Here is a 69583-nt window from a genome sequence, read left to right as displayed (position 1 = left end):
GATATACAAAAGGCCAATAAGCACAAGAAAAGATGCTCGACGTCATTAGTCGTTGTTAGGTGCCATCGCGTCAGTTACAACTCATAGCGACCCTATCTATGTACAACACAATGAGACACTGCGCCATCCTCACAATCGTTGTTATGCTCGAGCCCATTGTTGCAGCCACTGTGTCAAGCCGTCTCATTGAGGGTCTTCCTCTTTTTCACTGACCGTCTACTTTACCAAGCATGATGTCCTTCTCCAGGGACTGGTCTCTGCTGATAACATGTCCAAAATACGTGAGCCGTAGCCTCACCATCCTTGCTTCTAAGGAGCATTCTGGTTGTACTTCTTCCAAGGTGGATTTGTTCATTGTTCTGGCATTTCATTGTATATACAACATTCTTTGCCAATACCATAATTTAAAGGCATCAATTCTTATTCATTGTCCAGCTTTCACATGCATATGAGGCGAGTGGTTAAGAGCTATAACTGCAAACCAAAAGATCAGCAGTTCAAATTCCCCAGCTGTTCCTTGGAAACCCTATGGGGCAGTTTACCCTGTTCTATAGGGTCGCTATGAGTCAGAATCGACTCAACAGCAATGGGTTTGGAAGTTCTTTTTTTTTTTTGCAGGGGGCTGGGGGTAGGTTAGGCGCACCTTAGTCCTTAAAGTGATATCTTTGCTTTTTAACACTTTAAAGAGGCCTTTTGCAGCAGATTTGCCCAGTGCAATGCATCATTTGATTTCTTGACTGCTGCTTCCATGGGTGCTGATTGTAGATCCAAGTAAAATGAAATCCTTGACAACTTCAGTCTTTTCTCCGTTTATCATGATGTTGCTCACTGGTCCAGTTGTGAGGATTTTTGTTTTCTTTATGTTGAGGTGTAATCCTTACTGAAGGCTGTGGGTTTTGATCTTCATTAGCAAGTGCTTCAAGTCCCCTTCACTTTGAGCAAGCAAGGGTGTGTCATCTGCATAACGCAAATTGTTAATGAGTCTTCCTCCAGTCCTGATGCCCCGTTCTTCATACAGCCCAGCTTCTGGGATTATTTGCTCAACATACAGATGGAATAAGTATGGTGAAAGGATACAACCCTGACATACATATATGATCCAGCAATTCCAATCCTAGGTATATGTCCAAAAGAATTGAAAGCAGGAATGCAAATGAAGCAGGCAGTTATGAAAGGGTTATTAATGGTTACTAACCATCCCATAATAGTTGTTTTTCAGAAAAGTCTACTCTTGCTACATTTTGTTACAACTTTTACAGCACTTCACCATGATTTGCTGAATCCTCAGGTTTCTTGTCTTCTCCTGGCGGGAGTCCGAGGCACAGGGACACTGACTCTGAATCTACCCACTATATGACCTTCCTGGGATGGCAATTGGGTTTTGGGGATGGCAAGCTGTCACTGTTTTTTCAGGGCTGTGCACAATATTTTTAGAGCAGTGTGCAAAAACCCATTCACTAAAGTTATGCCAACTGTGTGCATCACAAGACTGAAGATCCTCCCCTCACTGTTCGTGCATATGTATGTCGCTCCCTATAAAAGGAGCAAATCTGCCCTGGTTCAGGGAGCTGGCAGCCTTAGGTCAAGAGACCCTGCCTGTCTCCCAGTTTGCAAACTGTGAGTAAACCTTTCTGTTCTTCCAACCCTGTGTCTGGCTGACTTCAATCTGCTGGTCTGCTGGACAAGAACCTATTAGTTGACAGCTTCACAAACAGATAGTTGTACACCAATGTTTGCTGAAACCCGATTCACAATAGCCCGAAAGTGGAAATGGCTTAAATGTCCATTACGAGATAAATGGATAAACCAAATATGGTACATATTATGGAATATTAAAATTTTTTTTTAAATATTACTCAGCCGTAAAAAGAAATCAAGTCCTGATACATGCTACAACATGGGTGAACATTGAAAAAATTATCCTGAGTGAAATTAGGCAGTCACAAAAAGACAGATATTGTATGATCCCACTTATATGAAATTTCTATAATCGGCAAGTGTATAAAGACCAAAGTTCCTCAGGGATGTGCAGGCCAGGGGCACGTGGGAAGGAGGGGGGAAGGAGGCATCAATGCTTAGCGGACCCTGAGCTCCTGTTAGGAGCGATGATATAATTTGGGGACAGTAAGAGTGATGGCTGGCCCCAATTAATATAATTAATGTTGCTGAACTGTGTATGTAAACATTGTTGAAATGTCAAATATTTTGTTATGTATATAGTTACCACAGTGAAAAAAAAAAAGACGCAAAAAATACATACCCATCTTGTCAAAAAATGTCAGTTCATCTTGTTGAGGGTCTTCCTCTCTTTCACTGACCCTCTACTGTATCAACCATGATGTCCTTCTCCAGGGACTGGTCCCTCCTGATAGCAAGTATACCCTTCTGGGTATATTTTATATAAATTACATGGTATGATACATGCCTTCATGCAGTTGGCATTTTTCACTTCAACATTATGCTTTTGGGATTTACTCATCACACATGACTCTACTTCATTAATTTTTACATGCTTTTTTTTTTTATAGTAGCACATTATATAAATACAGCACAATTTATCCAATTTTCTGTTGAGAGTATTTACAATGCTTATAATTATTTTTTATTTTGGGTTTTTTTTTTTTACTGTTGTTGCAAAATTGTTATGTTATAGCATTTACTGAAATTGCCCCTTTTTCTCGTGTATTTCTTAGTGCCCTTATTTACGTTGATCAAATTGTGCTGACTTCACCCATATTTGGTCTCACCTTTCCTATCACCAAAAGTAACAGGTGTCTACTATCTAGACAGCGATTCCTCCTCCCTCCTCCTCCCAACCCTAGTAACCATCAAAGAACGTTGCTTTCTGTGTGTATCTATTCTTGACTTTTCTGAGAGTGAGACCATGCAGTATTTGCGACTGGCTTATTTAGCTCAGCATAACGTCTTCCAGTTTCATGCATGTTTTGTGGTCTCCTCATTATTCTTTATAGTTGTGTAGTATTTCATCGTATGTGTGTACCACAATTTGTTTATCCATTAATCTGTAGATGGGCACTGAAGTTGTTTCCGTCTTTTTGCTATGGTGAATGATGTTCCAGTGAACATAGGTGTGTGTATGTCTATCCGTGTCACTGCTCTTATATCTATAGGATACATACTTAGGAGTGGGATTGCGGGATCCTAAGGAATTTCTATTTCTAGCTTTTTCAGGAAGCACCATACTGTTTTCTATAGTGGTTGAACCATTTTACAATCCCGCCAGTAACGTATAAGAGTTCAGTCCCCCTACAACCTCGCCAGCATTTGTTTTTGTTTTTTATCATTGCCGTTTCTGGAGGGGTGAGATGGATCTCACTGTAGCTTTGATGTGCATCTCTCTAATGGCTAATGATCATGAGCATCTTTTCATATATTTGCCGGGTGCCTGAATGTCTTCTTTGGTGAAGTGTCTGTTCACGTCCTTTGCCCATTTTTTAAAAATTGAATTGCCTTTTTTTTGTTGAGTTGTTGAAGTTTTCTATATTTATTTTAGAGATTAGTCCCTTATCCGATATGTCATTGCCAAAGATTTATTCCCCCAGTCTGTAGATTCTCTTTTTACTCTCTTGGTCTTTTGATGAGCATAAATATTTAATTTTTAGGAGGTCCCAGTTATCTAATTTATCTTCTGTCGTCCATGCATTTTTAGTTTTGTTTGATAGACTACTTATGCCAAAAATTAGGTCCCCTAGTTTTGACCCTATGTTATCTTCCAGGAACTTTATAGTTTTAATTTTAATATTTAGGTCTTTGATCCATTTGAGTTAGTTTTTGTGCATAGTGTGAAGTATGGATTCTGATTCATTTTTCTGCACATGGACATCCAGTTTTGCCAGCCCCATTTGTTAAAGAGATTGTTTCTGCCCCATTGATGGACTTTGACCCTTTGTCGAAGGTCAGCTGCCCGTAGATGGATGGATTTACTTCTCAATTCTATTCCATTGGTCTGTGTGTCTGTCATTGAACCAGTACCAGGCTGTTTTGATTACTGTGGCTGTATAGTAAGTTTTGAGATCGGGTAGTGTGAAGCCTCCTACTTTGTTCTTCTTCAGAATTGCTTTAGTTATTCTGGGCCTCCTTCCTTTCCATATAAAGTTGGAGTTAAGTTTTTCCATTTCATTAAAGAATGTTATTGGGATTTGGACCTGGATTGCATTATATCCATACATCACTTTTGGTAGTATAGACATTTTCACAACATTAAGTCTTCCAGTCCATGAGCGTGGAATGTTTTTCCATTTATGCAGATCTCTTTGAGTTTCCTGCAGTAGTGTTTTATAGTTTTCCTGGCATAAGTCTTTTGAGTCCCTGGTTAGGTTTATACCTAGGTATTTTATCCTTTTGAGGGCTATTGTAAATGGTATTGTTTTCCTGATTTCCTTTTCAGAGTCCTCCTTGTTAGTGTAGAGGAACCCAACTAGTTTTTGTGTATTGATCTTATATCCTGCCACTTTGCCGAATCCTTCTGTTAGTTCCAGTAACTTTCTTGTGGAGTCTCTGGGATTTTCTACGTATACAATTATATCATCTGCGAACAAGGATAGTTTTACTTCTTCCTCTCCAATATGGATGCCCTTTATTTCCCTTTCTTGCCTTATTTCTCTAGCTAGAACTTCTAGTACAATACTGAGTAAGAATGGTCATAAAGGGAATCCTTGTCTCATTTCCATCCTCATGGGGAAGGCTCTCAATCTTTCTCCATTGAGAATAATGTTGGGTGTTGGTTTTGCATATATGCCCTTAATTATGTTGAGGAATTTTCATTCTATTCCTATTTTGCTGAGAGTTTTTTTCAGGAAAAGGTGTTGGATTTTATCAAATGCTTTTCTGCGTCAATTGAGATGATCATGTGATGCTTCTCCTTTATTTCTGTGGTAAATTACATTGACTGGTTTTCTAATGTTGAACGCTCTTTGCATCCCTGGTATGAATCTGACTTGATCATGATTGTATCACTTTTTTGATATGTGGTTGAATTCTATTGGCTAGAATTTTGTTGAGAATTTTTGTGTCTATATTCATGAGGGATTGTAGTTGTTAGGTGCTGTCAAGTCAGTTCCGACTCAGAGTGAAACCGTGCACAACAGAACGAAACGCTGCCCGGTCCTGCGCCATCCTGACAGTCGTTGTTATGCTTGAGCCCATTGTTGCAGCCACTGTGTCAATCCATCTAGTTGAAGGTCTTCCTCTTTTTCGATGACCCTCTATTTTACCAAGCATGATGTCCTTCTCCGGGGACTGATCCCTCCTGACAGCATGTCCAAAGTACGTGTGATGTAGTCTCCCCATCCTTGTTTCTAAGGAGCATTCTGACTGCACTTCTTCCAAGACAGATTTGTTCATTTTTTTGGCAGTCCATGGTATATTCAATATTCTTCGCCAGCACCACAATTCAAAAGCATCAATTCTTCGGTCTTTCTTATTGATTATCCAGGTTTCACATGAATATGAGGCGATTGAAAACACCATGGCTTGGGTCAGGCGCACCTTAGTCTCCTCAAGGTAACATCTTTGTTTTCCACGCTTTAAAGAGGTCTTTTGCAGAAGATTTGCCCAAGGCAATGTGTCTTTTGATTTCTTTACTGCTGCTTCCGTGGGTGTTGATTGTGGATTCAAGCAAGGTGAAATTCTTGACAACTTCAGTCTTTTCTCCATTTATCATTATGTTGCTTATTGGTCCGGTGTGGGGATTTTTGTTTTCTTCACGTCGAAGCGTAATCCTTACTGAAGGTGTGAGTCTCTGGTCGCAGGTCAGGTCGGATGGCATGCGCATGCACGTTGTGGATCATCAGTTGGGTGAGGTGGTGCAGGGCTGGGCAGGGGTAGGCACAAGCCTCCAGCTGCAGGTGTGATGGCATCGGAGCATGTGCTGCGGATCACCTGGCAGGGGAGGGGGGCTGATTGCTTGTCACTGGGAGGGTGTGGTTTTGCCCAATTGCTCTCCAAGGTTGTCGTCCTAGTTTATACTAGTTGTGTGTGGTAAGCTCTGATGTGAACATTGGGTGTGCTGAGATTTTTATATTTTAGTCAATTGCTAGGTGTGAAATGGTAATTAAACTTTTACCATGGAAATTTTCAAACACACATAAAAGACTAGTATAACGTAATACTATATACCCATCACTCAGTTTTAACAATTATCAACCTTTTGACAATCTTGTTTTATATTCCACCTGATTTTTATTTGCTGGAGTTTTCTAAAGCAAATAAAAGCCATCGGAGGTCACCTCTAAATACTCCCATATGTATCTATAATTGATAATAAAATGCTGTACATATTCAAAGGGCTCCAAATGCCTATAAAAATCTTTTGTAGTTGGTTTAAGTTTTACATGTTACATTTGATTGAAATGTCTCTTTAGTCTCTTGCTGCTTTTTTAATTGAAGTATGATTTAATAAAATGCACAGATCTTTATTGTAGTTTTGTGAGACGTGGCAAATGTACACACCTGAGTAACCACCATCACAATCAAGATATAGAATATTTTCGTCACCATGAATAGTTCCTTTGTACCCTCTTCAATCTCCCAGACCCCGTGAGGCAGTCACTATTCTGATTTCTATCACCACAGATTATCATTGTCTGTTCTAAAATTTCACATAAATGAAATCATACAGAATATACTCTGTTGTATCTGTTTTCTTTTGCTTAGCAAAATCTTTCCGCAATTCATTCATGTTATCGTATCCGTTGTTTGTTCCTCGTTATTGATCGGCAATATTCCATTGTATGGATATGTCACTATTTGTTTATGCATTTTCCTCTTGATATACATCTGGGCTGCTTCCTGTTTTGGGCTATTATAAATTGTTGTGAACATTTATGTGTAAGTCTTTGTGTGGTTATGTTTTAATTTCTACTGGGTAAATACCTAGCTGTGGGATCGCTGGGCTGTATGGCAATATCTAACTTTATAAGAAATTTCCAAGATGTGACGGAGTAAAGGCCTCTGAAAATTCTTGCCTCCATAAAAGCAGTGAGAAAACTGGCAAAAATAGTCAGAATCCACATTTTCAGGACTCTGGAAATTGGCTGGAGTCTCTCAGCAATCTGAGGGGCATTTATTCAAGAGAAATGGCTCCAACTCAGTAAGAACTGCAAGCTCTGTGGCATTTTAATTAGCCTCGGTCCTATTTCCTGCTCTCCAGCTCTGATAACCTTCAATAATAGCAGCCCACATTTGTGGTGTGGCAGGCACCGGAAGGAACATAACAGTGTCATTCTCAGAGAATCGTTGACTCAGGACCGAGCAGTGTTTTGTTCTGCTGTACGCAGGGTGCTATGGGTCAGAACCAACTCGACGGCACCTAACAACAACAGGTAGTTCCCTGGAAGACCCTACTTGCAAGGCTGTCAGTATTTAACCTGACTCAGAGATCACACATTGCAAAAAGCCTTTTCCCTGGGGACATCTGTCAAAAATAATTACACAAAATAGTTGGGGCAAGTAATAGACTAATGAAAAACTTAAAAGGAAAAACTGGTGTTAGGGATTGAATTCAAAACTCAAAAAAATATGTTGTAAATCTTAACCCCTATTTTGTTGCTGTTGTTAGGTGCCGGAGTCAGCCGGGACTCACAGCGACCCCGTGCAGAACCCGGAAGGGCGGCATTTGTTCTCACTGGGGCAGACACCACTTACTTTGGCTATGGATTTCCTTTCCTCCACACAAGGCTTCTGCCCAAACTACTACCCAAACACTAAGAAAAGGCATTATCCACTGTCGTGGTATCTCCACACAGCACCGGCTCAGATCAAGGAACTTAGTTTCACAGCAAATGAAGTCTGGCAGCGGGTCCACGCTAACGGAACTCACTGGTCTTACCATGTTCGCCATCATTTGGAAGCAGCTGCCTTTATGAGATGGTGGAATGGCCTTTTAAAGACTCAACTGCAGCACCCGCTAGGTGGTACCATAAGGAGCCCTGGTGGTGCAGTGGTTAAAGCAATGGACTGCTAACCAAAAGGTCAGCAGTTTGAAACCACCGGCGGCTCCGTGGGAGAAAGATCCGGCTGGCAATCTGCTCCCACAGAGATTCACAGCCTTGGAAACCTGTGGGGTCACTGTGAGTAAGAACTGACTTGAAGGCTGTGGGTTTTTAGGGGGTAAGATCTTGCAGGGCTGGGGCTGTGTTCTTCAGGAGGCTGTACAGGCTTGAAATTAGCGTCCAATGTATGGTGCTGTTTCTCCCATTCCAGGACTGACAGGTCCAGGAATCAAGGGGTAGAAATGGGAGTGGCCCACTTACAACTACACATGGAGACCCACTCTAAAAGTTTTTGCTTCCTGTTCCTGCAATCCTATGCTCTGCTAGTCTGGAGGTCTGAGTTTCAACAGGAGGAATGCTCCCACCAGGACACCAAAGACTCAGAGAGGAAACTAGTCTACAGGACTAACCGTCTCCATGGATCAAGGCCTCACACACCCTGAGACCAAAAGAACTGGGTGGTGCCCAGTTACCACTAACGACCAGTCTCATCAGGGCTACAACAGATGGACCCCGATAGAATGGGAGAAAAATGTGGAACAGAACTCAAATTCTTAAGAAAGCCCAGACTTACTGGGTTGGCTGAGACTAGAGGACTGGCAGAGATTACCTTGAGCGGAAACTATCCACTGAAGTCCCTTTTCAGCTGAGTAACAGATTAGCTCATAAAATGAAGAGTATCACCTGTGAGTACGGTGCATCGTTAAAAAAGCATCTATGTGAGACAAAGGGTCAGCAATCACTCTGTAGCAAAAAGGGACCCGTAAGGCGACAGGGGACTAGATTACTGGAAAGGGGACATCCGGAAGGGAACTGATGAGAATGCTGACACATTGTGAAAAATGTAACCAATGTCATTGAACAATGCGCAACAACTGATACACGGGAACCTCATTTCCTGTGTAAACTTTCCCTGAAAACACAATAAAATATTATTTAAAGGGGAAAAATAAATAAATAAAAGCTGTGCAGATGATGATGGAAGCACACAGGTAAGTTGAACACGTAGAGACCAGAGGCCACCCATTCTACTAACGGCCTGACAAATAGGAAGTGGGCAAAGTTTGATGAAGTTAAAAATACACACACAGAAAAGATAACTGCTCTGAGGCTCCCTCCTACTGCTCAGGGAATCTGGACGGACACTTCTCTTCGACTCCAGGGTCTTTTTGCCCAATTGTCCAGCTTTTACACACACGCACACACTCTCTTACACTTTCCCAATGAGATTTTATTATTAGTTAGGTCATGATTCAGGATCCCAGGAGAGAGGTGAGGCGGGCCAGTTCAGATCTTCCCAGGAAATGTGCCTTCTGCCCTGCGGTCGTCCCAGGCTGACACCTGTAGAAAGACAGAGAGTGTCACTCCCTTCAGCCATGAGTGGGCTTCTTGGTCTTCCTCACTCTGCCCACCTCTTCCTCGGTTCAGTAGTCAACAAGTGACCACAGGCACTTGTTATGTGCCAGCCACTATTCTAGGAGCTGGGGAATCCAGCAGTGACCCACAGAGACAAAAATCACTGTCCTCAATGAAGTGACACACTCAGCTGAAAAACCCCTGGCTCGCCGCAGGCTGTCCCTGGGAGGTCTGGGATGGGTCAGAGCTTCGAGAGCACGGCTGGGCCTGCTTCAGGCACCTGAATCAACACTCAGGGCCGCTTGTCAGAACAGAGGGAACACGGGGCGCCAGGCAGCTGTGATAAAATGAGGTGGATCTATGCTCTGTCACGAACATTTCTCCAAGATATACAGCCAAACCCAAGCCCACTGCTGTTGAGTTGATTCCGACTTGTAGCGACCTTAGGGGATAGAGCAGAACTGCCCCATAGGGTTTCCAAGCAGCGGCTGGTGGGTTCAAACTGCCGATCTTTTGGTTAGCAGCTGTATCACTTAACCACAGTGCCACCAGGGCTCCCCAAGATACACAGTCAAGTGCAAAAAGGTGCTAAACAAAATATATAGTGCGATTGCACTGTTAACCACAGATATACATATGTACAGAGACAGAGAGAAAGACACACATCAAATTGTTAACACTCCCAGAAGTAACACTGATCCTGTGGGCCTCCCCACGGGCAGTTACAGCACCTTCGTTTTCTACATGTGCATGACACAACGCTCACATTTATACACACACACTAGAGGCAGAGGATAGAAGCGTGGACAGTGAAGAGAGACAGCACCTGCATGCCCGCTCCGTCTACGTGCTAGCTGTACAACCTTGAGCAAGTTACTCAGCCTCCCTGGGCCTGTTTCTAATTCTATAAAATGAGGATACTAGCAAAAGTATTCTACCTCACACAGTTGTTTTAGCGTGTTTGACCTAATATGATGTAAAGTGCTTGCAATGTAGCTGGCCTGTAGTAAGTGCCACACATGTGCCTACTTTGTTTACACACACACACACACACACACACACACATATACACGCACTCACTCTCTCCTCTTACAGACTCCTCTGCACCTTGCCTTTTTCCACATGTCTCAGAGCTCCTTCTGTATCCTGACACATAAACACACACATTCTCCATACAGGCTGTCAAGACAAACGCACCACCGTTTCCCTAACTCGGGTCGTTTCCGAAAGTTCCCCGTTACAAATAACTCTGCCACGAACACCCTTGTAGATGGATGTTCTGTAGAGTGACTAGATATGGAAGTGCCAGGTCAAAGGAGTATGATTTGTTAATGTTGAAAGATCCTGCCAAATTTGACCCAAAAAATGGTTGGACCACTTTACTAAACCACCAGCAGCCTCTCAGAGAACCGACTTTGGCAACACTTGGCAATATCAACCTTGTAATTTTTGTGCCAGATTCCAGGGTAAAAACATACACCTCTGTTGCTTTAAGCTGTGTTTCCCTGATGACTACAGTGAGGAAGAACATCTTTTCATGTCTGGGTTCATCTAGAGGCTCTCACACTGAATTTGTATTCTCTGTGGTCCATGTGTGAATTTCCTGGTTGCTGGTTTACCCGTCTCTCCCCTCCCTTTCAACTGGCATTTAAAAAATACAATGCTGGTCTTGCTTTGGTGAGTGGCGTCTGGGGTTTTAAATGCTAGCAAGTGGCCATCTAAGATGCATTCATCGGTCCCAACCCACCTAGAGAAAGGGAGAATGAAGAACACCAAAGACATAAGGTAAAGACGAGCCCAAGAGACAGAAAGAGCCACATAAACCAGAGACTCCGTCAGCTTGAGACCAGAAGAACTAGATAGTGCCTGGCTACAGGCGATGACTGCCTTGACAGGGGACACAACAGAGAATCCCTGATGGAGCAGGAAAAAGTAGGATGCAGACCTCAAATTCTTATAAAAAGACCAGACTTTAAGGTCTGATCGAGACTGGAAGGACCCCCAGAGGTCATGATTCCTGGACCCTTTGTTAGCCCAAGACTGGAACCATTCCTGAAGCCAACTCTTCAGACAGGGATTAGACTGGACTAAGACAGAAAATGACACTGGTGAGGAGTGAGCTTCTTGGCTCAAGTAGTCACTTAAGACTGTGTGGGCAGCTCCTGCCAGGAGTCGAGATGAGAAGGCAGAGGGGGACAGGAGCTGGTTAAACACAGAGGGCGAATACAGGGTGGAGTGGAGGAGTGTGCTGTCTCGTTAGGCGGAGAGCAACTAGGAGAACATAGCAAGCTGTGTATACCTTTTTGTATGAGAGACTGACTTGATTTGTAAACTTCTACTTAAAACACACACACACAAAAAACAATGCTGGGCAGTGAGGGGCAAGGACAGGCTGGTCCAAGCTTCTGGCAAGTTTCCCTTTGCCTCAGTACTCCCATTTCCTAGAAAAAAAACTAGGGAAACCACTCAAATACAGGGAAAGATGTTCCTGCCATGGAGATGTCCACAGAAGTGTCACTTAAAATAGTGGGGGGGGGGGGGGAGCCCGCATCCAGCTAACGGGGAAGGGACTATTTTGCAGGTGTACAACACGTGTTAAGTAAAAAGAGCAAAGTGCCAAACAATCTCAAGTATGATCCGTAACTGCGTAAAAAAGCATATACGTACACACACCTACACACACGCACAGAAAACGAAGTGGAAAATTTACACCAAATTGCTGAGGAAATGTAATTTTGTGGCTCGGAAAGGAGGGGGCTTTCACTTTCTACATTACATCAATCTCTCATTTTTAAAGATTCTATTAAAAAGCTGTTATTTTCCATGGAGAAATAAAAGGTTTTTAAACTGAAAAATAAAGGATGTCTGTAAAACTGTTTTCAATCCTCATATTATAGGAACAACACTACAGCAAACAAACAAATCCCACAACAGACACACTGGGGTTGCCACACCAAGCCCACTGCTGTTAGGGCAATTCCAATAATGTATACGCATATATATATATACATATACGCACAGAAACCCTGGTGGCGCAGTGGTTAAGAGCTATGGCTGCTAACCAAAGGGTCTGCAGTTCGAATCCACCAGGCTGTCCTTGGAAACTCTGTGGGGCAGTTCTGCTCTGTCCTGTAGGGTCGCTATGAGTTGGAATTGACTCGACCACAACAGGTTTACATATATATACACACACACATATATATACAAAAACCAAAAACCAAACTCACTGCCGCCGAGTCAATTCCGACTCATAGCGACCCTATACTGGGATTAGAGACTAAATAAGGAAAAAAAAAAAAAGCATATCTATATAAAACCAAAAAACCAAACTCGCTGCCATCAAATTGATTCTAACTCATAGTGACCTTATACTGGGATGAGAGACTAATTAAAAAAAAAAATGTGTATATATATCAAAACAAAAACCTGTCACCGTCAAGTTGATTCTGACTTATGGCGACCCTGTAGGACAGGGCAGAACTGCCCCATGGGATTTCCAAGGCTGTAAATCTTTACGGAAGCAGAATGTCGTATCTTCCTCTCACGGAGCAGCTGGTAGGTTCCAACTACTGACCTTCTGGTTAGCAGCCGAGCACTTAACCACTGTGCCACCAGGGCTCCGTATACATAAATATATATACGCAGCAAAAAAAACCCCGCAAAAGCTAGAACCTACGTAAGGCGGAAACCTGTCAGAGAAGGAAAAATCAAATACCGTCCACTAAAACGTGCGACAGAAAAGTGGTGAGACTGCACCCTGTCAGAGGCAGAGAACTTGAGAGACCCAGGAAAACAAAGCAGCCCCAGCAAGCTCTGGCTCTCACAGGTCTCAAAGGTCAGCCTGGAAGGTGCCCTTATATTATCAGCCAGCTCAGGACTCTCACAGGTCTCACAGGTCAGCCTGGAAGGTGCCCTTATATTATCAGCCAGGTCAGGACTCTCACAGGTCTCACAGGTCAGCCTGGAAGATGCCCTTATACTATCAGCCAGGTCAGGACTCTCACAGGTCTCACAGGTAAGCCTGGAAGATGCCCTTATATTATCAGCCAGGTCAGGACTCTCACAGGTCTCACAGGTCAGCCTGGAAGATGCCCTTATATTATCAGCCAGGTCAGGAGAATGAGGAAAATTTTCTGCCCCTCCTGTTTTCTAACTTTCTGTGAAATGGTTATATTGGTTATAAAAAACACAAAGAAACAACAACATAAACCCTTGTTTTCACGTATACCAAGTATCTGGAATAAAGAAAGGCTGTTGAGTACAAAGGGGCCTGTGCAGCGTGGGTTTATATCTGGTCCTAACAGGGCAGACAGAGCGGGCACTTGAGTGGAAGAACCGACAATCTGATGCTGTCCTCATAAATGCAGGCCCAGGCCCTGATGACGAGGGCCTAGGGCACACTTCTTGGCACCCTGTCCTGCACGCACCCAAAGCCATGGCTTGTACTCAGGCCCTACAGCTGGAGGAAAGATGTGGGTCACAGCATTATGTTACCCAAAATTACTCAGTGACAAGGAGAAACCCTGGGATGGTACCGGGGACACAAAGACACTTGGGACGGCACGGCCAGAGAAGCAAGAGGAAAACCGAGAGAGAGCCGAGAAAGAGCGCCTCTTGTGTTTTGGAGAAATGAGCTAAGGGTGTCTATCAAGGATGCTTAAAATACTGAAAAATTAGAACATAATAACCATCAAAAGAGGACTGGTTAAATATCTGTAAGTTATTAAGGAAACCCTGGTGGTGTAGTGGTTAAGAGCTCGGCTGCTAACCAAAAGGCCAGCAGTTCGAAGCTACCAGCCACTCCTTGCAAACCCTATGGGGCAGCTCTACTCTGTTCCATAGGGTTGCTATGAATTGGAATTGACTTGATAATAAAAGGTTTGGTTTTTTTTTGGTATAAGTTATTAAAATGAATAAGGCAGATATACATGTACTGTCACTAAATAAAAAAAAAAAAAAGAGCTCTAAAACACAGCAGTAAGTTAGAGAAGTGAGATACAGAACAGAATATATAGTTTAACACAAGAAAACTCCCACGGGGTTATGTCTGACAAATTTATAGAGAGTATCAGCTGACAGTAGTTACCTCAGGAAAGGGGGATGGGGGACCTCAAGGGGCTTCCGCCTTTTATTTTATTGCTCACACTCGGCTTCTTTAAATGGGCACTATTACTTTTGTAATAGTATCTTGTTTTGATTCTAAGAAGCACGCTTTTAATTTTAACATTTCTGAAATTGGCGTGCTTGTTACATTTACCTTCAGTAATTTTCAAAGATTTTGACACCTCTCAATACGTCTTGCAGTCAATGGGGGCTTTGATTTGATGAAACGGGGTAATGTTAAACAGAAATGGTTATTAAAAAAGAGGGCAGAGCAGAGTGTAAATGCTGACAAAAGGTCTGGTTGGCTCTGAACTCAAAGGCGACTTTACGGTGTCCATGTTTTTGGAGACGCGTACTGAAGCAGGCAGGGATGAGATGACACATCCGGGATTGGCTTCAGAATCCTTCAGCCAAGGAAAGAAGATGAACACAAGGGACTGATAAAGCAGATGTCTGGGTGATGGGTGCATGTGGGGTCACTGGACGATTCTACTTTTATATCTGAGAATGTCCACAGTGAAAAGGACAGGATTCCACAGGGTCAGGAACCTGGTACCAAGTATACATATGTAGGGCACGTGAGTGAGACAGATGCAGCCAGAAGACCCTGGTGGCCTTGGCCAAGAACTCCGACTGGTGGAGACGGGCCAGCGAAGAGAAAGGAGGGAAGGGAAGCAATTCTACGAATGAGAAAAGGCAGGAGCTCCATGGGTAGCGTGATACCTTGTTCTCCTCCCGCCAAGTCAGCACACTCCACTCTGCAGGGACCCCACCTTCCATGCCAAGGCCCGAGCAGAAGGTACGTACCCAGGAGAGGGGGCAGAGGGACTTGTACACACGCCGATACCATTCACACACGGAGACATCTCCCTCTTTCGCGATCATTGCCTTCTCACAGCGGTGGAAGTCTGTGAAGAAAGGGATTCAGAGTCAGCCCAGACCAAGGGGTAGAATACATTTCTGACCACAACTCAGTGAGAAATTCTTCTTATCTCAGGGCCAGTTGCATGCACACATACACGTTTTACAAAGAATGCACATCCTCGCAAGTGTACTAAAAAAGGCTGGACACAACTCTGATTTACCAACTCCCTAGAGAACTGCACCCCCACGTGTCTGTCAGTGTGTCGTACTTGCATGTCGCTGTGATGCTGGAAGCTATGCCCCCAGTATTCAGATACCAGCAGGGTCACCCATGGAGGACAGGTTTCAGCTGAGCTTCCAGACTAAGACAGACTAGGAAGAAGGACCCAGGAGCCTACTTCTGAAAAGCATTAGCCAGTGAAAACCTTATGAAGAGCAATGGAACATTGTCTGATATAGTGCTGGAAGATGAGCCCCCCAGGGTGGAAGGCACTCAGATGACTGGGGAACTACCTCCTCAACATAGAGTCGACCTTAATGACGTGGATGGAGTAAAGCTTTCGGGACCTTAATTTGCTGATGTGGCATGACTCAAAATTAGAAGAAACAGCTGCAAACATCCATTACTAATCGGAACCTGGAATGTATGAAGTATGAATCTAGGAAAATTGGAAATCGTCAAAAATAGAATGGAACACATAAATATCGATATCCCAGGCATTAGTGAGCTGAAATGGACTGCTATTGGCTATTTTCAATTGGACAATCATAAAGTCTACTATGCTGGGAACGACAACTCGAAGTGGAATGGTGTTGCATTCATCGTCAAAAAGAACATTTCAAGATCTGTCCTGAAGTACAACACTGTCAGTGATAGGATAATATCCATACGTCTAAAAGGAAGACCAGTTAAAACAACTATTATTCAAATTTAGGCACCAACCACTAGGGCCAAAGATGAACAGAAGATTTTTATCAGCTGCTGCAGTCTGAAATTGATCAAACATGAAATCAGTACGCATTGATAATTACTGGTGATTTTAATGTGAAAGTTGGAAACACAGAAGAAGGATCAGTAGTTGGAAAATATGGCCTTGGTGATAGAAACAATGCTGGAGATTGAATGATAGAATTTTGCAAGACCGACGACTTCTTCATTGCAAATACCTTCTTTCACCAACATAAACGGTGGCCATACGGACCTCGCCAGATGGAACACACAGAAATCAAATTGACTACATCTGTGGAAAGAGACGATGGAAAAGCTCAATATCATCAGTCAGAACAAGGCCAGGGGCCGACTGTGGAACAGACCATCAATTGCTCATATGCAAGTTCAAGCTGAAACTGAAGAAAATCAGAGCAAGTCCACGAGAGCCAAAATATGACCTTGAGTATATCCCACCTGAATTTAGAGACCATTTGAAGAATAGATTTGACGCATTGAACACTGGTGACCGAAGACCAGACGAGTTGTGGGATGACATCAAGGACATCATCCATGAAGAAAACAAGAGGTCATTGAAAAGACAGGAAAGAAAGAAAAGACCAAGATGGATCTCGGAGGAAACTCTGAAACTTGCTCTCAAACGTCGAGCAGCTAAAGCAAAAGGAAGAAATGATGAAGTAAAAGAATTGAACAGCAGATTTCAAAGGGCGGCTCCAGAAGACAAAGTAAAGTATTATAATGACATGTGCAAAGAGCTGGAGATGGGAAACCAAAAGGGAAGAACATACTCGGTGTTTGTCAAGCTGAAAGAACTAAAGAAAAAATTCAAGACTCAAGTTGCAATAATGAAGGATTCCATGGGGAAAATATTAAACGATGCAAGAAACATCAAAAGAAGATGGAAGGAATACACAGAGTCATTATACCAAAAAGAATTAGTCGATGTTCAACCATTTCAAGAGGTGGCATATGATCAGGAACTGATGGTACTGAAGGAAGGAGTCCAAGCTGCTCTGAAGGCATTGGTGAAAAACAAGGCTCCAGGAATTGATGGAATATCAATTGAGATGTTTCAACAAACAGATGCAGCGCTGGAGGTGCTCACTCGTCTATGCCAAGAAATATGGAAGACAGCTTCCTGGCCAACTGCCTGGAAGAGATCCATATTTATGGCTATTCCCAAGAAAGATAATCCAACCGAATGTGGAAATTATAGAATAATAGCATATGCAAGCAAAATTTTGCTGAAGATCATTCAAAAACGGCTGCAGCAGTGTATCGACAGGGAACTGCCAGAAATTCAGGCCGGTTTCAGAAGGGGACGTGGAACCAGGGATATCACTGCTGATGTCAGATGGATCCTGGCTGAAAGCAGAGAATACCAGAAGGATGATTACCTGTGTTTTATTGACTATGCAAAGGCATTAGACTGTGTGGATAACAAATTATGGATAACACTGCAAAGAATGGGAATTCCAGAACACTTAATTGTGCTCATGAGGAACCTTTACACAGATCAAGAGGCAGTTGTTCAGACAGAACAAGGGGATACTGCATGGTTTAAAGTCAGGAAAAGGTGTGCACCAGGGTTGTATTCTTTCACCATACCTATTCAATCCGTATGCTGAGCAAATAATCCAAGAAGCTGGAATATATGAAGAAGAATGGGGCATCAGGATTGGAGAAAGACTCCTTAACAACCTGCGTTATGCAGATGACACAACTTTGGTTGCTGAAAGTGAAGAGGACTTGAACCACAGCCTTCAGTATGGATTGCACCTCAACATAAAGAAAACAAAAATCCTCACAACTGGACCAATGAGCAACATCATGATAAACGGAGAAAAGATTGAACTTGTCAAGGATTTCATTTTACTTAGATCCACAGTCAACAGCCACGGAAGCAGGAGTCAAGAAATCAAAAGATGCATTGCACTGGGTAAATCTGCTGCAAAGGACCTCTTCAAAGCGTTGAAGAGCAAAGATGTCACCTTGAAGACTAAGGTGCGCCTGACCCAAGCCATGGTATTTTCAATCACATCATATGCATGTGAAAGCTGGACAATGAATAAGGAAGACCGAAGAAGAATTGATGCCTTTGAATTGTGGTGTTGGCGAAGAATATTGAATATACCATGGACTGCCAAAAGAACGAACAATTCTGTCTTGGAAGAAGTACAATCAGAATCCTCCTTAGAAGCAAGGACAGCGAGACTGCGTCTTACGTACTTTGGACATGTTGTCAGGAGGGATCAGTCTCTGGAGAAGGACACCACGCTTGCAAAGTACAGAGTCAGCGGAAAGAGGAAGACCCTCAACGAGGTGGACTGAAACAGTGGCTGCAACAATGGGCTGAAACATAACAACGATTGTTAAGGATGGCGCAGGACCAGGCAGTGTTTCGTTCTGTTGTGCACAGGGTCGCTATGAGTCGGAACCCACTCAACAGAACCTAACAACAACAGAGAACTGTAAGTCTGTGGGTGACATGGATGGTTATGCACTTGGCTACTAACCAAAAGGTTGGTGGTTTGAGCCCACCCAGAGGCCACTGAGAAGCCTATGAAGTGCAGTTGTACTCTGAAACACACAGGGTCGCCCTGGTTAGAATCAGCTTGATAGCAACTGGTTTGAGAACTGCAGTGCACTTTGAGAGTTCTGGGGCCAGGGATAACAAGGAAGCATGAGGGACGCGTGGGGATTATGGAAGTCTGGAACCAAGACAAGTGGAAGGGAAGAAGGTCTTGATGTTAAGATGCCGGAGTCCTACAGAGAAAGGCGGGGGCGGGGGGAGGGGGGGACGGATAATCTGGTCTTTTAAAACTAAGCAGTTAACACACAATGAAATACTACACAACGATAAAGAACAATGATGAATACACGAGACACCTCATGACATGGATAAATCTGGAAGGCATTACGCTGAGTGAAACCAGTCAGTTACAAAAGGACAAAGGTTATATGAGACCACTATTATAAGAGCTCAAGGAAAGGTTTGAACACAGAAGAAAACATTCTTTGACGGTTACGAAGGTGCAGAGAGAGGGAGAGGGGAATTCACTAACTAGATAAACCAAAAAAACCATACACATTGCCATTGAGCCGATTCTGAATCATAGTGGCCCTATAGGACAGAGTAGAACTGCCCCACAGAGTTTCCAAGGAGCACCTAGTAGATTTGAACTGCTGACCTTTTGGTTAGCAGCTGTAGCTCTTAACCACTACACCACCAGAGTTTCATAGTAGACAAGAATTATCTTAGGTGAAGGGAAGGACAACACACAATACAGGGGAAGTCAGCACAACTGAACTAAACCAAAAGCTAAAAAAAGTTCCCTAAACACAGCCAAACAGTTCAATGGACAGACTGGCAGGGGCAGGTGTCTGGGGACCATGGTTTCACGGGACATCTGGGCCAAATGGCATAATAAAGTTTATTAAGAAAATGGTCTGCATCCCACTTTGATGAGTGGTGTCTGAGGTCTTGAAAGCTCGCGAGTGGCCATCTAAGATGCATCAGTTGGTCCCAACCCACCTGGAGCAAAGAATGAAGAATACTAAAGACACAGAAAAATATTAGCCCGAGAGACAAGAGGGCCACGTAAACCACAGGCCCCATCAGCCTGAGACCAGAAGAACCTGGTGGTGTCCGGCTACCACGGATACAGCCCTGACAGGGAACCCAACAGAGTCCTGATGGAGCAGGAGAAAAGTGGGGCGCAGAACTCAAATTCACACAAAAAAACCAAACTTAGTGGTCTGACTGAGACTAGAGGAACCCCAAAAGACATGGCCCCCCAGACTCTCTGTTAACCCAGAACTAAAACCATTTCCAAAGCGAACCATTCAAAGATTAGACTGGACTACAAAACATAAAACAATACTCGTGAAGGGTGTGCTTCTTAGTTTAAACAGATACACGAGACTAAACGGGCAGCTTCTGTTCAAAGGCAGGATGAGAAGGCAGAAAGGGATAGAAGCTGGTTAAATGGACATGGGAAACCCAGGTGGAAAGGAGGAGTGTGCTGTCACATTATAGGAATTGCAACTAGGGTCACATAATAATTTTTGTATAAGAAATTAACTTGAGCTGTAAACTTTCACCTAAAGCACAATAAAAAATAAAAATAAGAAAAACAAAAACTTAGCAAGTACAAAATCAACCATAATGAAAGAAATGAAAAGAAATTCCATAAAAAAAAAAACCTCCAGGCACTCCATTTCCCTCCATTCCATCCCGTTGCACGCAGGCATCAGGTTACATTTATAAGAACGTCTACAGCAGCATCATTCTCAGAGTCCCAAGCTGGAAACCACACAAGTGTCCCTGAAGAGAAGAGGTAAGTTGTGGAATACAGCGGAGCAATAAAAATGAACAAACTACATGCCACGGCCTGGCTGAATCTTAAAAATGTGAATAAACACATCCAAACACAAAGAATACATTTAGTATGTATGAAGCTCACTGAGAAGGAAACTTAAAAACTTGGTGATAAAACCCCAACTGTGACTGCCACCTGTGGGGTCATACCTCTAGTGGGGAGAGTAGGGGGCTGTGTTCAAGACAGGGCACGCAGAGGGCAGGGGAGTTCCGAGTGCTGGCAATATTCCACTTTCGATTCAGGCTATGGGTGCTTGGGGGTTCATTTCAGAATTATTCATGTAGCTGTACACTGTTTTATGTACTTCCTGTACATATGTTGCATTACACACACACACAAAACCAAACCTATTGCTGTCCATTCTTTAGAAATCAAAGTTTGTGATCGTGGCCGACCCTGGACATGCTGGCACTAGCTCTCCAGAGGTAAAAGAGGAGCTAGGACCAGTGTTAGGATGCATGGGAGACCCCAGCAGGGTGGGGGAAGGGGGAAGGAAAGGGGAAGGGGGGACTTGAGGCATGAGACCAGGGGAAGATCTGTGTTCTCCCACCACACCTTGCTTACCCAGGTAGTTCTGCCAGCAGTTCCTGGTTTGGTTCTGATTGGGGAAGCGGCTGTCAAAAGGGGCAGTCCGGTAGTTCTTGATTTTGCTCTTGATGTCTTCTGACATGGTGATGACTCCTGGAGGAGAGGGGGTGGGTGTTGGTAGGGACTCTGGGGTGCCTAGGCATGGGATGTCCATCCACCCAGGTCCAGACACAGAACGGATAGAGAAAGGACAAATCCATATCTCTGGGTGTGGAAGTCACAGCACAGTTGGGGACTACTCCTTAGCAAAATCAGGCCTGGCCCCAAATACACTGCCTACCACATGCCAGGTGCCGTTCTACACTTTACTCACAACAGCCCCTCTGTAAGGTAGAAACTGTCCCCACTGCACAGACGAGGGGACAGTGTCTAAGTCGCTTCCCAAGGTCACACACCATACACATGGTGGGGTGCTACACTCAACCACTGGCGTACCCTACACCATAGAGGCCGTGAACCCCTCAGGGGCCAGATGAATCCTATAAACCTTCCTTAGAATGTGTTTAAATATATTTTAAATTGCATAGAATCACAACAAAAACCAGTTATATCTTGCTGCAGCTTTATCAACCACGATTTTGAAGGAATCACACGTGAGAAGGATAATTCTATGAAATCTGCAGCAACTGTAATGTGACATAAAAAAAAAAACCCTGTTGCCATTGAGTCAATTCTGACTCATAGCGACCCTACAGGACAGAGTAGAGCTGCCCCATAGGGTTTCCAAGGAGCGCCTGGTGGATTCAAACTGCCGACCTTTTGGTTAGCAGCCAAACGCTCAACCACTGCACCACCAGGGTTTCCAATGTGATATAACAGTATCTGTGATTTTGACTGGTGACCAAAATACAGGTGCTGTTAATACTACGGAGGCTGCTGCCTCCATTCTAACTGAAGGAAATGCTATATTTGAATCAGAGGTTCCTAAAAATACAGATGTAATTTGTCCCCTCTTCAAGCGCTAGCATCCCTCGAATTCTATAGACTCTGCGGACATAGGGTTAAAAACTTCCGATATAATGTCTCTAAAGAGCTGAAGCACAGTCTTCGCCTGGGAATCTGCGAGAAACTGCCTCTGAATTGCAGGGAATCCGCGGCGTCATGGGTAGCAGAGAGATGCCCAGACCGGTGTTCAATTCAAGCGGCCAGCGCAGCAGTAGGGGTCAGGAGCATCGCAACAGTCTTCGGGAGAGGGGAGGTGGAGAGGAAGTCGGAGAGGAATGTAAAACACCAGCTGCTGGAACACAGCCGTGGGGACAAAGAGTAGCTTTATTCGGGCGAGATCTCAAATCGATATTTGGATGACGGTGGATCTGGGGTGAGGACGCGGACTTCCCAACGTCCAAGGAAAAGGAGGGGTCGGATACCAGCCACGCCGCGGTCCAGGCTAGCCCCGGGAGGTCATGCCTGCGGCCTGGTGATTAAAAGCACTGCAATACACACTAAACCAAAACCCACCCAAAATCCCGATTCCGACTCATAGCAACCCCACAGGACAGAGAAGAACTGCCCCAGAGGGTTTCCGAGGAACGGCTGCTGGGCTCGAACTGCCGACCTTTCGGTTAGCAGCCGACCTCGCAAACCCTGCGCCACCAGCGCTCTGCAGTCCAACTACTGGGTCCGAATCCTGGTCGCTGTGTGAACTCCGCTACGTCGCTTCCGTAACATCTCAGAGCTTCAGTGTCCCCACTGTCAAAAGGCGGTCATCCCAGGCTCGACCTCACAAGGGTGGAGGGAGGATTAAATGAATATAAGCAAAGCGCTTGAAAAGCCGCCTGGCATTAAAAAAACACTGCACAATCGTCAGCTGTGTTCACAGAACAGGCCCCCGGAGGCTCACGGGGAAGCCCGGCGTCACCGGCCGAAAGCCTCCCTCTGTTCTCGGGGAAGCTGGGGTCTGGTTCCTCAGTCCCCCGGCTGGGGTCCTAGGCTCCCCTGCCCGCCATACTCACCTAAAGACACCCCTGAAACCGCTCGCAGCTCAATGTGACCCTCAGAAGGCGACGCCTCTATCGGACCGGAAGCGGAATTAAGAGCTGACGGAAGTGGAGCGAGGCGAAGCATTGAGGAGTCTTTCGCGCGGCTAGAGCGCCCGCGGGGAGGCGGTACCCGGAAGCCGCTCTGGCACCGCCCACCCATGGAGCTCCGCCCTCCCATTGGGCTCACTGCCTGTTCACCATCACTCCCAGGCCAACCGTGAGCTGGCGCGGCACCTGGAAAGGCTCCCAGCTGGGGCTCGGGATACCCACTTACAGGCTCTCATGATCTCCCTATCTTTACCCCAGCAAGGTAGTTGTGGGTCCCGGGGCTGGCTGGAGAACGAGCCTGGAGAAGGCTATCCCATTGGAAGGACGTTTATTTGTGCAAGAAATATTTATTGAACGCTTACCCTATACCATGCAGTTCTATTAAGCGTTGAGGATACATTTTTGAACAACAAACACCAAAGTCCCTGCCTTCATGATGATTTTTAAGGGGCCAATTGTTAGAAGATTGAAAACAAACCAATCTCTCCCCCGGGGTTACTCATCACGTTTTGACCCAGACTCCACCTCCCTGCTCATCATCTTTCTCCAAACTTCATAAAAAAAAAAAATTTTTTTTAAACTTCATAAGGCACCAATTAATAAAGATTCGGGTGACTTGGGGCTGTGATGAGCCCTGGTGGCGCAATGGTTAAAGCGTTCGACTGCAAACCGAAAGGTCGGCGGTTCGAAACCAGCAGCGGGAGAAAGATGTGGCAGTCGGCTTTCGTAAACATTACAGCCTTGGAAACCCTATGGGGTCGCTGTGAGTGTGACTTGACGGCAGTGGGTTTCGTGTGGTTTGGGTTTGGGTCCGTGAAGAAATGATTCCATCGCGGCCTTAAAAACATATCCAGAATCTCCCCTGTCGTAGCTGGTTTAAGCCACGGTCACCTCCAGCCTGAATTATTGCAGTAGCCTATTCTCTGGCCTCCTAGCTACCTGCTGCCCTCCCCAGTCTGCCCATTCAGCCAGAGGGACCCCGACAACATCCTCCTCAGCCCAGAACCGTCCCCTCGTTTCTGATGACTCAGAAAACCAAAAAACCAAACCCTTTGCCATTGAGTCAATTCCGACTCATAAAAAAAACACTCATACCCCCCCCAAAGAAACCAAACCCAGTGCCATCGAGTCGATTCCGACTCATAGCGAACCTATAGGACAGAGTAGAACTGCCCCATAGAGTTTCCAAGGAGCGCCTGGCGGATTCGAACTGCCGACCCTTTGATTCCGACTCATAACGACTCTATAATAGGACAGACTGAAACTGTCCCATATGGTTTCCAAGGAGCGCATGGTGGGTTCGAACTGCTGACCTTTTGGTTAGCAGTGGAGCTCTTAACCACTGTGCCACCAGGGCCCTTACAGAAGTCCTCTTCAAGGGCGACACAGCAGGTAAACTCACACATGAGTGATTGGGTCTGATTCCTTTACGCGCCCCAACACAGGGCAGGCACACTGTAGGCCATGGGGGCTGGTTCTGATTCCTTGGCACGCCGCGTCACCGAGCGGACACACAGTAGGTCCCCTTCGGATCAGTCTTTGGGGCCACTGTTGTGTCTCAGGAACACTCAGCACGAAGGGGAGGGTGCGGGTGTGGTGGTGCCCAGGTAGGCTCCCTAGCGTTAGTGGGAAGGATGCGGACCAGCACACGCGATGAGGTTTGACGGGATGTTTTTATTGGGTCACTGCTCTTAGTCGGGCCCCGCGCGGTCCGGCTAGGCCAGGCCCGGCACGCGGCCCCCGAAGCGGTAGGTGTACTTGCGCCCACCGCTCTTGAGCACGATGTCGCGGCGGTAGTAGTAGCGCAGGCCCCGGCTCAGCTTCTCGTAATTCATGCCCGGCTTCCTCTTGCGCTCGCCCCACAGGCGCGCCACCTGGGGCAGAGGCGGGGCTTACTCAGAGGGGGCGGGGAAGGAGCAGGGTGGGCCTGGCTGGGCGAGGCCGGGGGTGGGGTCCTGACAAAAGTTAGACAGGTCCCAGGCGGGTGGCCGGGGTAGAGGCCGGGACCCGGCTCACCAAGCGTTGTGAGGCGCCTAGTGAGGGCGAGGCTGGGGGCGGCCAAAGGAGACCAGGGCGGGATTTGGCCAGGTGGGGCTGGGGGGCGGCCAAACCTCTTTGGGGTCGCACAGCTGGAACTCGCGGCTGTTGCCCGTCCAGCGGATGCAGCTGCTACGAGCCCCGTCGCGGAGCAGCTCCAGTAGGAACTGCCACAGCTGAATAGGACCTGCGACGAGGAGGCGTGAACACTCAGGCTTCAGGGCCCCAGGCCGTGGCGCATCGACGACCTAGGACGTCCAAGGCGTCCTACCAACTCGAGGCCCCAAGAATCTGGAGCCCTCATATAGGGGACCCAAGAGTCTGCTTTGGACACTCAGGCATCCGCTCCTTCTCCCCATCTCGGGGATTTAGGAGTTTAGCCTCCCTACCCCGGAGATGGAGCCGTGGTTGCTCAATGGTTAAGAGCTTGGCTGCTAACCTAAAGGTCGGCGGTTCGAATCCACCAGCCGCTCCACGGGAGAAAAAACCTGGCGACCAGTTCCCTTAAAGATTACAGCCTAGGAAACCCTAGGGGGCAGTTCTACTCTGTCCTGTAGGCTCGCTGTGAGTCGGCATCAACGGATGGGACACAACAACCAACAGCCTTGGAGATCCAGGCGTGCAGTGGAGACTGGGCCCCCATCCGCTTGCTCCCTAGAAGACGCTGGTCTTTTCCCCAAGCACCAGGGTACCTAAGCCCCGCCCTTACACCCTTTCCCGGGTCCCTCCCCCTCAAACTCCTTGACCCCGCCTCGCTGCACTCAGGCAGGGCTCCCTCGGGGACCTCTCACCTCGGTGGCTAGTTTGGCGGTAACAAGTCAAAGTGGAACGATCCGACTGCTGGCTCGGTTCCGAGGAAGTGGTGCGACCTGAACTCTGGTACCGCTCGGAAGGGGTGGTGCAGTCCGCATTCAGCCCCCGGGCGCAGGAGGTGGTACAGTCCGAGCCCGCAGGCCCGCCCCACGAAACGCTACAGTCCGCGCGCGTTTCTAGGCTGAGGCCCGGGCAGGTGGCGCGATCGGGGCCGATCGAGCAGTCCCAGCTGGTGGAGCCCCCCGCGGCTTGGGCAGGCGACCACAAAGGGGCCGCTCCTGCCGAGGGGGGACAGTTCAGCCCCGCTACCCCTTCAGAACCAGCGAAGGGCGTGGGGCCCAGGCCGCGGCCGGCTGGGCCCAGGGCCTGGGAGGCGGGACTCCGAGGGTCCGAGCTGAGACATGCCAGGTCCGTCCAGTCTCCAGGCCACTGAAGGGCCTGAGGGGCGGGCTCTGTAAGGAGGAACGGACCCCAAGTGAGGGGAGCTCAGGTGTCCCGGCCCTCGCCCACTCGGATGGTCTGGGTGTCTAAGGTCTCAGCCCCGGCGCCTCCTGGCCCGGGCTCCGGTTACTCGGGGTGGAGGGAGCAGCTACACGGATCCAGGTCATGCCACCTTGAAGCCACAGGCGTCTCCAGTCCCAGCACGTTTTCCCTTCAACCACCTGGGAATCTAGGCCTCCAGCCCCGGTGCTCTGGGACCCCCAGTTTCCTCCTACCTCCGCTTTTCCACACACTCACCCGTTCCCCATGGAGCTTCTGGGTGGGGTAAGGCGGAGCGCCAGTCCAACTGTGGGAGCCCTGCGAGGGGCAAGGTGGTAGCTGTGTTTAGAGAAGGGTGTCAGTAGTGATTAGAGACCCTCCCTCAACAACCCACCCGGACCCAGGACTCAGGACCCTGGGATCCCTCCTCCCTTGACCTCAGGACCTCAAGCAGACCCAGGAACCCAGCCCTCTTCTTCCCCGCCTGCAGCCACCTTTACAGCATGTCTCTGCTGTCAGCGTGTCCTCTTGACGTGCCAATTCAGGGAAATAGAAGCCAAGTTCGACTCCCGCTGCAGGCAATAAAGTGGTCAAGGCCAGCTCAGGGGTCAGCAGGGGTCCCACCTGGGCCTCCTCTCCACAGCCTCAGCCCCAGCAGCCTACCCAGCCCTGAGAGCCTGTTCCCAGGGGGCACTTCCTGTGGTGATGCTCCATCCCAGTTCGACAAATCCATGGATGTTCCTTCTGAATGTTCCGGGCCAGGAAAATGGGAAAGAGCAACACTGAGCCGGTGGCACTTAGGGACCCTGGAGTTTGGACCCCCACCCTTGGCTTGCCTCAGACCCAGGGGGCCTGGCCCCTGCTCCCTCCTTCCCCACGATCTTGGAGACTTAGCTTTCAGCCCTCCCCACTCTCAGACCCAGGATTCAGGACCCCCAGCCCCTCCTCACCCAGTCTCCAGCTCTGCGCTCACCTCTGGCAGGTCCCTCTGCCCTCAGCCGGGGGTCTCAGCCCCATTTCATACCATGGACCCCCTCCCCGGGGGCCGGGGCAGGGGGGAATTTTCCAAGACGTCAGAGCTGGGGGTTGCAGCGGGGTCGAGTTGCAGGGGCAGGGCGGAGCCGCGCCCCCCAGCCTCAGGGATGGGCGCCTGTCACCCCCCCGAGTCGCTGGGGCTGTCCTGCAGCTGGAGCAGCTTGGGCCTGGACCTGGTCTTCGGGAACAGCGGGCTGAGGGAGTGGGGAGCCCTACGTGGTGATGGGGGGCAGGCGGGAGGGGGCGGGGAGGGCTCAGTGTACAGGTTCTCCCTTTGGGGGACTTGATTCTGCGACATAGTAGAGGGAGAGGGTCTGGGGTGGGCTGGGCTGAGCGAGGCTTATCTGCAACAGGAAGCGGGATTTCCGGCCATCCCCTCCCCACGGTCGACGTCACAATCCACAGAGGTGGGGTGGGGTGAAGAGAGGCTGACCCGGGAAACCCCATCAGGCCCTTCCAAGGGTGTTGGGGAGGACGTTTGGGGACTGCTCCCTAGAAATGTCAATCATAATAACATCGACAGTATAAGCAATACAAAAGTAATAGTAATATCTAACATTTTATGCGGGGGGGGCTTCTTGTTGTGCTCAGCTGTGCTGGGTCTTCATTTAATCCTCTTAAGAGGTAGTTAGTATTCTTATCAGCATTTTATGAGGCAGGAAATTGAGGCAGGCTTCCTTCTACTTCCACTGCAGATCCCATGCCCCTCCGTGTTATAACAGACAGTTGGGAAGAACTGGAGAGATTTGATCATGAATTGAATATGAGCTATCAGAATTACTGTTAATATCCGTAGATGTGGTAGTGGTAGTATGATAGGAAAGATGTCTCTACTGAGAGATGGATACTGAGGTATTCAGGAGTGAAGTGTTACAATGTAACATTTGAAGAAATTCAGATCATTCCGCAAAAAACAAAAATGTGTACATGCAACATATACACACATGCAACATTGAGGACATACGTATACTAACAATTTATTAATTCTCTGAAATTCAAATGTAAGTGGGTGTCCTGTGTTTTTATTTTCTCAATCTGGCAACCTGGCTTCAGAGTCTCTGCTCAAGCCCATCAAGGTATATTAATAGGTCAATAATATTTACTGTTAAAAATACCCTAATTCTTTATAGGGACATTTTCCAATATTCACCCAGCTTCAATCATTTACCAGTTGCCATTCTCCTTTCATCTTAATAACTGTTCCCCCATGCAGCTCTACTCTAAACGCCTTCCCCAGAATCCCTTGTAAGGGGGGTGGGGGAGTGGTGGTTGGTGGGGTGGGAGGTGGGAGGGTTGAGGGGAGTGAGCACTGCTCTTCTGTCCATTTGGTTGTTGTTGTTGTTAGGTGCTGTCGAGTCGGCTCTAACTCATAGTGACCCTATGTACAACAGAACAAAACCCTGCCCCGTCCTGCGCCATCCTCACCATCGCTGTTACGCTCGAGCCCAATGTTGCAGCCACTGTGTCAGTCCATCTCATTGAGGATTTTCCCCTTTTTTGCTGACCCTCTACCTTACCAAGCATGATGTCCTTCTCCAGGGACTGGTACCTCCTAATAACATGTCCGTAGTACATGAGATGAAGTCTCGCTATCCTTGCTTCCAAGGAGCATTCTGTCTGTACTACCTCCAAGACAGACCTGTTGGTTCTTCTACCATATTCAGTGTCCTTCACCAGAACCATAATTCAAAGGCATCAATTCTTCTTTGTTCTTCCTTATTCATCGTCCGGCTTTCCGATGCGTGTTGCGATTGCCCATTTTACAGAAGGGACAATATGGTCTCCACCCATCCATCCAACCCCAGAGGCCTGAAGGGAGTCCTGACCTTCCCTGCCCCCCAGCCTCAGGCCTCCTCTCCAGAAGAGATCTCAAATTCCCTCTGCTCCTGTCTTCCCCCTTACTGCATCACATTTTCCAGTCTGGCCTGAGGGTCAGAGGCCTCTCTCCTGTGTATTGCCATCTGTCTCTCCCCGGTAGGTTCCCCCAGCTCTGAGTGTTGCCCCAGGCCTGCCTCCAGTGAGGGCTGTCACTCATTCTCTCTGACAAGTCCGTGTCCACCTGAGTCTCCCCATCTCTCTGAGTGCTCCTGTCTCCCCCATCTTCTGTTTCCATCTCGCTGCTTTTTTTTTTCCCCATCTCCCTTCTTACTCCCCTATTTCTGGCTGATTGTTCTCAGTCTTTTTTCATCTGTCTGCCTTGAGCTGCCCTCCCCATCTCCTCCATCTCTGCCTGATTGTCTTTCCTCCACCCCAGCTCTCTTCTCTTTCCTCCCTGTTCCTAGGACTCCCGTGCACACATTTAAAACCTCCTTTCTGGAACCGCTCTCTTCCGGTCTCCTTCCTTGCCTCCCTAATTGCAGTGAGCGGGAGGGGGTGGGGAATGGGGAAGCTAGTGATGGGGGGTGGGGTGAGGGTCCTGGGGCTGGGTGGTCTAGCTCAGGTTGGAGGGGGCCGAAGGGCACTTCCTGCTGGAGGGAGGCCCTCGCCCCCCTGACCCTCAGGCCAGACTGGAAAATGTGATGTCAGAGTGGGGCAGTAAGGGGGGAAGACAGGAACAGAGGGAATTTGAGAACTTTCCTGGGTCACCTCCTTCCCTGAGAGGTCCTGGCACCATCTCTCTGATGCCCCAAAGTCCTTCCCAACTCCTCCCAGTGAGGGGTCCTGGTGGCTCGTCCCTAGATTCTCATCCCAACCCCCCCTCCCAAAACCTTGCAATCTTTCTACTCTGGCAGGTCTCTGCCCCAGCCTTCTCCAGGAGCATGGCCATCTCAGGGCTCTTACTAAAGTACAAACCTGTGATGCCACCTCCCCGCTTAAATGTGCCTCAGCTTCCTGGGGCTTGCTGTTGCCTTCAGGGTGAAGGTTAAGCTCGTACCCTGGCACTCAAAGCCCAGGCAGACAGACAGGCAGAAACAAGCTCCAAGTTGGGAAAACAGGGCCACACAGAGCTGGGTGATCCACAGAGTCCTCAGGCATCACTGGCTTCTCTACCATCCAATCGCAGAGACAAAGGTGCAAGAGAGTAGAGGTTCAGATAGGCAGAAACTTAGGAAGAGAGAAGAGACAGGGACACTCACGGAGACGCTAAGAGAGAGACAGGAGACAAAGAGAAACACTCAGAGACGCACAGGCACAGACGTGTGCTGGGCTTTGGCAGGCAGAGCAGAGAGGGGTTTGCGAACCAGAGGATGGGGACCGCAGAGGCTGGGAAGGACACAGAGAGGAAGACAGAATGATGGACAGTGACACAGGACCTTGGCAGTGGCCAAGAAGCCTTTATTCAGGGGGCCTGTCAGGCGCCTCCTCAGAGCTCCCACAGCACCCCAGGCTCCCCCGTTTCAGCCCTGACCACTTGACTGCCACTGGCAACGTGCCTATCTCCTGCTGCTGGACCATGAGGCCCCAAAGGGCAGGGCCAAGAGCTGGCTCAGTCACTGTTTGTGTGCTGACATTGTCCAGGGCTTCGGTGAGAGCTTGCTGAACAGACGCAAGCCTAGAAGGCTGTGCGCTCCAGAAGGGCAGGGCCTGGAAGACCCTATACCCTTGGCGATGAGAACACAGCCTTGATTTGGCTCAGCTGTGGCCTCGCCATGTGCGTCAACTTCCTCCTCTGTGTGGTAGACTGTGCTTAGTATATGCTTGTGAGGCTTCAAGATGTAATGAACACATACTGGGGGCTCCAAAATGGCTGCCTGGGGTTTACCTGAGCAAACCTTCGAGGCTCCCCACCAGCCCCAGATGGGTATGCCAAGCCCCACTCCCCAGGGTGCTTCCAGGCAGTGGCCCAGCCAGGGATGGAAATGAACGTAAATTTATTGAAACTGGTTTTGGGGCAGGTGTGTGGGTACAGTCGGGGAGTTTTCCAGAGAGAACTGTGGGAAGAGCCAGCGCCCGGCCGGGTGGAGCGGGTGCCCAGCCACAGACCCTATCTCAGGCCCAGCTTCTTCTTCTCCTTCTGCTTCTTCCGCACCACGTCCAGGTTCCGGTCCTTCCACATACTCTTGCGCAGCTTGATGGGGCGTGAGCCCACGTATTTCCCTGGGGGTATGAGGGGCTCAGGTCAGGTTCGGGGGCTCAGCCAGATGCCCACCACACCCGCTGCCCCCAGAGAGATCTCACCCACCATTCATCTCGCGCATGGCGCGCACGTAGTCACTGGGGTCCTTGAAGCTGACGAAGCCATAGCCCTTAGTCTTGCCTGTGCGCTTATCACGGATCACCTTAGCCTTAAGGAAGGATGGGAAGCGGCTGAAGGCACGTGCCAAGATGTCATCATTCACCTCATTGCCCAGATCCCCACAGAAGATCCTGAAGTCATCTGGAGTTGGGAGAGAGAAGGTCAGAGAGGCTGCAGATGCCCGGTGCTGCCACCCTGGCCTGGCCCAGTGCCTGCCTTACTTCAGTACTCCACCTTCTTTGGAGCACCCCCCCAAGCCTCCCTCCCTGGGTTCCTGGCAGGGCCCTTCTTAGTAATCACCAACACCTGTGTAGTGTTTAGCCCCTGACAACCTCTCTGCTAACCACTCTTGAGGCTCTAACACACTTGGTCCTCCCAACAATGCTTTTTACACTGAGGCATAGAGGTCAGGTCACCTGCCCAGAGTCGCACAGCCAGAAAGTGGCAGACCTGGGGCCTGAACTCCAGCACCCGGCTCCAGAGTCCTCACTTTAAGCCCTCACTGCATTGCCCTTCCCACCCCAGGGCCCTCCCACCCATTCCTACAAAGAACCCCCCTCCTCCGTCCCAGCCCTGGCCTGTCTGTGCTCCTGGGGCCCCGTGGCCTCCTGGACACCTGCCCCTGTAAGTTCTGGGGCTCCTAACACCCACCAGTATGGACCTTAGCACCAGAGGCTTCATCTTTCCTCAGCTCCACTTCCCCTGCAAAGCCTGTTCTGATGCCCCCTTGAGCCCTGAAACCCACACACACTGCCCGATCCTTCTCCAACCCTACTCTCAGCTGCTGTTCCTGGGCATGTCCTCCTGGCTGGGACCGGGGCTGTACTGAACACAGGCCATTCCCATGAATCCCTATCCCCATGAGGCAAATAATACTGCTATCGGCTTTCTGGAGATGACAAAAATGACGCTGAAAGGCTAAGCGGCTTGCCCAAGGTTACAGAACTAGGATCTAAGGCCTGCACCAGCCATGTCAGGGCTGAGGCTGCCAGAGCCCTGGCCTGGAGCACAAAGGCAGTCCCAGGAAAGAGGGCAGAGGCCAAGGACAGGGGTGGGTCTGTTACTTCCTCAGATACATTGCAGTTTGTCCCATGGCTTCTGTAGTGATTAAGGAAGCTCTTTAAGAAGCAAGTAAACCACCCCAGAAGGAAACCATCCGATGAACTCAGAGGGTAGGACCTGCTACAAGACAACTGGCCTGGATGCACCAAAAAATATACACAAAACAAAGACGTGGGGAGACCATTCTATGTTAAAAGATAATCTAGAGACATGAAACTAAAGGCAACACGTGAATTTTGACTGGATCCTGATTTGGGGAGAAAGAGAATAGTTTTGGGACAACTGGGGAAATGTAGGGGCCTGGTGGCACAACGGTTAAGGGGTCAGCTGCTAACCTAAAGGTTGGCAGTTGGAATCCACTAGTTGCTCCTTGGAAACTCTACGGGGCAGTCAGAACCGACTTGACAATAGGTTTTTTCGGGGAGAGATGTGAATACGAACTGAATATGCGACATCGTGTAATCGCTGTTATTTTCATAGCTGTGATCATGGTATTACGATAGGAAAGAGAATGTCTCTATTCTGAGGAGATGAATACGGAGATGTTTAGACATCAAGTGCTGTAATGTTTACAAATTGTTTCAAAGGACTGAACAAAAAAATAAATAAATAAAGTGCTAAAGCGAATACGGCAAAATGTTAATGACTAAATCTAGGCTGTTCACTTTCAAGTCCGTTTCACTTTCAACAACCTTGCTTGCTGAAGGTGAAGAGGACATGAAGCACTTAGTGATGAAGATCAAAGACCACAGGCTTCAGCATGGATAACACCTCCACATAAAGAAAGCAAAAATCCTCACGACTGGACCAATAAGCCACAGCATGATAAATGGAGAAAAAATAGAAGTTGTCAAGGATTTCATTTTACTTGGATCCACAATCAGCACCCATGGAAGCAGCAGTCAGGAAATCAAACGATGCATTGCACTGGGCACATCTGCTGCAAAAGATTTCTTTAACGTGTTGAAAAGCAAAGACGTCACCTTGAAGACGAAGGCCTGCTCTACCCAAGCCACGGTGTTCTCAGTCGCCTTACACGCATCTGAAAGCTAGAGTGACAAACGAAGGCCGAAAAAGAGCGGATGCCTTTGAGTTATGGTGTTGGCAGAAAATGTTGGCTATCCCACGGACTGCCAGAAGAATGAACACATCTGTCCTGCAAGAAGTACAGCCAGAACGCTCCCTAGAAGGGAGGATGGCAAGACTTCGTCTCACATACTTTGGACATGTTATCAAGAGGGATCAGCCCCTGGAGAAGGACATCATGCTTGGTAAAGTAGAGGGTCAGCGAAAAAGAGGGAGACCCTCGGCGAGAGACACTGACACAGTGGCCGCAACGACGGGCTCAAGCATAACGGTTGTGAGGTCGGCACAGGTCAGGGCAGTGTTTCATTCTGTTGTACGTAGGGTCGCTATCAGTCAGAACCCACTCAAAGGCACCTAACAACGATAAAAAGGCTGTGCACTGTACTAGTCTTTCAATTTCTCTGTGAAATTTTTATTTTTACCAAATTTTATTGTGAAAATTTTCATAATAAGATGGGAGATAAAAGAACACTCTGATATTGAGCCAGCCAGTCCCTTCATGAGGAAAGCTGGCATGAGAGCGCCTAGGTGCCAGCAGTGGCTGGGGGAGTGTCCTGCCCTTTAGAGCCGCAGCCTCACCCTCCAGGAGCTGGGACAGCAATAGTGCAGCCTGAAGGCGAGGGGAGCTTCGCCCGTCCCTGGCTGAGCAATGCCTAAGCCCGCACTCGAACCCACTCACCTGCATCCCACTCCAGCAGGCTGGGGTCCTCCCAACTGCTCCCAGCCGCTGTGCGGATGCAGCGTTTTAGTTTCTCTGGCTTCCCTTTCTTCTTGTCCTCACCCAGGGGTTCTGGGACCTGCAAAGGAAAAGAGGATGGGGTAGGTTTTTGGGGTGTCTTTTGGACCCATCTGCCCCGTCAGGCTCTCCCGCCCTCCTCTGCACCCTGGCCCTCCTGCCTCTATAGTCAGAGCACTTGATGCACTTCTGGGTGTGGGTGACATGTGTCTGCCTCCACGGCCCCCCACTTCAGGGTCTCCAGCCCCTCCAGTCCCTGAATCATTTCTACCTCCATGATGGAAGACGACACGTGTGTCTGTGTGTGGAAGCTCATGCCTGTCTGCCCTCCCGGCCCTTCCTGCCCCCTACTGATGTCCTTCCTGCTTACCTCGAGAGCCATGAGGCCAGGGGGTGGCTCAGGTCGAGGCGGTCGGGGCCTTGGACGCAGGGACAGGAGCTCGGGAATGCGCAGTGGGGGCAACAGGCCGCGAACTACCTCCAGCGGGAGGGGCAGAGGCTCAGGCTCAGGCAACGGCATGGCCAGGGCCAGTGGAAGGCTGGGCCCAATGACCACAGGGCCAGTTGGGGTGCCCCCTGCCCCCACAGCTACTGCCGCACTGGCCTCCTCCAGTCCGGCAGCCGCCACGACTGCCTCTTCCTTCTCTTTGAGGCCCAGGCCCAAGCCCAGTCCTAGCTCTCGGGGAGCCGCCGGCTCTTCCTATGGGCAGAGGAGAGTGTAAGGAGGCCAGGCCACAGGCTCGGACCTTACTCCCACTCTGACCTTACATGATACAGCAAGGGCCTGAGCCTGAAAGCAGGAGATGAGAGACCAACACAGAGAAAGGAGGGCAGATACCCAGAGACAGACTCAGAGACAGAGAAACTCAGGTGGAGAGAGAGACAGACAGACATAGAGAGAAACACAGGGACGAACTAAAATGCTAGGTGAGAGAACTAGGGAGACATGTGAGACACACACACACATCAAGACAGAAAAAGAGTGAGAGGAGGACAACCAGACAAAGGAATGGCAGAGACACAGAGAGGGAAATACACCCACAGCTTGTGTTTTTCTCCATAATCCTTCATAAAAATAAGGAAACACTAAGAAAAACAAAAACAGGAAAATGTAGCCACAAAGAGAGTCAGAGAAAGACAAAGGCAGAGAGAGACATTACAGGAAAGCTAGAGATGGCAAGGCAGAAACATGAAAAACAAGGGGAAAGGCAGATTCAGACACAGGCCACTGCACCCCAATCGAGGGTCTCCCCGCCCATGGCACCCTTGACCACCAGCAGGCTGTCCACACTCACCAGGGGAGGTCGCATGGCTGCCATGGAGCCTAGGGGGGGTCCTGGGGCCCGAGCCATTGGTGGTAGCATCATGGGTGGTCCAGGAGGCCCAGGCAGAGGGGGGCCCACGAGAGCCTGGTGAGGTGGCCGAATGGCCATGGGGCGGGGTCCACCTGCTGCGGAAGAGAGAGCAGAATCTGTTAGGGTGTTAGTGGGCGAGTTCGAGGGCTCAGGGTGGGTATGTGGCAGGAATGACGACCATGGCCCCCTCACCTGCTCTCTGCAGCACATGGGGGACGAAGGCCGGCCGAAGGATAGGGGCCCTCTGGGGGGCCACGGCTGTGGGAGAGAGAGATGGGGGTGTGTGTCATGGGGGACTGGGGCACGTGGGGCAAAGTGTGGGGGGACAGTTTCAGCATCCAAGAGATCCCGGAGAAGTGTCTGGGGAAGCTTCTGGAGACATGGGGGGGGGGGTCTCTTCATGTGTTCAGCTGGCAAAAATTTACACTGAGGACCTTCTCTGTGCCCGACCCAGTGCTGGGCAATGCCAGGGACACGCCAGTAGACCAAGGCTCTCAGGAAGCTCCCAGTCCAGGGCCGAAAGAACAGGCTCATCACCAGAGTGATCAGGGCTGGGATGGGGGAAAGCCCAGGGAGTTGTGGGAGCCCAGAGGAGTCCTCTGACCAGCCGGGGGCCTAGAGACGGTTTCCTGGAGGGAGGGACACGTGAGCTGAGGCAGAAGGATAATGAGGAGCTGCTTAGGCAAAGGAACTATCACCGGCAGGGAGAGCATCTGTGAGCAAACCCGCCCCTATTGTCAGTTTAGTGTGACTGGAATAGAAGGCGTGAGGGATTAGAGGACATCATAAGATAAAGGTGAAGAGGTGAGCAGGCAACCAAGCACGGCCCTGTTGGCTGAGCTGTGGATGTCCTCCCGCGTGCACTGGGGAGCCACAGACAGGTTGGAAACCGGGCAGGGTGACTGGCTCAGACATGCATTCTGATCAAGACCACAGTGCAGAGTGAGAGATGCTACAACTTCTCAGGTAGCATCAGATGGAAAAAACAAGAGTGTAACAGGATTTAGGTAAAACCATCAACAAGTTTGATCTAAGGGAGATTATATCGGAAGTTTACACCCAACTGAGAACACGCATTCTTTTCATACACACAGAGAAGTAATGTCACAAAAATGGACTGTATGTATGAAGGTCACCTGAACAACAAGAGGAGAGGATGGCCTGCGGGGAGGGTAGTTGGGGGATTCTAGCTGGGTGACAGTGAGCAGGGGAGAGACGCGCCTCAATGAGAGCATTGTTGGCACACTCCAGCCATGTTTCAAGCTCCTCGAGAGGATGTGAGAGGTCTCTCTCTCTGTAGGGCCTTAAATGCTAGGTGAGGAGCTTGGCAGTATATGTAACACCATGTGGCAGGCGCCAAGACCCCTGCCCTTCATGGAGCTTCTATCTTAAAGGAGATAAAAGACGATCATAATACGTGAGTAAGTCGTATTGCTTGTTAGAAAGTGATTAAGAACTATGGAGAAACACAAGGTAGGGACTGAGTGGGACAGTGAGAATGGGGCAGTTTGCTATAATTGGGGAAGTGAGAGGATCAGGATCCTATCTGAGAAAGGTGACAACACCAGGCCGAGGAATGAAATACAGAGGTGATTTCAGAGTAGAGAGACCAGTGGGTTAGGTGAGAGGCTAAAATAGTCTAAACAAGAGTGCGTGACAAACCACAGAGATGTTTTTCTTTCCAGGGAAACATGGGGTCCCTAGCCCCAGACCCACCTGCTCTCCGCAGGAACATGGCTTCTCGAGCCTCTGGACTGTCCAGGTGACTCCGATCACCAGGGCCAAAGCCAACTGTTGGGAGAGACGAGAATGATGGGAAGTACCCCCTTTTACCACCTGCCTGAAGCTCACCCCCACCCCACACCCCTTACTTACCTGGGCCCACGAAGGGGGGGCCGCCCACCATGGGAGGAACCACTGTGGCTGCAGCAGCTGCCCGAGCCTCTAGCGTCTGCTGGACCTTTTGGGGAGGAGGATAGGGTAAGGACTGTGACTCAGCGCCCCCAATCTGCCCTGACTGGCTTATTCCAGGAGGCCAAGGGTTTTACTCTCCGCATTTTGTATGGGGTTAGTTACATGTCAACCTTGAGGTCTCAGCTAAAATGCTACTTCTCAGGAGACCTTTGGGATCATACCAGCTAAAGCTGTCCTGCTCCTTCCCAGTGGCAGCTTCTCTTATCACCCAGTCTCACCTTCTCCACTTAACAGTACCTGAAATTACGTCCACCTTGTCCTCTCCATCTCCCAGGCCACCTCTGTGGTCCAAGCCACCATCATCTCTTGTGCTTAGCCCCTACAGTCTATTTTCCAAACAGCAGAGTGACCCTGTTAACATCTATGTTGGACCATATCACCCCTCTGCTCAAAATCCTCCACTAGTCCTGATCTCAGAGGAAAAACCGAGGTCCCTACAGTGGCCCAGAGGAACCGACAATATCTGATCTCTGTCATCTCTCTGCCCACCTCCTCCCATGTTTCCCCTTTGTTTATCACCACACTAGTGGTAAGCAGTTGTAAGAGACCAGCCACACTAGTCTCCCTGCTGTCCCGTGAACATGTCAGGTATGCATCTGCCTCAGATCCCTTGCACCGGGAGTGCTCTTCCTCCAGACATCTGGACGGTTCCCTCCTTCATCTTTACACCTCCGCTGTAATGTCATTTTTCAGAAAGGCCTTCCTTAACAGTGCTTTTAAATCTCTGCCCTTCTTACCCTACGGTGGTCTGTCTCTCCCTCAAAAAACCAAAACCAAACTTGTTGCCGTGGGGTTGATTCCAACTCATAGGGACCCTATAGGACAGAGTAGAGCCACCCCATAGGGTTTTTCCAAGGAGCAGTTGGAGGATTCAAGCTGCCAAGCTTTAAGTTAGCTGCCAATATAAACTCCAAAGAGGCAGTAGTTTTTCTTCTCTGTTCCTTCTCTGCTATACACCTAATGCCTAGAATAGTGCCCGGTGCATACAAAGCACCCAGTAATTATTTGTCAACAGAATGAATGAGTGTCACTTCTTTTTTAAAATAGTCTTCCTCTCTACTAGTCACAGGTAGCTGGTTACTGGGCGCTCAAAATGTGACTAATGCAACAGAAAAGTTGTTTAACTTAAATACAAAATTTAAATAGATTAGAACATTTTCATTGTTGCTGCAAGTTTTATGGACAACATGCTTTAGAATATAAGCTCCCAAGGAGCAGAAATGTTGTCTGTCTTAGTCATTACAGTCCTCAGCACGCAAAACGGTGCATGGCACACAAAATCTGTCATGCTAATCAACAAGTCACCACGTCAATAAGTCTATATACAAACACCTACCGTGTGCTAGGCCTTGTGGTCCCTGACTTGTATGCCTTAGCCATACCTGCTGGTATGTGTTGGTCGCGATAATCGGGCGGATCACAGGAGCTGCTGGGACCTGCATCGCTTCTACCGTGGGGACAGTAGGCACCGTGGGCACAGCAGTCGGGATCCCCGTTATCGGAGCCCCCAGAACTTCCTGCTCAAATCTGTAGGAGCAGGACAGATACTAGAGATCAGGGCCGCACGCCAATGCTGGAACGCTGGGTACACCGCGACAGCGCCTTCGCCCCTGCCCATCTCCCATCCCCGCCTCCACAATCCCGAAGGTCCCACTGCCCCACGCCAGAGCCATGTCCCGGGCCTGCGACGGCCAGCAGACTCCCGGAGTGGGCGGCTCTGACTCTAGGACGGCTTTCATCGCGCTGCGCCGCGGGCCTTACAGGGCCATCTCCGCTTCCATCTCCTTCAAGCGCTCCTCGCCGCTCTTGCCCGGGATGCCAGCGCCAGGGCCCGGGACTACGGGTCCTCCTGCACCCGGAAGTCCCGGGGCTGGCCCTGCCCCGGCCATCGCTGCTGCCGTCGCTGTCGCTGCTACCACCGCCTCAGCTCAGCCGCCGCCGTCGCCGTCGTCGTCGTCGCCGTCGCCGCCGCCGCCGCCGCCGCCGCCGCCCCCCGTTTGGCCACCTACTCTGTGACTACGTCACGGTAGGCACCGGTATATGGCGTCAGAGCGAAAGCGACGAGGGCTTTTAGGTGACGTCAATACGTCATCAGGGCCCCGCCTTTCCGCCCAGGAGCGCGGGCCAATGAGAACCCGGCCACTCCCTGAGGGCCCACCTCAGGGAGGAACTTGGACCAATGAGACTGCCGGAAAGAGGAACCCGGCGGAAAACCTGGGCCAATGAGAGCACTGCGGAGGAAGGCCGCGGAGCCTTCATGGAGGGACATGGACTAATGAGAGCGCAGCGGCGCCGGTTGACCCCACCCCCGATGTGGAACCGGGACCTTTGCGAGCTCAGCAAAGTTTGGAGTCCCCGCCCAGGGGCCAAAGGCACTTTTCGGGAACATGCCTACGTCTTGTCGCGCCCAGGGTTGGGCGAGGCTGGGGCAGAGCTGGGACTTGGACTCCCACTCTAGGGTGGTAGACAGATAAGCTACCGGACAGTGATTCCCAGAAAAGGAAGCGCCTGACCCGGTATGCCTGGGGGAAGTGACATCTGAAGTATAAGGCGACATTTGCTAGGCGAAGATGGAAGCAATGTTGTGGGCAGAGGAAACAGCTCACGCACAGGTCCAGAAACAGCAGTCAGAGGCGTCACTTCAGAAGGACGCGCGTGCGGGTTTGGTCTCTGCGTCCTTTCGTGGGACACAGCTGACCCCTCCTTTTTTGGGAAGTTTTCAAAATGTTTATGAATATTTTCAACCATACGCAGGAGTGGAGAGAATAATAAGATGAACCCCCACGTACCGCTCAACTTCAACAATTATCAATATTCTACCCTTCTTGTTTTATCTATACTAATCATATTTTTGTTCAAAACCGACAGCGAAATTAAAAAAAAAAAAAGCTCAATAGACACTCACAACTTGTCAGGATTGACCGACTGTTTAGTATTTTGCTGCATTTACTTTTTCCCTGAGCTATCCGAAAGTCTGCAGAGGATGCTGTACAATCAATGCTCATGGAAGCAGCAGTCAAGAAATCGAACGACGCATTGACTTGGGCAAATCTGCTGCAAAAGACCTCTTTAAAGTGTTAAAAAGCAAAGATGTCACCTTGAGGGCTAAGGTGCTCCTGACCCAAGCCATGGTCGCCTCATAAGCATTTGAAAGCTGAGCAATGAATAAGGAAGACCAAAGAAGAACCGATGCCTTTGAATTGTGGTGTTGGCAAAGAATGTTGAATACACCATGGACTGCCAAAAGAACAAACAAATCTCTCTTGGAAGATGTACCACCAAAATGCTCCTTAGAAGCAAGGATGGTGACACTTCATCTTACATACTTTGGTCATGTTATCAGAAGGACCAGTCCCTGGAGAAGGATGTCATGCTTGGTAAAGTAGAGGGTCGGTGAAAAAGAGGAAGACCCTCAATGAGATGGACTGACACAGTGGCTGCAACAGTGGGCTCAAGCATAACAATGATCATGAGGATGGTGCAGGACTGGGCAGTGTTTCATTCTGTTGTACATAAGGTCGTTATTAGTTGGAACCAAGTCGATAGCACCTAACAATATAACAATCTGAAAGTAAGTTGCAGACATCATCCCTAATACTTCAACACACATCACCTAAGAACATTCTCCCACCCAACCACAATTATCCCACCAAAGATACTTAATACAGATGCAGTAGTATTCTCTAATATATGACTTACCCGCAATTGTCCCAAAAGTGTATTTTTAAACATTTTTTAAAATCCAGGATTCAGTCACGATCCTGCATTGTATTTGGTTATCTCTCTTTAGTCTTTTTTACTTTCTAAAGAAGAATACGGTTCAGGTGTTTTGTACAAAATCCTACAACCTGCAATAGTACTGAAAAGAAGGGCCTTTTATGCGTGTTATTTTGTGGTTCTGTTACCAATTGCTAATCTGACACAAAGGCTCCTTGTCTTTTCCAGAGTAAGAATACATGCAAAAGACAAACTTTATTCAGCAAGCTTTATTTTGCTTGAGTCAAGCAAAAGGAGTCAGGAGGGATCTAAGCCTCTCCAAAAGATGGACTTGAAGAGGGAAGCAAGGCTAGGGCTTATATGGGTTCGGTGGAGACAACAGAGTAATGAATATTTAGTGGGCTTCTTTCAAGGGGCGGGTACTTCTCAGAATAGCAGTGCATGTTAATTAGCTTGTGTGTGTATCTGGAATCCAAGATGGAACCTGCTGATATTCAAGATGGAGTCCTCTTGGCAGCCCTTGGCATCACTTATTATGGGATATACCACACATGCGCTTGATCTTTGGCACTACATCACCACCTTCGGAGGGCTAGGGAAGGTCGAACAGCAGCCACACTCTGCTCCTCTGTGCATGTGGAGCCTGCAGAGGAGGGGGGGACTAGAAAGACACTAAGGAGGAGATAGTAATTCACGGGCTACCCCAATCCTATTTCATGTTGACAGGGTGGGTTCCTGTTTAACCAACTTCTGGATGATAATCTTTTAAAAGCTCTTTTGTTCAGCCACCAGCACAGTTAACCCTATCTGTCTCAGTTCACTCAGTATGACTTTGGGATACATTTCTAAAACTGGGATTGTTTGGACAAAGAGTAAACGCATATATAGTTTTGCTGGAGTTTACCCCATAGGTGTTGTTCCATATTGCACTTCCACTGATATATCAGAGTGCCTGTTTTCCATAACATTGTCAAGAGAAAAACGCTTTTTCCCAGGCTGAGGTATGATTTAGGAAATAATATTGGAATCATTATTCCCTGTCCTTTAGTGTAGAGAATGTGACCCAGCTGGAGCTGGACTCACAAGAGCTCAACAAGACTCACAAGAACACATCAACTGGGCCCTGAGGTATAAAGACAAGAGATAGAATAATCTTGGAAAATATCTTTTAGGGAACCTTTCACTTAAGCCAGAACACAAAAGACTGTCCACTCTTATCTTTTTCTGTCAACACATAGTTAATAGAAATTTGTTGGACCAATGAAGACCCTCCTGACTGTCGTTACTGAAACCTGTACCAATGATCTTTAAGAAAGGCAATTCAAAATATAGGATGAAAGTTTCTAGCCAATCTGTGAAAAGGTGAAGTTTTCAATGGTTTTGCCCATTTGTAGTGTTAATAACATACTGATGACTCTGTAACCTTCCTTGGACTCGGGCAGACATGGCTGTGAAACCTGCTTGTCCGTTTTCCTACTTCTTTCTATTCTGTAATATTCCTTAGACTCGGGCAGACATGGCTGTGGCAGTGTGCTTGTCCGTTTTCCCATTCCTGTTGATTCTCTAATGTTCCTTGGACTCGGGCAGACATGGCTGTGAAGCCTGCTTGTCCGTTTTCCTACTTCCGTCTATTCTGTAATATTCCTTAGACTTGGGCAGACATGTCTGTGGCAGTGTGCTTGTCTGTTTTCCCATTCTTTCTTATTCTGTTCTCTGGACTTGGACAGACATGTCTGTGGCAGCATGCTTGTCTGTTTTCCCATTCCTGTTGATTCTCTAATGTTCCTTGGACTCGGGCAGACATGGCTGTGAAACGGGCTTGTCCGTTTTCCCACTCTTGCTTACCCTGTAATACGTCCTTGGACTCGGGCAGACATTAGCTCTGGCAGCGTGCTTGTCTACTTCTCAACTTTTGTCTTCCTGAATATATGCCGAATAAAACTCTTCTTGCTGCACTAAACTTTGTGATGTTTTTCCCCCACGACAGGTATCAAGTTTTAACTTGCTTTTCTCTTGTTATGATTGAGTCTGAGCCTATTTAAGAGAATAATCCTAGTATTTTGCTTTTTTCTGTGGAATGGTTGGAAATTTTCTTTTCCACTCTGACACCATGTGTCACTTACGTATCTTTATGGTGTAAATTGCAATTTTTTTCTCAATTTGTCATTTCTTTTAGTTTTGCTTATTTATATATTGCCATGCAAAAGCTTATTCTTATGTAGTCAAATTTATCAACATTTCTCCTCATTATTCTGGATTTTGAATCGTAGGAAAGTTTGCCCAACTTCTAGTTTATAAAAGAATTCACCTTCATGGAGTTCACATTCTATTTTAGGGAGACAGTAAGTCTAATGTAAAACAGGCAGTGTGTTGGGATATAAACTGTGCTCTAAAGAAAACTTAAGCAGGAAAGGAGGGTAAAGACCCAGATCTGGAGTTCGGAAGAAAGATGGAGACTGGAAACCTAGATGAGGAGAGGGAGGAGGGGGCAGGACCCAGCTGGGTGAGGGGGAGCAGCAAGGGTGACGCTTGGGAAAGCCGATGTGCCGAAGCTGGAAAGAGCAGCCAGGGACGTAGGAGGAAGGTTGGAGAGTGGGTGCTCTGGAGAATAAGAGAGGAGTTGTAGGAGGGAGGAGAAATAAGGTTCAGGATCACAAAGATCTCATCTCCCTAATTTGTGAACTTGCTGCAACCCCAGTAAAACTACCTTCCGTTTTTGCTTTCTTTTGGAACCAGGCAAGTTGAGTATCAGGTTCATTTTGTTTGGGAAAATAAACGAGCACAAAGAGACAGGAAAACACTGAAAGATAAGTGCAAGAGTGCAACCAGCTATTTCAGATGCCGTCATGGGTTGAATTGCATCCCCCCAAAATGTGTTGTAAACGCTAATCCTCACACATGTGGGAGCAGCTCTGGTGGTGCAGTGCTCAGCTGCTACTTACAAGGTCGGCGGTTCGAACCCACCAGCTGCTCCACGGGAGAAAGATGTGGTGGTCTGCTTCCATACAGATCACAGCCTCGGAAACCCTATGGGGCAGTTCTACTCCCTCCTGCAGGGTCGCCATGAGTCAGAACTGACTCAGCGGCAGCAGATTTGGTCTTTACACATGTGCATGCGATCCCATCTGGGGACAGGTGTTTTTGGTTATTTTAATGAGGCTGTATCAGTACAGGAGCCCTGGTAACGCAGTGGATAAAAGCTCAGCTGCTAACTGTGTATCAGTATAAAGCCCCAAACCAAATCTGTTGCTGTCAAGTCGATTCCAACTCATAGCGACCCTACAGGACAGAGTAGACAGCCCCATAGGGTTTCCAAGGAGCACCTGGTGGATTGGAACTGCCAACCTTTTGGTTAGCAGCCAAACTCTTAACCACTGTGCCACCAGGGTTTCCCGTATCAGTACAGGGTGTATCTTAAGCCAATCATTTGAGAGCAGGTTAGGTACAGAAGCAAGCACAGGTTAGAGATGATAGATGCCACTCCACGTGAGGGTTGACAAGCAGCCACATGAGGGACAGAAACGGAAAATAGACAAGGATCTTCTGAGAGAGACACACACACGCCCCCCCCCACAGAGATAGTCTTCCCCTAGAGCTGATATCCTCCGTTTGGACTTCTAGCCTCCCAAATTGACTCGGCAGCAACTGGTTAGCCTCCTAAACTGAGAAAGTAAATCTCTGGTCATTAAAGCCACCCGCTTGCGATATTCCTGCTACGGCAGCACCAGGAAACTAAGACAGAAACTCAGCTGTGTAAGAAGGCTCTGTAAGGAAGGTGCTGTGGGAAGGGCACAGGGAGAGTCAGCTGAGGGGGCTGCAGAGAAACCAGCTACGGCCCAGCTAAACACGGAAACTTAGTGTGTCACAAAGGTGACCTCTCAAGCCAGGGGGTAAAATTTTACTTTATGAATCGAATAATCCACACATAGTGAAACGCACAGACCTTAAGTGTACAGTTAGATGCATTTTGACGAATCTATAACGCTGGTGGCTCGGTGGTTAAGGGCTCAGCTGCTAACCAGAAGGTCGGCAGTTGGAATCCACCAGGCGCTCCTTGGGAACCCTATGGGGAGTCCTACTCTGTCCTATAGGGTTGCTGTGGGTCGGAATCGACTCAATGGCAGCGGGTTTTTTATACACCTGTGTAACCCACACCACTGCCATCATATGATACATGTCCATCACCTCAGAAAGTCTCCTTGTCTCCTTCTCAGTTCATTCCCGAGTCTACCTCTTCAGTTCTGACTGGGACTTTTAATACATTGTTGGGATAGTGGAGGGTCTGGAGTTGAAGCTGCCAATGATTTCATTCTACTTGGATCAACAATCATTGTCCATGGAAGTTGTTGTTAGGCGCCATTGAGTCGGTTCCAACTCATAGCAACCCTGCATACAACAGAATGACACACTGCCCAGTCCTGCACCATCCTCATGATCGTTGTTATGCTTGAGCCCATTGTTGCAGCCACTGTGTCAATCCTTCTCATTGAGGGTCTTCCTCTTTTTCACTGACCCTCTACTTTACCAAGTATGATGTCCTTCTTCAGGAACCGGTCCTTCCTGATAACATGTCCAAAGTATGTGAGACAAAGTCTTGTCATCCTCATTTCTAAGGAGCATTTTGGCTGTACTTCTGCCAAGACAGATTTGTTTGTTCTTTTGGCAGTCCATGGTATATTCAATATTTGCCAACGCCACAACTCAAAGGCGTCAACTCTTCTGCAGTCTTCCTTATGCATTGTCCAGCTTTCACATGCATACTTCCATCAAAGTACCAGTCAAGATATCAAATGACATATTGTATTGGGCAACTCTGCTGCAAAAAGATTTCTTGACTTTTAGAAAGCAAAGACGTCACTTTGCTGACTAAGGTGCATCTGACCCAAGCCACGGTCTTTTCAGTTGCCTTGTATGCATGTGAAAGTTGGATAATGAAAAAGGAAGACAGAAGAACGGATGTGTTAGAACTGTGGTGTTGTGAAGAATATCAAATATACCATGGACTGCCAAAAGAACGAACAGATCCGTCTTAGAAGAAATACAACCAAATGTTCCTCAGAAGCGAGGATGACGAGACTTTGACTCACTTTGGTCACATCGGGAAAGGCCAATCGCCAAAAAAGGACATCATGGTTGGTAAAGTAGAGGGCCAGTGAAAACGAGGGAAACCCTCAATGAGATGCACTGACGCAACAGCCACAACCACGGACTCAAACGTACCAGTGATCACGAAGATAGCGCAAGACCGAGCGACCTTTACTTCCGTTATACACAAACTGCCATGAGTGGGGCTGACTCAGAGGCAACTAATGACGACACTGGGATATCTGTGACAGGACAAACTGGGTCCATTTGTCAGGATAAAATCCCAAAAGGCACAGAGATTTAAATGTAAAAAAAGAAACCGTATGAGAACTGGAGGATAAGCTCGTTTCCTAACACATCCCGCCCGCGGTTACTCTGGCCTCCCCCGTGGTCCTCACGCTGGCACGTCCCACCGCAGCCCCTTCCTCAGACGCCCGAGTGGCCCCTCCCACCGCAGCCCCTTCCTCAGACGCCCGCGCGGCCCCCTCCCACCGCAGCCCCTTCCTCAGACGCCCGCGCGGCCCCCTCCCACCGCAGCCCCTTCCTCAGACGCCCGCGCGGCCCCCTCCCACCGCAGCCCCTTCCTCAGACGCCCGCGCGGCCCCCTCCCACCGCAGCCCCTTCCTCAGACGCCCGCGCGGCCCCCTCCCACCGCAGCCCCTTCCTCAGACGCCCGCGCGGCCCCCTCCCACCGCAGCCCCTTCCTCAGACGCCCGCGCGGCCCCCTCCCACCGCAGCCCCTTCCTCAGACGCCCGCGCGGCCCCCTCCCACCGCAGCCCCTTCCTCAGACGCCCGCGCGGCCCCCTCCCACCGCAGCCCCTTCCTCAGACGCCCGCGCGGCCCCCTCCCACCGCAGCCCCTTCCTCAGACGCCCGCGCGGCCCCCTCCCACCGCAGCCCCTTCCTCAGACGCCCGCGCGGCCCCCTCCCACCGCAGCCCCTTCCTCAGACGCCCGCGCGGCCCCCTCCCACCGCAGCCCCTTCCTCAGACGCCCGCGCGGCCCCCTCCCACCGCAGCCCCTTCCTCAGACGCCCGCGCGGCCCCTCCCACCGCAGCCCCTTCCTCAGACGCCCGCGCGGCCCCCTCCCACCGCAGCCCCTTCCTCAGACGCCCGCGCGGCCCCCTCCCACCGCAGCCCCTTCCTCAGACGCCCGCGCGGCCCCCTCCCACCGCAGCCCCTTCCTCAGACGCCCGCGCGGCCCCCTCCCACCGCAGCCCCTTCCTCAGACGCCCGCGCGGCCCCCTCCCACCGCAGCCCCTTCCTCAGACGCCCGAGTGGCCCCTCCCACCGCAGCCCCTTCCTCAGACGCCCGCGCGGCCCCCTCCCACCGCAGCCCCTTCCTCAGACGCCCGCGCGGCCCCTCCCACCGCAGCCCCTTCCTCAGACGCCCGCGCGGCCCCTCCCACCGCAGCCCCTTCCTCAGACGCCCGCGCGGCCCCTCCCACCGCAGCCCCTTCCTCAGACGCCCGCGCGGCCCCCTCCCACCGCAGCCCCTTCCTCAGACGCCCGCGCGGCCCCCTCCCACCGCAGCCCCTTCCTCAGACGCCCGCGCGGCCCCCTCCCACCGCAGCCCCTTCCTCAGACGCCCGCGCGGCCCCCTCCCACCGCAGCCCCTTCCTCAGACGCCCGCGCGGCCCCTCCCACCGCAGCCCCTTCCTCAGACGCCCGCGCGGCCCCCTCCCACCGCAGCCCCTTCCTCAGACGCCCGCGCGGCCCCCTCCCACCGCAGCCCCTTCCTCAGACGCCCGCGCGGCCCCCTCCCACCGCAGCCCCTTCCTCAGACGCCCGCGCGGCCCCCTCCCACCGCAGACCCTTCCTCAGACGCCCGCGCGGCCCCCTCCCACCGCAGCCCCTTCCTCAGACGCCCGAGTGGCCCCTCCCACCGCAGCCCCTTCCTCAGACGCCCGCGCGGCCCCCTCCCACCGCAGCCCTTTCCTCAGACGCCCGAGTGGCCCCTCCCACCGCAGCCCCTTCCTCAGACGCCCGCGCGGCCCCCTCCCACCGCAGCCCTTTCCTCAGACGCCCGAGTGGCCCCCTCCCACCGCAGCCCCTTCCTCAGACGCCCGCGCGGCCCCCTCCCACCGCAGCCCCTTCCTCAGACGCCCGCGCGGCCCCCTCCCACCGCAGCCCCTTCCTCAGACGCCCGCGCGGCCCCCTCCCACCGCAGCCCCTTCCTCAGACGCCCGCGCGGCCCCCTCCCACCGCAGCCCTTTCCTCAGACGCCCGAGTGGCCCCTCCCACCGCAGCCCCTTCCTCAGACGCCCGCGTGGCTCCCTTTCACCGCCTTTACGGGAGTGTGACCTTTGCGGTGCAGCCTCCTCTTTTTTTTCCCTTTTTGAATTTTATTTTTGGTGAAATTATACACAGTAAAACCTCCTGTTCCAGTTTCTAGACATAATGATCAGTGACACTGGTTACACCCTCTACACTGTGTCAACATTTCTTGTTATTTCTGTTCTAGTTGTTCCAATTCCATGTACTTAGTCTCCCGGCCCCTCAACCTTCTCATCTATGCTTTAAAATAGCTGTTGACCCTTTGATCTTTTTTGTTTTTTTTTGTTAATAATATTAATAGTAGGTGGTGAAGGTTTACACAGCTGTTCAGGTTCCCATTCAACAATTTGTACACAAGTTATTCAGTGACATTACATTCTTCACAATCAGTGGACTTCCTCATTACTTCCATTCTGGTTGTTCAGTTTCCGTTAATTTAGTTCCTCTGCCCCCTCACAGTCTCGTCTTTGTTTTAAAGTAATTGTTGACTGTTTGGTCTTATATACATGATTTTCTTTTCTTTATTTTACTTTAAAGTTTACAGAACAAATTAGCTTCTCATTAAACAATTAATACACATTGTTTTGTGACATTAGTTGCCAACACCATGACATGTCAACACTCTTCCCTCCTTGATCTTGGGTTTCCCATTGCCAGCTTTCCTGTCCCTGCTTTCTCATCTTTGCCCTTGGCTGCTGTGCCCATTTAGTCTCATTTTGTTTTATAGGCCTGTCTGATCTTTGGCTGACCTCAGGAGTGACTTGAGTACTGAGTTAAAATGGTGTCCAGGGCCATAGTCTTGGGTTTTATCCAGCCCTGGTGGTGCAGTGGTTAAAGCACTTGGATGCTAAACGAAAGGTCAGTGGCTTGAACCCACCACCTGCTCCACGGCAGAAAGATGTGGCAGTCTGCCTCCATGAAGATTTCAGCCTTGGAAACCCTGTGCAGCAGTTCTACTCTGTCCTATAGATTCACTATGAGCGGGAATTGACTCGGTGGCAGTGGGTTTGGTTTTTTTCGGTCAGGCCAGTCAGTTTGGTCTTTTTCTGTGTGTGTGTGAGTTAGAATTTTGTTATACATTTTTCTCCAGCTCTGTCCCAGACTCTGTATTGTGGTCCCTGTCAGCAGTCAGTGGTGGTGGCCGGGCACCACCTAGTTGTGCTGGACTCAGTCCGGTGGAGGCTGTGGTAGTTGTGGTCCGTTAGTCCTTTGGAATAATCTTTCCCTTATCTCTCTTGCTCCAGATGGAGTGGGACCAGTGGAGTATCTTAGATGGCCACTCAAATGCTTTTAAGATCCCAGTAGGATGTAGAACATTTTCCTTACAAACTATATTATGCCAATTGAGCTAGAGGTCCCCCAAGACCATGGTTCATATAGGTGATTTTTTTAAAGCAGCACATTACTTACAGGTGATAGCCATTATTCTTTGAGCCAATTTGTTATTTAGCTACAAGGTGATCTCAGGAATTAGTCTTGGTTCAAAGGTTTGAAGAGTATCTCAGGGGAATAGTATCAGCGAGTCCCCTGGCCTCAACCAGTCCAGTAGGTCTTTCTCTTTTTCAAGGAATTTGAGGTCCTGTTCCACATTTTTCTCCCATTCTATCAGGGTCCATCTATTGTGGCCCTGATTACAATGGTTGGTAGTGACAGCTGGGCACCATCTAGTTTTTCTGGTCTCGGGGTAGATGAGTCTGTGCTTTGTGTAGACACACCCTGTTTACATCTGCACCTCCAACATCTGGCTTTATTTTTCTACACAGTGGTTCTTATCTTCTAACATACTACATATTTTGCTTGTTTATCTTGTCAGCTGTGTCCCCCTGCCCTGGAACGTCTGCTCCTTGAATACAGGGACTTTAGTCAGTTCTGTTCAGTGCTGTGACCTCAGTGCTTAGAGGAGACACTCAGTTACTTTTTGCTGAGAGTGAAAGTGATGACGGGAGTTTCAGGGGGTGGTTTTGGTGGGATTAAAGGACAGGAGGCAAGGGGACTGACAAGAGCGGCACACTAGCCTGTCGGAGGGACTAGAGGTGTACGTAGACAATGGGCCAACAAACACAGACAATGCTGTCTTCCAAATGTTTTATTGAGGGAGGTGGCTGTTGGGTGAACAAATGTGATGCACTGGACTCCTGTTTGCACCCCCTTTTCACCTGCGCAGCTGCTGCAGGGCATCCTGGGCTTGGACCCAGCGCAGCCGCCACTGGGGCAGGGACAGGCCCTGGCGCTGCTCCTCAGAGAGGGCGGTCTGGCCTGGCTGCTCCCACCTGGGGGAGGGGATGATGTCAGGAGGTCAGACCCTCACTGGCCTCCCCGCAACAACATGGGATGCTCCTCACCAGCCCCTCAGCCTGAGTCCTGCCTCTTGCACCCAGCTTGGTCCCAGCCCCATTGTGGCCCCTCTCACCAGTCCCCCACAGCTCCCTGAAGCTCGGGGATTCGTTCCAGCGCCTGTTTCAGGAGGTTCTCCAACTGACTCAGAGCCTGGCCCAGGCTTTTCTTCTGCTCTTTTTCCTGTGATGCCTGGATCTGCAGTAGCTCTGGAGGTTAGAAACCCAGAAGTAGCCTCATAGCATGACATCACCAAGTCTCTAGTCACCCAGTCTTGACCTCTCTCTTCTCCCAGGTTCTTGTCTGAGGGGCAGTCCCACCATCCAGCAGACTAGAGCTCCAGGCCTCATGGTATCCTCCCCTGTCAATCTCCATGGCCACCCACTTGGCTTCCTGACCATTTCTTCTGCCTTCCTTCCCTCGTCCCCCTTTCCTCCCAGTTGCCTTCCTAGGCTTCCGGCCTCAGCCTCCCACTTTGGCCTATCCTCCACATGGCGCCCACAGTGATCTTCCTGAAGCCTAAACTGATCTTCTCCCTCTACTGCTTAGAACCCTCCATGACTCCCTGTGTCCCCAGGACAGAACCCAAGCTTTTCACCCTGGTATTTGAGGGTCTGTGCCATGTGGCCTCTGCTCACCACTCCTGGGAGAGACCTTCCCTACCCCACAAGGCCCACCTTTCCTCCTGTACACCTTCCCAGCATTCCTCACCCAAAGGCTCCTCCTTAGACTGCCCCAGCCCTTTACTCTATTGGTGTTTCCTCCCAGGGACTGTGACTGGGTCCAGTCCCTCTCCACGTTCCCAGGACAGGGCCTGGCTCAGAGCAAGTACAGATTATCAGCACGGTCAGACCTCTTAGGCCTGAGTCCTGCCTCCATCTCATCCTTGTCCTGTGACTTTGGGCACACAGCTGCCCTTTCTGAGCCTCAGCGATATTAGCAGTCAGGTGGGGCTATCTGAGCCCCAGGCTGATGGGCCAGTGGGTGACTGGGGAACTCTCAGGCAGCAAGTGCCTACGTGGAGGCAGGGTGAGGGGGTGGGAGGAGTCCAGGATGACTCCTGGGTCTCTGACTTCTGCATTAGATGGGGAGGGTGGGGCCACAAACTGAGGAGAGCCAGGAGGAGGAGGAGCAGAACAGCTTTCAGAGAAGGGGAATTGCGAGTTCCGTTATAATGTGTTAAAAGTTCAAGGTGTCCACGAGGTGGGAAGAGGCCGTTTCCACTGTAGCTGCACACTGTACCGCCACCACATGGAGCAGGGGGCAGGGAGACCCAAACTCAAGACCTGAAAGTGGTCTCCCTTCTTGCTTTGTCGACGGAACCCTGAATTTGTCCCTTATCAAGTCACCTCTTCCATCTGTTTACCCTTTGATTCTTTGCCTCTTGCCCTTGCCGGACCCCTCATTGAGCTCTCGGGGGCCTCGTACCCGGCAGACACTCAGCGGGTACTTGACCAGTGAATCCTGGAATGAATGAACCTCTCTGAGTTTCACTTTGTGTGTTACACCAGGGATCTCAATAATCCTTTCCTTCCACGACGAGGGCTCAAAGAGGCTGTGTGTGGACACGATAATCATGATCACACAGGAGACACTCTGAAAGCGCTCACTGCAAGCCAAGCACTGTTCAGCGCCCTGTCACCTGACCAAATCTTCCCAGAGCTCCGTAAGGTACTGCGATTACCCCTACTCCACCGAGGCCCAGAGATCACCCTGCTAGGAAGAGGCGGGGCTGTGAAGGGAATCCAGGTAGTTTAACTCTGCAGCCTAGCTTTTAACCACTAGTATACTGTTTAAGTGCTACGGCTGCTAACCAAAGGGTCGGCAGTTCAAACCCGCCAGGTGCTCCTTGGAAACTCCATGGAGAAGTTCCACTCTGTCCCATAGGGTCGCTATGAGTCGGAATCGACTCAACGGCACTGGGTTTTTTATACTGTTTGATGGTGACGAATGAGCACTTGGCAATTTGATGGGCTGTGTAGCTTAGTGTCTGAGAGCACAGACCCACACAGACTGCCTGGATTCAATTCCCAGCTCTGCTATTTGGGCATCTGGGTAAAGCCTTTGGGTCTCAGGTAGCTGTTCTGTTAAACAGGGCGAACAGTAACACTTACTTCATGAGGTCGTTGTGCAGATCGAACAACTGAATATGCTTAAAGCACTCGGCACACTGTGAGAGCAATTGTGTGAGTGATAGGTGATGTTTGTTAGGACTTCCGGAGGCCGGGGTTGCTGCAAATGGGCAGGGCTGCTGGATACTGGCAGCGGGGCAGGCCTACCCTGGGCGGAGGGTCCCGGTGGCAGGCCCGTCTTCATATGGAGCAGATCCCAGCTCCGGAGACTCCATTGGTCTTGGAGGAGCAGGAGGTCTTGGCGCAGAGAGGCGGCCTTCGGGAGGAGCAGCTCAGGGGCCTGGAGACAGGAGGAAGGGCAGTCACTGTGGGGTGGGGTGGGCAAGGGTGGGAGTTGGGGAAAACAGGCCATAGGGGACAGGTGCTCACCTTCCCTGGGGGCAGACCCAGTGTGTGGCTCAGTGCTATGAAGGTGGAGCCCCTCGGGTAGGCAGGGTGCAGATGGTGGATGGACGGCAGGACCGTGGGCAGGGGCTTCAGCCTGGGGGAACTCTGGGTTGGGTAGGGCACAGAAAGGAGGGACCGTTCCGAGGGCTTGGGTTTAGAGGTCCTGGGGGCTCAGAGCTGGGGTCTGGAGGCCTGGGAACTTGGAGGCGGGTCGGGAGACTAGGATGCTAGAGCAAGACCAATGACTCAAGGGTGAGGTCTGCGGACACTAGAGATTTGGGGTTAGTTTTTTGGGGAGCCCAGGGCAGGAAAGTCATCTACAGGAAGGGAATATGGGGTAACCCCGTCTCACTCTCCAGGACTGTGCCGCAGCAGGGTGCCCAGCACGAGGCAGGGCAGATACTGGGCCTCCTCCTCCAAACAGTGAAGCAGCTTCTGGCTCTGCGGTGCCACCACCTCAGATGTGGGGATCACTTTTCGCTGAACAAGGGCCAGCACCTGTGGGGGAAAAAAAGGGATGAGAAAGGGTGTCTGAGCCCACCCAGCCCCATCATCTCTGCCCTCTGCCCAGAGGATGCAGACAAGTCCCACTTTGGCTTCCAACACAGCCTGGGGACCCAGGTCTCACCCCAACTCCCACCTTACCTCCCCGGGGCTCCGGCACAGGCGGGTCTTGCTGGCCGAGTTTCCCTTGATGAGCAGGCGGACCTGTTCCTGTGTCTCCTCCTGTGGAGCCAGGGGGCCTCTGAGACCTGATGCTTTTCTTCCCACCTCCCAGCCTCAGGTCTTGCCCACCCCTTTGCTTTCTCTGGAAGTCTCACCTGGTGTACCCCACCCTAGCCCTGCCCCGCTCCAGGAGGCCTGGTCCTTGCTCTCAAGGCTCCAAGTCTCACTCTGGTCCTCCACCCAGCCCTGCCCCATATCAGGGAGGTCCCGCCCCATCCTCACCATGAGCTGGCGCCAGTGCAGGATCCGCTGCTGCTTGGCTTGTAGGTCCCTCAGCAGAAGCTGCCGCTGCCCGACAGCCTCCTCTAGTTCCTGGCTCTGCACGTGCAGGGCTCTGAGCTCCGCCCACAGCCCACAGCCCCGAAGTCCCAGCGCCAGCACCTGCCTGGGGGACCAGCAGAGACTGGATGGAAGGCAGGCCAGTGAAACACACCCGGGGAAACGGAGAAGAGGTCTGCAGGGAGACCATCAGAGGGTAGAGAGGCAGATGTGGAGCAAAGGGGCAGAAAGACTCCAACGTCCCAAGACACTCGGGGGAGAGATGGGCTAGAGGCCCCTGCTGGGCGTTGGGGCGGGGGGAACCCCTCACCTCCCCTCACCTCTCCCTGGGTCCTAGGGTACTTCTCTCCATCTCTTCCCTCAGGCCCTGGAGACGCCGAGTCAGGACTTGATGCTCCTTCAGGAGGGGGCCCCTCTGGGTGACCAGCGCACTCACAGCCCGCCAGCCCTCCTGGGGAGGTGGGCACAGGGTCAGAGTGGGCATGGTCTGTGGGGGTGGGGGCTGGGGTGGGTCTTGGGACTGGGGGTTGGAGGGATGAAGTCCCAGAGAAAGCGCCTGGGGTCACCTGGATGAGATGCACCATGGACGGCAGGGCCTGGCTGGAGTCTGGCTGGTCCGGTGCCTGGGGCCTGGGGTGGGGCAAAGCTGCTGAGGGAGGAACCCTGTCCCCTTGCCTCAGCGGCTGGGAGGAGCCAGTCTTATCCCAGCCCCCACAGAGCGAGCGCCAGGTTTCAGCTCCATCCCCACCAGCAGGTCCCTGTGCCTGGTCTACACCTTCTCCCAGCTCAGCCACCCGCCTGCCTTCCCTAGCTGTGGGAGCACCCACTCCACACCTGGGTATCTCCAGATCTCGGAGCCCATCCCCAGAGCACAGGGATCGGATCTCTGCCTCCCGCTCCGCAGCCAGGTGCTCCAAAGCAGCCAGGACATGGCCTGGGGGGTGGTTTGTCAGCAGTGCCTGGTGGGGAAGGTGGGGGTGAAATCAGGGGCAGGTTGGGGATAGGGCTCTGAGCTGGGGCCCCATTGGAATACGGGTAGAGATCCAAACTCTGAGGTCTGATCATGGGGCTGGAGGGTGTGGCCTCTTCTTTGCTGAGAGCCCCCCCACTGCCCCCTCACCTCCACTGAGCTGAGCCACTGCTGGTAAGAAGTTCCAAAGTGGTCATCACGGGGGGCCCTATGAGGTGGGCAGGGGAACAGAGAACATTACAGGACACACCAATTATCCCCATAATTATCATAATCACCCCGAAAGGTGGGGGCAGCCATTGTCCCCATTTTACAGACGAGGAAACCAAGTCCCTCTACGCCTGCTAGACTTGGGGTGCCTGCCTTGGGCCTCGGCATGTGTGGTCTTCCTGAAACACCTTGTTGACCCCTTACACTAGTTAAGTTTCCTTATCAAAGAATCCCTCCCCTCTGCCCCCCACGCTGGATCAGGTGCCTCTTTTGGGTGCCCAGAGCCTCCCAGGTACCCCCTCAACAACCCTATTCATCGGGGTTGTCACTGTTTGTGACAGGTCTTCCTCACCGCTACCCCTACTTCCCAGCTCCCTGTCAGGGCACGGCCCAGGGCTGACATGGGCCAGAAGCTCTGTGTCTGAGGAATTAACAAACATGTGACCCCCCCAGGCCCAGGCTCTCTGCAGGGTGTCTAGGGATCGGCTGGTGTTACTCACAGGACGCTGCCTCCCTTGGCCTGGGGAATCAGGAGGTTCTGTAAGAACTGGGTCCGGAGGGTGCAGGCTGTTCGCACATCACGCTAGGGAGGTGGTGATGGGGTGTGAGGAGGACCCAGGGGTCCTGTTGGCCCCAGACTCCCCACTCCTTCCCCATGGCCCAGGATCCTTACCAGGACCACAGGTTCCAGGCCCAGGGTTGCTGACATCAGGGGTCCAAAGGTCACATTTACTTTGGCCTTCCTGGAGATGGGAGGTGAGAGGATGAGTGTTTGTGTCCCGTTTCTTCCTCTCCCACCAAGGATCACCAAGCCTGGATCCCGGGGGCCTCCACCCACAATGCACTAGTGCATTAACCTCTTCCCTGGTCTCCCTGCTGCCCTGGCAAGTCTCCCCACACAGTAGTCGGTGGTCCTGTTAGAACCTAAGGCTCCAACCCCTGAAACTACATCACGCCCTCCCGTTACTCTCAAGGTAATAATAGCTATGGGGACTCTTCTATACACTTTACCAGACTTAACTCACTTCACTATCGTATCTGCCCTAAGAGGTAAGGAGCCCTTGGTGGGACAAGAGGTTTGTAATCGGCTGGTAACCTAAAGGTTGGCGTTTCAAACCCACTCAGAGGCTCCACGGAAGAGAGGCCTGGCAATATGCTTCTGTAAATATTATACTGTTGTACCCACTGCAGCTGAGTCGGTTCTGATAACGGCCATGAAGACCCCACGGAGCAGCTCTACTCTAACACACGGGGTTGCCACGAGTCCAGGGCTGACCTGACGGCAGCTAACAACAACCTCGTGAGGCAGGATTAGTATCACCCCGGTTCCACAGATGTACTGGGCTGAAGAGCATCTCCCAAAAATTCCCAGCCACCAGGAACCTGAGAACGTAACCTTGTTTGGAGGTAGGGTCTTTGCAAAAGCATTGGTTAAGATAGGTCAGAGTGGATCAGAAACCAAAAAAAACCAAACCCAGTGCCGTCAAGTTGATTCTGACTCATAGTGACCCTATAGGACAGAGTAGAACTGCCCCATAGAGCTTCCAAGGAGCGCCTGGCTGATTCGAACTGCTGACCCTTTGGTTAGCAGCTGTAGCACCTAACCACTATGCCGCCAGGGTTTCCGAACAAGCCGTGGATTAGAGTAGGGCCTAAATCCAGTAACTAGACACATGCAGAGGGAAGCTGGCCATATGAAGAGGGAGGCAGAGACTGGAGTGGTGCAGCTATAAATGAAGGAATACCAAAGATTGCTGGCAACCACCAGAAGCTAGAAAGAGGCACAGAAGGATTTTTCCCAAGAGCCTTCTGAGGGCGAGCATGGCCCTACCCACACCTTGATTTCAGACTTCTAGTTTCCAGAACTGCAAGAGAATAAATTTCTGTTGTTTTAGGCCACCTGGTTTATGGTAATTTGTTACCAAAGTCCTGGGAAACAAATACAATAAACCTTAGAAGCTGAGGTACAAAGAAGTTAAATACCTTGCCCTAGCCGGGGCATGAACTCAGAGTCTTGGAGTAAAATTCCAGTGCCTCCTAGGGGCTCTACCCACCTCTCCAACCTCACTGCTTCATGCTGTCCCTCTTAGCTGCAAAGCCTTCTGGCCATTCTGCCCACCCTCCCAGCTCAAGGCCTCTGCTCCCGCTGTTCCCTCTCCATGGAAATTCCTCCAACTAAAACGTCACCTGCCTCGAGAGGCCTTCCCTGAGCACCCTAGGTAAGGTGGCATTCCCCTCTTCCTTTCTATCATATCACCCCTTTCCTTCCTAGTACTTATCTCTATGTGAAATTACATGATTTGTTTATCTCCTAGTTTATCATCTATCTCCCCCGCAACCCCATCAGAGTGTGAGCTCCACAAGGGCTGGGTTGTTTGCCTATTCACTGCCATTTCCCCAATGCTGGTATGTTTGACGTACAGTAAGTGCCATTCTAGGCACTGGGGATACAGCAGTGATCAATTCCTGGCTTCACGGAGAGTAAACCTTAAGGGGTGGGAGCATAGAGTTCTGAGACCTCAGCAGGGATTGGGGTGGGGCACTAGTGTCTCTAGGGAGAATGGATGGCTGCCCAATACGGTGAGGGCCGTGACTGGATGCCTGAGGCCCACCTCTCTGTATCCTGCAGGCGTCGGAGTTGATTCTGCAGCCGCCGCATGGAACCCTGGAGCCCACGCTGCTGTTTCTGCATGGCCCTGGCTTGGGCCCGGAGGAGGAGAGCACGGCGCTGGGCATCTTGCATGCTCTGCAGGGCCTGCTCCATGGCTACATCTGTGGGAGGAACACAAAAACATACACCTTCGAGGCGATTCCCACTCATAACAACCCCACAGGGCAGAGTAGAACTGCCTGCAGGGTTTCCAAGGCTATAATCTTTAGGGAAGCAGACAACTACATCTTTCTCCTGTACAGCGGCTAGTGGGTTCAAGCTGCTGACCTTTCAGCTATCAGCTGAGTACTTAACCACTACGCCACCAGGGTTCCGGGGAAGGCACAGGGGTGGCCATAAACACCTCCCGACTCCACGTTCCCCTACCCATCTGCCCAGCCCCATGGGTCACCCTGAGCCTCAGTGTCTTGCTCCATCTGCTCCAGGCTCTGGTCTAGCTCTAGGATCTCTGCCCGCAGGCGGGCCACGGTGGCTTCTAGCTCCGACTTCCGATGGGCCTGGTGGGGTCAGGTACAGGGTCAGATGTGCAGCCTGGCCTGGGCTCAGTCTGGCCTGACTGCCCCTTGGGCAGCACAACGTTTCATAAGCATTTCTGTCCCTGACACAGAACTTGGCCCGCCCAGAAGAGCACCAAGGTCCTGTCCTGGGTCTCGCCTCCCTCTTGGGACTCTCTCACCTACCCTCATAGGCTGTTTCCTGTCTCTGAATGATGACACCCACACCTCTGACCTCTCCCCTAAGCCCCACATCTGGGATTCCTGAAGCCTCCTTGAGTCTTCCCATGGATATTGCCAGGTCCCCACCCACTGGGCCACATATTGGGCCTTAACCTGCCCTTTTCCTGTCTCTTCTTCAGCCCGGATGCCCCGTTACCCATTCCCCACCTCCCCCCCCCAGCCTCCGCTCATATTTGCCTCTCCCTGGACTGTGCGGGGAATGCATGAATCAGGGCTGTATTGTAACTCAGTGTCCCCAGCATCACCCAGCACAGGGCCGGGCTTAGAGTGGATTATCTACAAGTCCTTCTGAGATGAAAGAGAACTTTGTGGCATGTGACTCTCACCTCTGGACTGTCCTGGTGGCCATACCTGAGGAAATGAGGCCAGAGTCAGGGGACGACAGGAGCTTGGGCGGGGGGGGGGGGACAGGAGGTGTGAGGCTGTGGGTGGGGGTGGAGCTAGACGGGACTGGGGAGAATAGGAAGGGACAGTTCGGAGGACCAGTTACCAGAGCAGGTTTCCCCGGACCTTCTTGACACTCCTGCACGGGGCAGATAGGAGGAAGAGGAGTTATGGGGGACTCACCTGTCCTCCTCTCGCCCCCCACAACCCACCTCATCCAGCTGGGCTCACCTCTGGCTGTGCACATGCCGCAAGATGTAGGCCCAGATGTCAGCCCCCTGGCCCAGACACAGCCTGTGGGGACAGCGTGTGAGGGTACGCCCAGGCCATGGCACAAGGTGGAAAACCCTCCCTCCTGGGGTGGTGATGGTGGGGAAGGTCTTTACTATGGAGTTCTTACTCCTGGGGGTGTGTCTGTACTTTTCTGGGTAAGATCCTCTCTTCTGGGGAGTTTTCAATCACTGAGAGAGTGGGCTTCTCACTGGGTGTGTGTGCGGGGTATTCTTATTCTCTGGCAGGGTCCTCCCCCTCTCCTGGAAGACGGTTATCTCCAGCTACTTTCAGAGCTGGGGGTGGGAAGATGTACTGCTAGGACGTCCCCTCGCATTGCCAAGCAGGGGTCATCACTCCAATAGATACAATCCCAAGGGGGCGGCCTTTGCTAACTCCCGAATGTCCTTACTGGCGTGGGTGGGGTGGGGGTGGTGGGAGAAATGAACTGTTGCAGTGACAGCCGTACTCTGGAGATCCTATTTCCACACCGGGAGGATCTTCACGGGTGCCAGGGATCTCACTAGGGCGGGCCTTACAGGGTGGGGATAAGAGTGTCAGGGTCACCACCAAAGCATTCTCACTCAAATCCGCAATCTTCTTCCCGGGCATACTACTTCCGGGGTGAGGCACCCGCAGTAACTCAGGGTCACTCTCACTCGGGCGGGGGAAGGCAAGCGCGTCCTCAAGGAGCGGTGGGGTCTCTACTCCCGAGTCCCTGTCTCCAGGGTAGAGAGTCCTCATTCCCGGGCCGGATCTCACCTGCGCAGCGTCGCCTCCGGGGCCCGGGCCGCCGTGGGCACTCCCATCTCCTCGGCGGCCCAGGAACCCAGTTCCCGCGCCTCCAGCACCCGGTCCATTTCGGCCCCGCGGCGGCCGCCGCCTCCGTCGCGTCTTCCCGCGCAGCGCCCACCTCTGACGTCACTCGCGCGCCGGCAGCGGCCGCCGCCTCCGTCGCGTCTTCCCGCGCGGCGCCCACCTCTGACGTCACTCGCGCGCCGGCAGCGAGGTCCTGGGCTGCGCGCCGACTGCCCGAGCTGGGTGCTGCAGGGTCTCGGCCGGTCCTGCTGGGCCTTTCGGCCCTCCCTGCTCCAGCATGGGCCCCAAAGAGAGAGGGTGAAAAGGGACGTGGAGGAACTGGGGGGCTGCTCGCCTTCCGCCGTACTCCTGCCGACTTCCAGCTGCCCCTGCGGTCTTCAGTGCCTTAGCTTTGCGGAGAACACGAAGGGAATCGCGCTCCTTCCTTGATTTTCCTGACAAAATGGGACATGAACCATTTTCAGGGGCCGTTTTGAAACATTTTGGAGAACGAGAACCAGGCGAGGGGATGCTGGTCATACTGGTCCTTGATTTCAGAGACGAGGTGTCTCATGTCTGGGTGGGGGCCAGAGGGCTCATAGTATGGCCCTAATACCCCTCTGGCATGCGTTCTTCCAGGAATTCATTCTCGCAAACCATTCCATAAACGTCCATGGAGCTGCCCTCTGCTGGGTGCTGCCAGCGACACAGCGGTAACCGAGAAAGCCCCGGTCCTAATCCGCTGGGGGAGATAAATGCACCACCCTGTAGGGATGGTAGGGAATATGCAGCAGGGGCTGGTCCTTTTGGGACATAGAGAGGGTGAGAGGTATGTGGGGTCTCAGAAAGTGCTGAATACCAGGGCTGGAGTTCTTGAGAGCCCGTTAGGCTAGGACTGAAATCTGGTTGCGCTGTGGGGATGAGTGGGTGTAAAGCCCAGAGCTGAGGAAAACTGAGCCTCAGACAGGGCCCTGAGAAAACGAACATTAGGGACCTTCCACTCAACATGCTTGCCTAGGTCACCACTATGTCCTCCGTGTCCAGTACAGAGCCTGACTCAGAGTGGGCTCTCTAAATAGTTGAGTGAAGGAGTAGTGGGGGCGGGGGAGGTGAGACTAGAGCTGGGAGCCAGGGAGGAGGCTGGAGCAGGGATGCTGGGTGAGGACCATGCCGAGCCAGAATAGGGCTGTGGGGCAGGGAGGAGGGGCCAGGTGGAAGAGAAGCTCAGAGGAGTGAGTGCTCATGGAGTTGATGGGCTGTGGAATTAGGGCATCCTGGGTGAGGTCCAAGGCTCTGGCCTGGGGACTGGGTGGGGCAGACATTAAAACAGAGACTTGGGAGAAGGGGCAGTTTTGGGGAGATATTGAGGACAACGTAGGACATTATGGTATGAGGGACCAGGAGGACATCCAAGAGCAAGCTAGGGCTCTGGCCCAGGGGTAAGGGGACCATGGGGGAAAAAAAACCTTTTGCTGTTGAGTCAATTCTGACTCATAGCTACCCTATAGGACAGAGTAAAACTGCCCTATAGGGTTTCCACGGAGTGGCTGGTGGATTCCAACTGCCAACCTTTTGGTTAACAGCAGAACTCTTAACCACTGCCCCACCAGGGCTCCAGGGACAGTGAAATCAACCCTGAAATAGCAGGTTTTGGGGAGAAGCTGAGGCCAGCTTCAAGCATTTCTCAAGGATGGAGAAGTAAAAGATGGTGCCACGGGATGATGTAGCCCAGGTGGGCTTCCTGGGGGTAAGACTGGCAACTGGGGTTCCTTGATGTCTGGTTTCTCAAAAGCTGCCATTTCCCTCAAACACTTCTACCTTTCCTTCCTGTGCGTGTGGGGTGTTGGTCCGTTTTTAATAAATTAGGCACAATGCCTTGCCCATAGTCTATGAGCTTTCCAAGGAGCTTTGAACATGTTTGAGACCTTTAAAAATTATTGACTGGAAGCTGAAGCATTGAATGGGGTCCTGAATGGGACTTTTCCTTTTTCTTGGAAGCGTGGTTAAAACCAAATATGGGGACCACAGGTAAAAAGTACCAGTGTCCTCTAGCCCCCTGAATTTTAAAAAAGCCACCCAGGGATTGGTAGACACATCCTCTCAGGATATCTGATCCTGCGACCATCTCCCCAGAGGCCATGTGACCATCTTCCTACCACTCTCCTTTCATTTCTGGATAGTGGCTTTGTAATGTGTCGACTTGGCTAGGCTGAATGAACTATATTTCCTAGAATTCCCTTCTCTGTATGTGTCCAGTTAGGGTATGCCAAAAAAAATAAATAAAAAGATTCTTGTGCAAGATTAGGAGGTCAGCAGTGAAGCAGCAGCCGTTTTCTGGCTCTCCTGGGTTGTTGCCCATCTGCTGGCTCATGGTGTTGGTGTGGGGCAGCAGTCAGGCCTGCAGCTGTGCCGTCTGTCCCTGGGTCCTCCTTCAGTTTCTCCAGTTCCTGGGTCAGATGTGTGTGTAACTCCATGACAAAGGGTGCCAGCTTCTCCTGCAGACACTTACACTGTCAAGGTAAGAGGCAGCGAGAACTGCCAGTTCCTGCTTGTTCCAGGTAGTCTTTGCTTTACCCACTTTACGTCTGTCTTCCCTTACCAACTGTCTGCCTTGCAGACTTCACTCCACTGTATGAGACACTGAGACAACAATCTTACAGAGACTGCTTAACCAGCTCTGCAGTTGCATAAAGTCGAATCCCTATAACATCTCTCTCTCTCTCTCTATTTCTGTATCTATCTCTCCATCGTCTGTCTATCTATGTTATATGTCTCCTAGTGGTTCTGCTTCACTAATTGGACCCTGACTAGTAACACTCTGTAAGCAAACTGTTGAGGTCTCAGAAGTAATTGTTGCAGTAAGTTGTTTGTGGAGGAGGGTACTGTGGCTTTCCTCCTTCCCTCCCCCATGGGAAGAGGGCGCCTTCTTCTCCATCCCAGATAAGGTTGATGCGTGATCTGAGGTGAGATTGACATCTTACTCATAGGAGAAGAAACGTAAATTGTGTTTGGACCCCCACTGTGTTCAGCCTGTTCAATATACTTGGAAAAATGGTTTTGATTCCCAAACTAAGATAGAGGTAAACTGCGTATTCGCATCTTTGTCTGTAGCCTGAGAAAATCGTGGTCAATGGCTGTTTAAAATTAGAATTTGTTGCCTGGTGTTCTGCTCTTGAGCCCTGTTTGACAAGCTCCAGCCCCACACGTTAATTGTCTGTTACAGCTTTGCTGTTCACAAGGTACTCAAGGACCAGCAGAATCCCAGTGTGCCCCTCCCACACCTTGCTGAATCAGAATTGGCATTTTGACACAATTCGCCAATGACTTATGTGTAAACTGAAGTTTGAGATGTATAGTTACATACAGCACTACATTTGTGGTGGGTAAAACCTTCTTTATTCCCGTTATAGCCAAAGATAGACCCTTATCACCTGCTTCTTAGATTAACAGTTTTTAACTTTGTGATCAATCTCTGGCACATCTTAGGCCATTCTGTCTCAGATATTCTTCATAACAACTAACAATTTGATTACCATGTGAACTGATTAACTACTTTATATTCAAAAGAAAACCAGCTATTGACAAAGGCCCAAAGTTAAATGGGGACAAGACAGTCTTTTTAACAAATGGTGCTGGCATAACTGGATATCCATCTGCAAAAAAATGAAACGACCCATACATCACACCATGCACAAAAACGAACTCAAAATGGATCAAAGGCCTAAATATAAAATCTAAAACGATAAAGATCATGGAAGAAAAAATAGGGACAACGCTAGGAGCCCTAATACATGGCATAAGCAGTATACAAAACATTACTAACAATGCAGAAGAGAAACCAGATAACTGGGAGCTCCTAAAAATCAAACACCTATGCTCATCCAAAGACTTAAGCAAAAAAGTAAAAAGACTACCTACAGACTGGGAAAAAGTTTTTAGCTGTGACATATCTGATTAGCGCCTGATCTCTAAAATCTACATGATACTGCAAAACTCAACTGCAAAAAGACAAATAACCCAATTAAAAAATGGGCAAAGGATATGAACAGACACTTCACTAAAGAAGACATTTGGGCTGCTAACAGATACATGAGGAAATGCTCATGATCATTAGCCATTAGAGAAATGCAAATCAAAACTACAATGAGATTCTATCTCTCTCCAACAAGGCTGGCATTAATCCAAAAAACACAAAATAATAAATGTTGGAGAGGTTGTGGAGAGACTTACACACTGCTGGTGGGAATGTGGGAACCCTGGTAGCATAGTGGTTAAATGCTACGGCTGCTAACCAAAGGGTTGGCAGTTCGAATCCGCCAGGTGCTCCTTGGAAACTCTGTGGGGCCAGTTCTACTCTGTCCTGTAGGGTCGCTATGAGTCAGAATCGACTCGACGGCATTGGGTTTTGGGTTGGTGGGAATGTAAAATGGTACAACCGCTTTGGAAATCGATTTGGCGCTTCCTTAAAAAGCTAGGAGTAGAACTACCATACGATCCAGCAATCCCACTCCTTGGAATATATCCTAGAGAAATAAGAGCCTTTACACGAACAGATATATGTACACCCATGTTCATTGCTATTCATAAAGTTTTCACTGGCTAATTTTTTTTCAGAAGTAGACTGCCAGGTCCTTCTTCCTAGTCTGTCTTAGTCTGGAAGCTCAGCTGAAACCTGTCCTCCATGGGTGACCCTGCTGGTATCCAAATACCGGTGGGATAGCTTCCAGCATCACAGCAACACGCAAGCCCCCACAGTATGACAAACTGACAGATTGTAAGGATGGCTCAGGACCAGGCAGTGTTTCGTCCTGTTGTGCATAGGGTCGCTATGAGTCAGAACCGACTCGACGGCACCTAACAACAACAACATGTTCATTGCAGCACTGTTTACAATAGCAAAAAGATGGAAGCAACCAAGGTACCCATCAATGGATGAATGGATAAATAAATTATGGTACATTCAGAAAATGGAATAGTATGCATCGATAAAGAACAGTGATGAATCTATGAAACATTTCATAATATGGAGGAATCTGGAAGGCATTATGCTGAGTGAAATCAGTTCCAAAAGGACAAATACTGTATGAGACCACTGTTATAAGAACTTGAGAAGTAGTTTAAACAGAGAAGAAAATATTCTTTGATGGTTACGAGAGTGGGAAGGGAGGGAGGGAGAGGGATATTCACTTATTAGATAGTAGACAAGAACTAATTTAGGTGAAGGGAAAGATAACACACAATACAGGGGAGGTCAGCACAACTGGACTAAACCAAAAGCAAAGAAGTTTCCTGAATAAACGGAATGGTTCAAAGGTCAGAGTAGCAGGGGCAGGGGTTTGGGGACCATGGTTTCAGGGGACATCTAGGTCAACTGGCATAATAAAGTCTTTGGAGAGTGGTGTCTGGGGTCTTAAACGCTAGCATGCGGGCATGTAAGATGCATCAGTTGGCCTCAGTGCACCTGGAGCAAAGGAGAATGAAGAACACTAAAGACACAAGGTAATTATGAGCCCAAGAGACAGAAAGGGCCACATAAACCAGAGACTCCATCAGTCTGAGACCAGAAGAACTAGATGGTGCCCGGCCACAACTGATGACAGCCCAGACAAGGAACACAACAGAGAACCCCTGAGGGAGCAGGAGAACAGTGAGATGCAGACCTCAAATTCTCATAAAAAGACTAGACTTAATGGTCTGAGACTAGAAGGACCCCAGAGGTCATGGCCCCCAGACCTTCTCTTAGCCCAAGACAGGAACCACTCCCAAAGCCAACACTTCGGACAGGGATTAGACTGGACTATGGGATAGAAAATGATACTGGTGAGGAGTGAACTTCTTGAATTAAGTAGACACACGAGACTATGTAGGCATCTTCTGTCTGGAGGGGAGGTGAGAGGGCAGAGGCGGGGTCAGAAGCTGGCTGAATGGACACGAAAATCGAGAGTGGAGGGAAGGAGTGTGCTGTCTCATTAGGGGGAGGGGCAACTAGGAGTATATAGCCAGTTGTATATAAATTTTTGTATGAGATATTGATTTGTAAACTTTCACTTAGAGCACAATAAAAAAAAGCTATTTATGTAAGCATTCTACTTTTGAAGGGTTTGAGCCGTCTTTCATACGTTCTCTGAACTGGCGTACTTTTGGTACTTTGTTCATTACTCACAGATTAATAAACTTTGACACAAGCACGAGGTCCATTTTCCGGAGAAACTGTATTTAATTTACTAGTTACATGAGATGTGAATGTCTCTCTATGTTAATGTGTCTGATGGACAGGGGGTGTGGTCATGGTGGACTTTTGTCATTATTGGATAGCCTAGCATCTGGGTCCTCTTCCTATTTCTGGGGAGCCGTCACCTTCCAAGGTAAAGCCCTCCTCATGCTCTCTAGAGAGATGGTAGCTACATGCTCTCCTAGCGTACCTTGTAATCAGGGCCCTGGCTCGGCCTGTCTGTTCTAATTTGATTGTTCCTACATCTGATTCATTTTTATGTCTTTTTTAAATTGCACACACTATTTCTGAAAAGAGTGTTGGACATTCCTAAAGTGTACATACCCTGTTGTGGGTCCTTAGCCAACGGTTGGTGGGCCAGGCCACACTGTCAGTGCTTTAGCTCATCACCCCGTTGGATTTTTCTCTGTAGCATTTACCATTCCCTGATACTCAATGGCAATGGGTTTTTGGGTATATCGGTTTATGGAAACCATGGTGGCATAGTGGTTAAGTACTATGGCTGCCAACCAGGAGGTCGGCAGTTCGAATCTGCCAGGTGCTCCTTGGAAACTCTGTGGGGCAGTTCTGCTCTGTCCTGTAGGGTCGCTATGAGTTGGAATCAACTCGACGGCAGTAGGTTTTTTTGGTTTTATATTGATTTATGACTTTCTTCCCCACTAGAATATAAGATTCCTCAGAGAAAGGGCCTTATTTATCTTGCTCTGGGGTATTCCTAGTATCTAGTATAGTGTTTGGAACATAGTAGGTGCTCAGAAAGTATTTGTTGGGTGATGAATGAATAAATCACACTGGATGGGGTATGAATGAATAAATCACACCTGTGATAGAAGCTGTCTACAATCAGAACCTGACAAGTATTCTAAGCAGTCCGTAACAGTTGCTTGTCCTCTGATTTTCTGGTAGACCACAAGTATCCCATATTTGGCCTGGCCTCTTACAGATTCCCTTTGAGTTTTGTTTTTACAGATTGGACCACTCTGGACCGTCATTGTCTGGTGACATGTCTGTCTCCCATCCTGATTTATAAGTTCTGAGGGAGTAGAATTGTATCTGAAGTGGTTACTGTATATCCCCACTGCAGAGTCATGCAGTACAGCCAAAGCCCTTGTAGGCAGAAATAAATTTGTGGAGTGAATGTATGAATGTGGGGGGGTGGATACCCTGAGAAAAGAGTGCCCTATCCCCTCTTTCATGACCTCCACTCCTTGACAAGGTTGCAGAGTCTTGAGTTCTGTTCCAATGAGCTTCCCCCATCAACCACCTCAAGTTGCTGGCCCAGACTGGTGACTCTTGGCACTCCAGGTATTGAGGGGCAGAAGTCCCATTCAGGCCAGGTGAATACTTAAAACCAGGCTGAGTAAAACGGTTGTATATATTTGGTGGTCTGGTCATGGGTTGAGGAGGGGATTATCGCGAGAGTAAGTCTGCTAGGATGAAGGCCAAGAGGGTGAGCAGGATGAAGCTTCCCAAAATGACGCCCGTGATGGCGATGTAGAAGGTTTGGTAGGAGGTCTCCTGTGCCAAGGCCCGATCATTCCACCTGTTGCAGTGCCTCGTCTGAGTTTGAGGGAAGAAGGGGAACAGGGAATGATGGGTTTAAAAGGGTTGTTGAGTAGGGATGAGTTGTGGGACAATAAAGACTCAAGGTGGGGGCCCAAACCCGCAGCAGATGATATTCCTGGTGAAGGGCAATGGGCTCATAGCAGAGGAGGGAGAATAGGGAAGCAGTTGAGTCAGGGTCAGGGCCATGATGGAGAGGGAGGGTAAGGATTGGTATGATGCAGATTCCCACCTGGATAGAGAAGATCAAGGCTATGATGCCTATGGGAAAACACAGAAGGAAGGCCAGGATCGACAGGCACAAGTGGTCCTTGGGGGGCTTGCTAGGCAGAAGCTCAAATGCCTGGGGGCGGGGAGTGGACTGTGGCTCAGTATGGCCTCTGGACTCTACCATCCCATCTACCATCCTCTCCTTTCACTCTAACACATTTCTACTGGTCTATAATATCTCCATTGACCCTCTTTAGAACTCTCACCAACTCTGTCTAACCCGCCCCCGGTGCCCTGTAATCCCCCACCCCCTTTAATCCTCCCTGTCCCCTATAGGAGTCCCTGGGTGGTGCAGTCAGTTATGGCTATTGGCTGCTAACTGAACGGTTAAAGGTTCTTGGAAGAAAGGCCTAGTGATCTGCTTCTGAAAAATCAGCCGTTGAAAACCCTGTGGAGCAGTTCTACTCTGACACGCATTGGGTCACCACGAGCCAGAATCCACTCAGTGGCAACTGGACTTTTTGTTGTTGTTGTTGCCCAAAGCAGCCTTCTCTTCACCCCTATAA

At 50.1% G+C, this 69583-nt stretch overlaps 4 protein-coding genes across 6 annotated transcripts; all 4 read right to left on the bottom strand.

The window, feature by feature from the left end:
- Positions 1 to 9222: 9222 nt before the first annotated feature.
- On the bottom strand, positions 9223 to 23313 carry LOC126085790 (cytochrome c oxidase subunit 6B1). The gene is made up of 4 exons (XM_049901473.1): positions 23207 to 23313; positions 21231 to 21347; positions 15279 to 15379; positions 9223 to 9353 (listed from the first exon to the last, which is right to left on the bottom strand). Exons 2-4 carry the CDS (start codon positions 21334 to 21336, stop codon positions 9300 to 9302), a joined length of 261 nt encoding a protein of 86 aa, XP_049757430.1. The 5' UTR covers positions 21337 to 21347; positions 23207 to 23313; the 3' UTR covers positions 9223 to 9299.
- A 1659-nt stretch (positions 23314 to 24972) lies between these two features.
- On the bottom strand, positions 24973 to 27454 carry ETV2 (ETS variant transcription factor 2). The gene is given in 6 exon segments (XM_049902477.1): positions 24973 to 25155; positions 25393 to 25505; positions 26110 to 26583; positions 26870 to 26950; positions 27106 to 27183; positions 27275 to 27454. Coding segments are annotated over 6 exon segments (999 nt in total). The 5' UTR covers positions 27345 to 27454.
- Positions 27455 to 31441: 3987 nt separating this feature from the next.
- On the bottom strand, positions 31442 to 40083 carry RBM42 (RNA binding motif protein 42). Of its 2 annotated transcripts, XM_049901445.1 has the most exons (10): positions 39798 to 40083; positions 39419 to 39563; positions 37938 to 38022; positions 37779 to 37853; positions 36255 to 36320; positions 36003 to 36178; positions 35078 to 35407; positions 34651 to 34768; positions 31770 to 31964; positions 31442 to 31684 (listed from the first exon to the last, which is right to left on the bottom strand). In XM_049901445.1, exons 1-10 carry the CDS (start codon positions 39923 to 39925, stop codon positions 31572 to 31574), a joined length of 1431 nt encoding a protein of 476 aa, XP_049757402.1. In that variant the 5' UTR covers positions 39926 to 40083; the 3' UTR covers positions 31442 to 31571. The 2 variants fall into 2 exon arrangements, with proteins under 2 accessions (XP_049757402.1, XP_049757403.1); XM_049901446.1 differs by lacking the exon at positions 36255 to 36320 and having other exon boundaries at positions 36003 to 36157; positions 39798 to 40082.
- An 11081-nt stretch (positions 40084 to 51164) lies between these two features.
- On the bottom strand, positions 51165 to 61149 carry HAUS5 (HAUS augmin like complex subunit 5). 2 transcript variants are annotated; one of them, XM_049901448.1, is made up of 19 exons: positions 60977 to 61149; positions 60176 to 60238; positions 60051 to 60083; positions 59887 to 59911; positions 59215 to 59320; positions 58765 to 58924; positions 56826 to 56895; positions 56653 to 56735; positions 56093 to 56150; positions 55807 to 55931; positions 55539 to 55602; positions 55293 to 55423; positions 54916 to 55078; positions 54613 to 54693; positions 54320 to 54465; positions 53950 to 54061; positions 53728 to 53860; positions 51525 to 51657; positions 51165 to 51384 (listed from the first exon to the last, which is right to left on the bottom strand). In XM_049901448.1, exons 1-19 carry the CDS (start codon positions 61072 to 61074, stop codon positions 51267 to 51269), a joined length of 1902 nt encoding a protein of 633 aa, XP_049757405.1. In that variant the 5' UTR covers positions 61075 to 61149; the 3' UTR covers positions 51165 to 51266. The 2 variants fall into 2 exon arrangements, with proteins under 2 accessions (XP_049757405.1, XP_049757406.1); XM_049901449.1 differs by lacking the exon at positions 51165 to 51384 and adding an exon at positions 53563 to 53618 and having other exon boundaries at positions 51572 to 51657.
- Positions 61150 to 69583: the final 8434 nt, after the last annotated feature.

Source organism: Elephas maximus, chromosome 11 (genome assembly GCF_024166365.1).
Source record: "Elephas maximus indicus isolate mEleMax1 chromosome 11, mEleMax1 primary haplotype, whole genome shotgun sequence".
Classification (NCBI taxonomy): Eukaryota; Metazoa; Chordata; class Mammalia; order Proboscidea; family Elephantidae; genus Elephas; species Elephas maximus.
The sequence above is the reverse complement of the archived record's forward strand: the minus strand, read 5'-3'. Positions and strand labels throughout refer to the sequence as shown.

Coding starts and splice junctions, on each gene's coding strand:
- RBM42 (XM_049901445.1), bottom strand. CDS start 39,925: ATGGCCGGGGCAGGGCCAGCCCCGGGACTTCCGGGTGCAGGAGGACCC. Junction 37,854..37,937: donor CCCCCCCTTCGTGGGCCCAG/GTAAGTAAGGGG, acceptor CTCTCCCAACAG/TTGGCTTTGGCCCTGGTGAT. Junction 35,408..36,002: donor CAGCCATGCGACCTCCCCTG/GTGAGTGTGGAC, acceptor CTCTGCCCATAG/GAAGAGCCGGCGGCTCCCCG.
- HAUS5 (XM_049901448.1), bottom strand. CDS start 61,074: ATGGACCGGGTGCTGGAGGCGCGGGAACTGGGTTCCTGGGCCGCCGAG. Junction 60,239..60,976: donor CCGGAGGCGACGCTGCGCAG/GTGAGATCCGGC, acceptor CTGTCCCCACAG/GCTGTGTCTGGGCCAGGGGG. Junction 55,424..55,538: donor CCATGGTGCATCTCATCCAG/GTGACCCCAGGC, acceptor CCACCTCCCCAG/GAGGGCTGGCGGGCTGTGAG.
- LOC126085790 (XM_049901473.1), bottom strand. CDS start 21,336: ATGTCAGAAGACATCAAGAGCAAAATCAAGAACTACCGGACTGCCCCT. Junction 15,380..21,230: donor CTGCTGGCAGAACTACCTGG/GTAAGCAAGGTG, acceptor CTTTCTTCACAG/ACTTCCACCGCTGTGAGAAG. Junction 9,354..15,278: donor CCCTCTGCCCCCTCTCCTGG/GTACGTACCTTC, acceptor GTCTTTCTACAG/GTGTCAGCCTGGGACGACCG.